Below are 72089 nucleotides of genomic sequence, written 5' to 3' on the forward strand. Positions count from 1 at the left end.
AGGCATGGATGGTGGAAATGTCGAGGAGCTCCTTGGTGGTTCATGGACCCTTGTGTCCTAGCTTGTGAACCAGGGACTCGCAGGTGGTCCCAGACAGGAAAGCTCCTATAACATTGGTGTCGACAACGTTAGGCAGCTCGTTGCACTGTCGGGAGAAGCGCTGTATGTACCCACGGAGGGTTTCTCTGGCCTTCTATTAGTAGTTTTTGAGATCCTAGGGGTTCCTAGGACGCTTGTACGTGCCCTGAAAGTTCCTCATGAAGATCTCTTTCAGGTCCGTCCAACTTTGGATTCTGTTGGGCGAAAGGTGTTCCAACCATGTTCGCGCCAAATCGGCCAGGAACAATGGAAGGTTGCAGATAATGAAATCGTCATTATCTGCTCCACCGGCTTGGAAGACATTTCGATAATCCTCGAGCCACAGTCCGATGTTTATTTCCCTAGAGTATTTCGGGATGTTGGTTGGTGGTCGGTACCTTGGTGGAAAGGCGGCATTGAGGATGTGTCGGTTGAAGGCCTGAGGTCCCAGGGCTCGGGCTTTGGTCCTCGCCGCTATCATAGCGGCCGACACATTGAGGGTGGTAGCCATGGCTGGCCTCCTCCCCCGCATCACTGCGAGCATCGAGCATGTCACGATTGCAGCCAAGGCGCTCGTACATTAGAACCGTGATACATGGCCTGCCGCCTTACGGTGCCTGGTGGACTGATGCATCCTTGTTAGGTCGCTCTGAGGGCGTGCGTTGGCTGGCGTCAAGCTTGCATCACCGAGACAGCGATCTCTCAGCCTACTGCGTCGCTGCGCGCTTGAGCATTGTGCGAATCTCATGATGGGCCGACGCTCATCGAGCGTCGTGGCCCTCAGAAGCCCACGGAGCAAGGCTACCACAGTAGTGATGTTCTGGCTCGCTCGGGTAAAATGTGGGAGGGCTTTATCATCCTCGATGATCCTCTGGTTCATGTCGTGAGCCATGGTTTGTGCGCGCCCACTGTCTCCGTGGCGCTCGATCTCACGATCGAGCTCCGCGCATTCCTGCTTGAGCTGGAGTCGCGCTTCCTCGAGCTCTCGGTGCCAAGCCTTCAGCTGCTCCACCCATAGGCAGGGTGGGGCCCTTGCATCATCCTTGACCTCATCGTCGAGGTCGTTTGTTGAGGTAGCCTCCTTCTCATGGACGCTTTTGACGTGTCCTTCGGAGGTACCTACCATGAAGCATTCACGAGAGGGGTGATCGCTTCCCCTACTAGAGTTAGAGCCAGAGGGTGACTCCGTTTCTCCCGCGAGGAGGTCATGGAAATATTCTGTGATGTATTTGGTCACCCCCATGAACTCGTCGTTCGTGGGGGATGGAGGCATGCGTGGCACCACAAGGTGGCCAATGGTCTCTACGACATTGCGGAGACCGAACGAGAGCATTGTCGGGGCACTCTAGATGAGGTATTCTAGGGAGAGGGGCTCTCCCCTAGTGATCTGTGCCATGACGTTGGCGAACGAGAATGTGAGGTGGCGCAGGTCCTCCTGAGACGGTCGGAGTCCTAAGAAGGCGCCGAGCTGGCGCTCTAGCTTTCTGTAGTCAAAGCCAAGGAGCTGGCTGCTTCCGGGGGCGTGGGCCTTCGATGCGTGTAGCCGCAGCTCCTCAAGCGTCTCGGCGATCGAGTCAAGGCCGGTGGAGTGAAGAGGCTGAATGACAACGGGTGCCCGTGCCAGCTCTCCCTCCATCATGATGATGAAGTCTAGATCCCCGAAACGCACGTGCGCTCTTGGGACCTAGGTGATGTCGTGACTAGCCATCCAAGGCCTGGTGTTGATGTCGAGACGCGTAAAAGGCCCCTACCTGGCGCACTAACTGTCGGTGTTTTGAGTAAACACCAATGAGTAAATTTCTAATATTGCGCGTCTGGCTCGGATGGTATGCTAAAAGGGCACGAAGTTTATACTGGTTCAGGCAGAATGTCCCTATGTCTAGTTCGTTGCTGCTGCTCATGTTACTAGCACTGAAAAGTTCATAGTAGGGGTTACAAACGGGCGAGAGAGAGACAGGTCCCAAGTCTCTGGTGGAAAAGAATGAAGGAGTACCGAGAGCTCAGTAGCTGCTCGGCTATCTGTTCGAGGCTCGATGCTAGTGATTTTGATCTGATGCGATGCGATGCCGTGTGATCTTGTCTGATGCCCCTTAATGGGACGCTCTGCTTCCCCTTTTATAGGCTAAGGGAAAGCACGGGTTACAACGAGAGAAAAGAGGAGAGCGAGAGGGAGAGGAAGTCCTTCAGGGTCGCCGAACCTTTCCTTTCCTTTGTGCGGGCCCTACTGACACAGCAGGTGGTGACAGGGACAGCTCTACGTCGGGCGCCTGTCCGCCGATGACGCTATGCCCTGGCGTTGTCAACTAGTCATAACGTCCCACTCCACCTTAGCGGGCAACGTGACGAACCAGCATGCCGACCAGCGGCCGTACAGGGAGTAGGCAGCATAGTGACCGCGCGTCCGTCACTGTGGGCGATGTGAGTTCCCTGGAATGACAAGTTGTGGGGACGGATCGTGTTGGGACGTGACCGCTCCCTGCACAATGCCAGAAGTTTGACATTGAGTTGTACTTTCTGGTCCGTAGTGGTTGGCAGCGGCGTGAGCTTCCGTTAGGAGCCGTGCCCGAGGGATCGGGCGAGGCGGAGCCCGCACTCAGATGTCGGGCGAGGCGGAACCCGCCCTCAGATGTCGGGCGAGGCGGAGCCCGTCCCCAGAGGTCGGGCGAGGCGGAGCCCGCGGCCTCGGTGTCAGTTGGAGCTGTAGTCGCACCTTTGACTGTCTGGATGGATTAACGTATAACGACCATTAGCCCCTCCTCTTCGGGTACCCTAGTATTGGTCCCCGACAGGCGCAGGCACGGCTGCCGGGGAGAAGGTCGCCAGAGAGAAAGAGGGGGGGGGGGGGGGGGGGAGAGAGGGCGAGGAGAGAGGGCGCGTGAGGGAGAGGATCTGGGCGTGCGGGGCGTTAAATGCCTGCACGCTCGTAACAAAGACAATGCCTAATTTAATGTGTGGAATTTCTTTCAAAAATTAATATGTGGGATTTGCATTTTTTGTGTTTGCAAACAAAAATCTTTCCTACCATTGAGAATTATAATTTTGGTTAATTCCTTAATTGTTTTTTTAAGGTTCAACGGGGAAAATCCCCACCTGATTTTATTTGCATTTCAATAATTCCTTATCTGTCATTGTCAGCGATACATGTGTAGACCCGACGTCTCATGCATCGAGAAAGCTGTAATGGCAAATACGGAATTGACTAATAATATCCCTTTGCAGAACAACTGTTCTCTCTCTAGCTAGCTAGTGCACCCTCATATACACCTTGATTAATCACCACTTGTTAGAGAATTGTGAATGGCAAGGGAAAGCACCCGTCATGATGCGTCGTGGCGTGTAATCCATGCATATATACGCATGCCGTTTTCATTTAAAGCTAACTAACAGCAGCTTTCCAGCACTTCATCTATCATGACGGGGAACAAAGTCGAACAAGTTGCGCAATTTTGGCATGTACTCCAGTATAGTATAGATGCAATTGTAATGGCAACAAGTCCAATCACTATATATGATTAATTATTTTGGTTTGGATTTTGATCGGATCAAGAAGAATATATTTTTATATATTAATAATTATATTATGCTACTAGTAACAGTACAAATAAAGGAAAATGCTCGGAACAGTTTGTATTGTTCCTCCCTTTCTTTAGCCAATCTGCGCGGCCAGCCACATGCAAGTGGACTACTTGCGTTGCATTGTGCTTGTGCTTTCCTCCTCGTGCTGCTGGTGCTGGTGGGGCGCTGACTTTTGCTTTGCGCTTTGAATATTGAGGCGGCTTGCTTTCTCCAAATGCAAGCAAAGCATCTGCTACTGCTACTAGTAGTTGACTAGTAGCGTTGGACTTTTGGGTAGGTCGTCCGAACCATCCTTCCTTCCTCCCGAAGCCGAAGCCGAAGCAGCTCTACTACTGGTACTGAAACGCTCTTGTCCAATCCAACCCACTTTGACTTTTGGAACGAAACAAACACTTGGTGGGTGCATGCATTCACACGTACTCGCACATACGCACACGTACCCCCGATGGTGAAATGGTAATGGATTATTCATTGTTGCTATTTCGACGTCATTGGTGGGTGCATGCATGCATGTCGCCACACGTGTGCGACCGAAAGCAAGTCAAAGTACGGCCCGGGGTCAGCGGTTTCAGTTCATTACGTGTAGCCATCGACAGCAGTTGCAACGATCGAGCTAGGATGGAGTAGATACGTACAAGGCTTTACCTCCATTCATTCATATCTGAACGTCAACCTCCACTAATCCACTACCATGGTTTGGCGTGCCAAACTCAAGCTACCACGTCTGCTACTACGTACTCCTACATACTGTACCACCCAAGTCCCCAACCGGCCAGTCTCACGGGACGACCACCAGTTTCCATGTTCCTTGAAATTAAAAAAAAAATCTCAAATCGTGGCCAGGCATGCATGCGACCTCCTAACTTGAGATCTCTTGGCGAGCTAACTTACGAGATCGCACGCACGTACATACCATGTGGGCGAGTATGTACATCCATTTAGAGTAAGCACAATAATTTGCTTAAAGCCAAGCAAATGCTGATACGAAGGAAAAAAAAGAGACGAGAGAGCCTGGCTCTCGGAGCAAGTTTTAAAAGCTTGGGACCTGTTCGCTTCAGAGACAAGCGTTATAAACAAATGATACAGCTTGTGTCTTTTTACAATTAAAATATTCCTTCTTTTATTAAATGTGCCCTACACATCACTATTTTTTATTTACATGTTGCACCCGGTTTTTCTTCTTCTCTCTCATGTTTGCACATCCATTCAAGCTGCCCTTAATACCTAGCTATATATCTCAAAGACAAACTTTGCACATGTAATTATATTTTTTAGAGGTAGATGACGTAGAGAACCATTTTCAACGGTGGCGATCCATTAACTCATTCGCCTGTGTGAATATGTCCAAGGCCCCATATTAGTGCTACAGTTGGCCATTTGGCCCTGGCACAACGGGCCGGCCCAAGCACGGCACTAATTAGCATTGCCCAGGAACGGCCCCGCCCGACAGCCTTCGTGCCAGTGCTTGGCATGGCCCGGGCACGACACGCTATATGGGCCGGCCCGGCAGCGGCACGGCTCGCTCGCAGGTGGCCGTTGGATCCTCGGCCTCGCTCCCATCGGACCGTTGGATCCAGCCGTTGGAATCGGGGGTATAAAACCGCCCGGCCGCGTCTCCCTCCGTTGCCCTAATTTATTTGCTCTCACTCTCTGTCTTTCTCGCCTCGCTCTCGGCTCTCCCCCGCAGCGCCGTCTCGCCTCGCTCTCCTCTCTCGGCGAGTCGGCGTTGCCACGTCGGCGACTCGCTCTCCTCTCTCGCCTCCGACTTCCTCTCTTCTTCTTGCTCTCTGGTGGCCTTTGGAGCCACCGCTAGTCGGCACTGGCACAATCCCTAACCCTAACCCTTGCTCAATCCCTATCCCTAACCCTAACCCTTGATCTCGCTTCGTCCTTGCCGGATCCGTCGTCGGCCTCACCGGATCCATCGGTTTCCTCGCCGGATCCGTCGGATCTCCAGCCTCGCTCCCATCGGACCGTTGGATCTGGCCGTTGGAATACAGGGTATAAAAACCGTCCCAACGGGCCGGTTGCATCTCGCTCCGTCACAGCGTCGCCCTAATTCATTTGCTCTCCTCTCTCGGCAAGTCGGTATCGCCGCGTCGGCGACTTGCTCTCCTCTCTCACCTCCAACTTCCTCTCTTCTTCTCGCTCTCCGGTGGCCTCTGGAGCCACCGCTGGCTGGCACTGGCACAATCCCTAACCCTAACCCTTGATCTCGCTTCGTCCTCGCTGGATCCGTCGTTGACCTCGCCGGATCCGTCCCTCGTCATCTATGCTCGCCGGATCTGTGCCTCGTCGACCTCACCGGCGACTCCGGTGCTCCAGCTTTGAAGGTAAGTCACCATCGACCTAACCCTTGCTCAATCCCTAACCCTAACCCTCAATCTCTACTAACCCTTGCTCTGTTTTGTCTGAAGCTGTTGAGGGACCGAGGTGCCGACGAGTGGCGATGGCTGGATCCGACGACGAGACGCTTGAGGTCGGTTCCAACCAAGAGAGGCGGTTGTGCGGGTTGGCCAGAGATGATGACGAGGACGACCTGTGCGAGGACATCGCGGAGCTGTTCGGCCGTAACGTTCAAGCTCCCATCGTCCTCGAGCCCTGCGATGATCAAGCAGTGGATGGGGAAGAGAATAACGACAAGCGATCACGTCCCTCTACCTCGGCAGTGTGGCTTGATTTCAAGAAACTCTTCAAAACAGTGAATGGTAAGAAGGTCAGGTATGGAGCTAAGTGCATCCATTGCTCTAAGGAATACTCTGGGCTCTCTAGTGGTGGCACTGGTCACCTCACCCCGGCATAGGGATAAATGCCCTAGGAGGCATGAAAAAACTTGCATGTCTCAGTCACATATCTCTTTTAATCCTGATGGCAGTATGCGCAATTGGGAGTATTGTCCTATTGTTGCTCGTACTCAACTGGTTTGATTGCTTGCTAGGCTTGATGTTCCTATCTCTTTAGGAGAATCATATGCATTTGAAGAATACATTAGAACTACTCATAATCCTAAATTTGTTTCAGTCTCTAGGCAAACCACCACTAGAGACATGCTTAAATACTTCTCTGATTGGAAGGCTAAGCTTGTTGAGACTATTAGTTCTGCTAGTGTTAATTGTGTGTGTCTAACCTCTGATATTTGGTCTAGTAATGCCAAAGAGGGCTACCTTAGTGTTGTTGCTTACTACATAAACTCTGATTGGCAATAGAGAAGAGAATGCTTGGTCTTAGGCTTATTGATTGTTCCCACAATGGATAAAAACATTGCTGATCTTGTTGCATCTGTGCTTGCTAATTATGGTTTGACTAGAAAAGTATTTGCTGTTACTTTGGACAATGCATCATCTAATGTATCAACCATGCAAAAACTTAGACCTGTTCTTTCTAAATATCTTGGTATTGAAGTTGTGGTCAATGCATCATCTAATGATAGTGATGATTTAGACAATGCCGTTAATTGTATGTTCTTGCAACAACGTTGTGCATGTCACATTATCAATCTGATTGTTAAGGAGGCCCTAACTGCTCTTAATCCTTTGATTGAAAAATTTAGAATTGCAATATCTTTCTTAAACTCATCTAACTAGAGAATTGCTGCATATAAAAGTTACTGCATTGCCACTGGTGTTAAGCCTAGAAAGTTTCAACTGGACATGGAAGTTAGGTGGAATTCTACATACCTAATGCTTAAGCATTTGTTTTCACATAAGGTCTCATTCACTACTTTCATCCATGCTCAATATCCTAGGGCTGAAGGTGGCCAGTTGCTTTTAACTGATGACCATTGGGCTATGGCAGAAAAAGTGCTTAAATTTCTTGAACTATTTTGTGATGCTATAGTTACATTGTCTGGTGTGTACTATCCTACTATCTCCACTCATGATTCATTATCTTGTTAAGATTGCTATGCACCTAAAGAATTATGCTAATGATAATCACATCAGACCTGTGGTTCAACCTATGATAGACAAATATAATAAATACTGGAGGGACATACCTTTGCTTTATTCTTTTGCATTCATCCTAGACCCTAGAGCTAAAATGAAAGGTTTCATTAGAGTGTTTAGGAGGTTGGGTACCCTTACTAGTACAGATTATACTGCTTACCAGGTTGGCACTAGAGCTCGAACTTACTGATGTCTACAATAAGTATGAGAAGAAATCTGGAGGTGTTAGGTTAAGGAGGACTGCCCCTCCTAACCTATCTGGTAAAAAAAGGTCTGCTTGGGACGAAATTTATGATGATGATGGTGATGTTGGTGGTTGTGGTGGTATGCATACTACAGCTGCAACTCTAATCATGGCTAGAGATACATCTACAACTGCCCTGCTGTAGGCTGTAAGTTCTTCAGGTTCTAATATTTCTGAACTTATTTCTTACTTGGACTATGACACTGTGAACCATTTAGATGATAATTTTAACATCTTGGACTAGTGGCATCAGCACAAACTCATATATCCAGTGTTGTCAATCATGGCTAAAGATATTTTAACTGTTCCTGTTTCAACCATATCTTCAGAATCCACTTTTAGTATGATTGGTAGGATCATCGAGGAGCAGCGGAGGAAGCTAAAGCCTGAAATGGTGGAGATGCTTACTTGCATCAAAGATTGAGAGGCTGCTAAAGCTCGGCTGCAACACATGGTGGAGGACAAGGAGCTTGAAGAAGCATTTGAAGAACTTTATCTTGATTAGTTATCATTTATGTAATAGGACTGTAATATTATGGACTATGGACTAGACTTTGATGAACTTTATAATTAGAGCTGGGTTGTTGAAGGGTCGAGATGGCGACTAGAGGGGGGGGGGGTGAATAGTCTTTTCTAAAACTTAATCGCGTCGGCTAACCGATACAAATGCGGAATTAAAACTATCGGTCTAGCCAAGACTATACCCCACTATATATGTTCACTAGCACCTTGCAAAGATAACAATTATGCAACAAAGGTGCCGGGCTAGATAGAGCTCTCCTAACCAATTCTAGAAGCAAGGTCACACAAACATATGCCGCTAGTACTTTAAGCAACAAGGGAGCTCCTACACATGCTAGTAAGCAAAAGCACAAAGCTAACTAAGCTCACTAGCAATGCTCAATAACAAGACGACCAATGCCAAATTAGAGAGCGCAATTACTTAGCTACACAAACTAAGTAATGTGACTAACAAGGTTACACAAACCAAATTAGCCACGCAAGGGAGCTACTTCTATGCTACACAAGCAAGAAGGTAATTAGCAAGCTACACAAGCTATCTAATTACAAGAGCAACTACACAAGCTTAATATGTATAAAAGTAATTGCAAGCTTGTGTAACGGGGATGCAAACCAACGGGAAGAATAAGGTTGACACGATGATTTTTCTCCCGAGGTTCACGTGTTTGCCAACATGCTAGTCCCCGTTGTGTCGACCGCTCACTTGGTGGTTCGGCGGCTAATTAGCATCACCCGCTAAGCCCACACGTCGGGCGCTGCAAGAACCTACCCCTTGAGTGAGGGTAGCTCAATGACACGCTTTACTAGAGTTGCTCTTCGCGGCTCCCGCGGGGCGAGCATAATGCCCCTCACAAGCACTTCTCCGGAGCGCCGCACAAGCTTCTTGCGCGCTTCGACGGAGACCACCACCAAGCCGTCTAGGAGGTGGCAACCTCCAAGAGTAACAAGCACCACCGGCTTGCAACTCGATCACCTAGTGCCACTCGATGCAACCTCACGATGCAATCGCACTAGAATCGCTCACTCACACAATCAAATGATCACTATCAAGTATATGTGTGATGGAGGGCTCCCAAGCACTCACAAGCATGGACACTATGTCCCTTGAGGTGCTCCACACCAGCCATGGCCGAAGGCCACTTCTATTTATAGCCCCAGGGGCTAAACTAGCCGTTATCCCTTCACTGGGCAACGGTCGGGCCGACCGGACGCTCCGGTCGTGTTGACCGGACGCTGGACCTCAGCGTCCGGTCGTCCATAGACGACCACGTGTCCCGGTTCCAACGGTCACTTGACCTGACCGGACGCTCCAGCTTCAACTGACCGGACGCTGGACCCTTAGCGTCCGGTCGTTTCCAGTAAGCTCCCGAGCATGACCGGACGCGTCCGGTCGAACGCGATCGGACGCAGCCAGCATCCGGTCACTCTCCAGCTACTGCTACACTCCACATCAGCGCGACCGGACGCAGCCTGCCAGTGTCCGGTGCATTCAGATCCAGCGTCCGGTTAGTTGACCGACGCCAGCATCTTCTCCGTTCTCTTCACCCTTGCTCTAGTGTGCTAACCACAAGAATTTGCATCCGGCGCAATAGAAAATAGGCATTCCATTTTCCATAAGAGAGGGACCCAAGCCCATCTCAACCCTGCAAACACCACCGCCTTTGTAAATGTGCCAACACCACCAAGTGTACACCACCATGTGTATGTGTGTTAGCATTTTCATAATCATTTCTCAAAGGATGTTAGCCACTCAACTTGCCACGCCACTCGATCCTAGCGTCAATGCAAAGTTAGATCACTCGAGTGGCACTAGATGACCGATATGCAAACAAGTTTGCCCCTCTTGATAGTATGGCCATCTATCCTAAACCCGGTCATAAACTTCTCTACACACCTATGACCGGTGAAATGAAATGCCCTAGGTTATACCTTTGCCTTGCGCATTCCATTCCATCTCCTCCAATGTTGATGCAACACATGCACCAACATGATCAACAATGATATGATCCACTTCATATCATCATGTGATCATATTGGTTCATCGATCTTGACTCTACTTGCTCTTCACCGTTGCCATCGTCCATCGGCGCCAAGTCTTGCTCAAGCTTCACCGCCACGCGGTCCATCACTCCAAAGCCTTCGACTTGCCCTTCACGCTTGCAACCGGTCCATCAAGCCAATTCTTGTCTTGATCTTCTTCACCTTGATCACATGACTCAATGTCATGTCTCATGTGCATTTAAGCTCCTTCATCATCACATGTGTGAGCTTTGCAACATCTCCAAGCCATTTTCACCTTCATGGCATATGTTGCTCACACACATGTACTTGTGGACTAATCATCTGTGTATCTCACATAAACACAATTAGTCCACCTAAGTTGTCACTCAATTACCAAAACCAAACAAGGACCTTTCAGTTGTACTCTTTTTTCTAGTCTAAGGTTTCTCACAAGAGTGAGTTTTACTTAGACATGTTTTTAATGAGGCAGCCATTGCACTAAAGCTCCTAATAAAATGTTATTTTGTTCTCTGCCTGTGCTTGTGTGATTATGTGACTTTGAGTCTTTGATAAGTTCTCTGAACATATAACTTTGAGTCTTTGATAAGTTCTCTGAACTTGTAACTTAAGATTGAGATGATGAAGTTATTGTCCCTGATATTCTGATCAGTTTGAGGTGTTGGGCACTTATTGTGCCAGTGCCGGCACGAGCACTGCTGGGCCGCCATGCCCAGTGACACGGCACGGCTAAGACCTGTTAGTGCCGTGTCTGGGCCGGCACCTCGACACGGCGGTACTAACTGGCATGGCACGGCTAGTCTACCATGCTGCGTAGTGCCGTGCCTAGCCGAGGCGTGCCTGGCCGTGCCTGTGCTAGTGCCATGTCGGGCGGCCCGTTTGGCCAACTATAATTAGTGCATCTCATTCTCATAATATATGTTGACCCAAACCAGCCTAAAGCCCTCTCCTTCCCTCCACACGGTCGTCCCTGAGGGGGTGCGGTGGGTGCAACCGAGGGCCCAGCACAAAGGAGGGGCCTAGACCTAGACATGTAGACCCCTATAAACCCTAGTCTATCTATCAACAACAAGAGTCTTGGAAGGTAAATTGACGTCGGTTGAGTTTCCAAAATAAACGAGTCCGGTCTCTAGCTCGAGAGGATCTCAAATTAAAGAAGGCCTGCCGCCTCAAGGCACGGTCACATATTTTATTCAAAGAAGAAACAATTGGTCGTCCTGTGAGACTGATCGGTTGGGGTGGTGTGTAGGAGAAGTAGTTGCGGTTTTCCGTAATGATATGGACCGGGCGTCTAGGCGGCCGGACGCCCAGTCCATATCCCGCTCCCCCGCACTCGCTCTTCCCTCGCTCCGCCCGCACTCGCTTCCCCCCCGCTCCGCTCACCCGCTCTTCGGGCCATCCTCGGGACAGGGACGTCTCGCCCGCGCTCAAGCTCGCTACGCGCCTCGCCCACCCGTGCTCCCTCCCTCCATCCCTCGCCCCTCCGCGATCTCCATGCAACCCCGCGCTCACCAGCGTTCCAGCTCCCGTTCCCCCAATCGGAGACGAGGACGACAGTGGCGGCTCCGACAAGGTAGGTCGGTCCTTCTCTAGATCTAAGCCCTCCTCCTCCTCCTCTAGATTTGAGGGGACACGGCGGTGGCTAGGGTTCCGGCGAGCACTGGGATTCTATTCCCTCCTCCCTCCGGTGAGCTCGAGGTAACAGGCCATGGGCTGTTTTGTACGCTTTTTTTTTTGTTGTTTCTCCCGTGTTGCAATGTTTTTTTTGGATGTTGCAACAGATAATTTCCTAATGTTGCAAAGGGATTTTTAGGTCGTTGCAACAGATATTTTTGCGATGTTGCAGTACATATTTTTTTATGTCGTAGCACATCATTTTCAATATTGTAGTATATTTTTTTTGATGTTGCAGTACATGTTTTTCGATGTTGCAGTGCATATTATTTTGATGTTGCAGTACATATTTTTTCGATGTTGCAGTACATAATTTTCGTTGTTGCAGTACATATTTTTCGTTGTTGCAGTACATGTTTTTCAATGTTGCACTACCTATTTTTTGATGTTGTGGTATTTATGTACCGATGTTGCACTACATAATTTCTCCATATGTTTGCAATGTTGCACTTGAAGTATTTCGTGCTCTTTTTTGGGATAGGGGTGTAGTGGGAGAACGGGGGACAGGGGCGCAGTTGGGAGCTGAGGACAAGGGCGGGTTCTGTTCTATACTTAGGGGGTGGGGCAGGTTCCGTTCTATTTCTGCAGCGGGAGGCGGGCAAGTTTGGGAAGGGGCCGACGTCCGGACGTACTCGCGCACCGGATGTCTCGGCGCTAGAATCACAAGAAGAAACTGTTGTCGTCCTGTGAGACTGATTTGTTGGGTGATACTTTGAGACTGACCGGTTTGGGGTGGTACGTAGGAGAAGTAGTTTCGGTTTTAGGCTTTTAGCACGTGTACATAAATATTATGTACTCGTCCATTCAGTACGATGTGAACGAGTACATAAATACTCCGCCGGAGCGAGGACTTGGAATTGAATGAGTAGTAGGACGACCACAGGACTGAGCAGCAGGTCAGTAATGGTGGAAGGCCAGCCGATCTTTGCAGCTCCTCCTACCCGGCAGTAATGGCGGCGGACTGACCACCAGAGACTACGTGAATGTGATGCAGGGAGCCAGGGAGAGGGAGGCAGTTGGGCGTTGAAGACGACGCTGTGCACGCCGTGGGTACCTTGTTCATTCATTAAGACCAGAGAAAAATGGCGGCAACAGAAAAAAAAAAAAAACTAAACGGAGAAAAAACAGGTGACGGGCGCTCGTACTCGATCAGACACATGCACCTTGCTCGTCACTGCCCGGGCGTTTGATGTTTTCATGTTGAGTGTGAGGAAAAAAAAACACCCAAAGGTCGCTTGGTTGCCGGCCACTACCAGCCCCACGCAGCTGTGACGCTGAAAATGGCCGCCACAGTCTATGACAAGATTCTCGCGTCTTTTAAACTATGGGTTCGTGTGACTGCCTACGTTTAAGTTACCTATCAAACAGCCGCTTCAATATCTGTGGCGAACCGCCACTGTGCCGTGGCTGACTGTGCCGCCGGTGAACCAAACATCCCCAGTCATTTCAAAAGAGAGAAGCAGCTAAGCTAGCTTTTCCTGCTTTGGTTTGTCCCCTGTCACTGATGCTTGCACGGACACTGTAGTACGTATAAATCAAGGTGCTTAATTTTGAACGAATACTAATGTGGCTGGTTGGCTGCCCTACCGCTGCGGGATATATCGTCGATCGCACTGTTTACCAAATCTCTGGTTGCAATTGCAAAGCACGCCGACGGCAGCCGGCAGCGTGGTGGACGATCGAGTCCGGTCGTCCAGCCGCCAAAGTATAATACTTCATCAGGCAACAAAAATATTACACTGACGATGAACAACGCAAAATTATCTTCAGAGAGGCTTTTCCAGCATGCTGGACTGGGGGAGCTGTGGGCACCCACAATTTCGCCATGCAAAAGTAACACAGGTACTTGAGTTGTCCTAAGTCATTTTTTTTTGTTTAACCGATTTTAATTATAGAAAAAGCACGTACATTTATGACACTAAATAAGCGCACTACAAAAATATATTTTATAGTGTACCTAGTGAAACCGGTTTACTATTATAAATATTTACGCTCTTTCTATAGATCTTTTAGTTAAAGTAAAAAAATTGATTCAAGATAACTATAGGAATTAATTTATTTAGTATTAGACAAGCGAAAACAAAAAAGTATGGATGAGCCGGGTCCAAAATCAAAACTATGGATCTGTTTGGTACAGCTCAGCTTCACCAATAAAATAATTTTTTAGTTCCACAAAACAGCTTTACCAGTAAAGGTAAAGTTGTTCAAAAAACATTTGGCAAAACTTCTTAGAGAAGATGGTAGAGAGAAAGCTAGGAAAAGCTACTATTTTCAGCTTCATCTAAGAATCTGTCCATGCAGAGAGGAGCTGAAAAACGGTTTCTAGGAAGATGTTGATTTATGAGGACTTATTTGGTAGGAGAAGCTAAAAAAACAACTTTGTAAAGCCGGTGCAAAAGCTATATCAAACCCACCTTAAGAAGACACCGAATATACGAGGCAGAGGGGACATTAAGAAAAAACCACGGCAACCATATAACACAACTTATACAAGGATGACCATAACGTGTGACCCGTCGGCGTTTGGGAAACACGTGATCCCGCCGCTGCCACCGCCATGGCCATGGTCCCCTGCCCTAACCCTGTCCGGCCACCTCCTCCTCTGCCTCGCTGTCGTCTCTCCCAACTCCACCGCTAGCTTGCCTACCTCCCCCAAACCCCTTTCTAAGCCCGCTAGAGATGGAGAAGAAGAGAGAGACCGGTCACGAAGGGGCGTCGCGTGCTGACGACATCACGTAATAGAGTTTGCGCTTATATAGCCCCATAAGAACTAGAAAAAACGACTAGAAAGCTCAGAAGGAACTGAGCTAGGTCACGTGGCAATATGGAACTGCTGCATGCCATCTTTGCAAAGCAGTGTGACTTACTTTGGTTTCACATTTTTCTGTTAAAAGCTTCTTTTGTTTGGCTATTTCCAAATATTTCATCATAAATAAATCAAAACACCGTCAAAAGTCCTCTGATTTCTATCGATCTTGGCCTAACATTTGCGCCAATACACGTAGAGTGAACCCAGGCTAGTCAACTAAGCCAGGGCAACACAAGCCTGCCTCTACCAATGTAAGGGGCCGTTGTTTGGTTCACTTGTCTTAGCTAAGCCGAGTTTACTCAGATCATATTTGGTTTCCTGGTTAGCTCCAATACAATTAAGGATGAAAATGGAACGAAAATATCCCGAACCGAACCGCATCGTTTTTTATATTTAATCCGATCGAATTCGTATTTTCTTGTCCGACTTTACCGTTTTCGCTTTCGCATTTCAGATGTTTCGTATTTCAAATGTAAAAGTAGAAAACGGTTTAGACATTTTTCGACCGTTTTCTACTTTTCTACTTTTAATTTGAAATATTCCGAATTGAAAATTCGGTTTAAACCGAATTTGGCCAACTGCACAGGTCATACAACCCAATTATAGGTTGTTCACCACGCAGCTGCGTTCTTTCTACTGGTGGTCAGCTGTCCTCTCTTATAGACGACGCCCAGCCTCATCTCTCTTCACCTCACGAGATGGTGCTAAATGTCAGGAAACCAGCAGCATCTACACGAAAGCCCACCTGGACCATAGCCCATCAAGCTCATCGGTTTAACCCCCACCTGCAAAGTCAATCATTTGATAGTTTTTGCATCAGCCGAATAAATCTTTGTTACTCAAAAGAAAAATCTGAATAAATCTTTAAAATAAAATACTACATCTATTCTAAAAAGATTAATAAAATTATTCTGACTCAATTCGAGTTCATGTTTCTATAATATGCACTTGTTAATTATTATATGTACTTGAACTAGATCATGTATGCACTTAGTCATACACTTGGTATACGGGTCGGTATTCCGTATTGAGTTTTCGTTCGACATAAATCCGCTCGAATTGGTTTGTTTTCGAAATTCTTGATAATTCGTAAGTTCGCGTTCGTTTTCGTGTCCGGTTTTACCGTTTTTGCTTTCGTTTTCGTATTTCAAATGTAAAAGTAGAAAACAATTTAGGAGTTTTTCGACCGTTTCCGAACGTTTTCATCCTTAAATATAGGGATGAAAACGGTACGGATATTTTCTGACTGTATTCGAAACCGAATCCGTTTAGAGGGGTTGAGATCTGTGCGTATTCGAGTCCGGATATCCAACATCCGATACCGTATCTGTATCTGAATACTCAAATCGCATATTTATGATGTCGACATCCAATCGTATTCTATCCGACATAGTTGACACTATCTGTATTCGAATCCGAATCCGGACAGAAATATGAAAACAAATGTAATATCGGTGATATCCGTCCGTATCCGATCCATTTTTATCCCTACTTAAATACAATCCCCTCGTTCTCATTCATGTAAGGCTACCTCATTGAGCATTCAGCCTGTTCGCTTGTTGATTTTAGCCAGCCCAAACCAGCGAGTCAACAGCGAAGATACTCTGCTCATCGTGGGCCTCACCTTCGGCTGGAACTGCACGCACCACTGCGCACTTCTCTGATGCCAGGGGAGCTCGCGGGCGCCGCCACCGGAGGACACGCAGGAGCCGGCAGGGGAGCGCGTGGGCGCCGCCACCGAAGGCCGCGCAAGAGCCGGCAGGGGAGCGCGCGGGCGCCGCCACCGGAGCCCACGCAGGAGTCGCCAGGGCGCCACAGGAGCCCGCGCAGAAAGTCGCCAGAGCTGCAAGGAGGTGAGGAGCTCGCCTGGGTGGGAAGTGAGGAGCTCGCCGGGGTGGGATCCAGCTCGTCGGGGTTGGTGGTGTGGACATCGGAGAGGTGAGGACGGATCCAGCTCGCCGAGGTTGGAGGTGAGGACATCGGAGAGGTGAGGACGGATCCAGCTCGCCGGGGTTAGAGGTGAGGAGCTCGCCGGGGTGGGAAGTGAGGAGCTCGACGGGGCGGGAGGTGAGACGGCGCCGGGGTGGGAGGGTGTGGAGCTCGCCGGGGTTGGAGGTGAGGAGCTCGCCGGGGCGGGTGATGAGGTGGCGCCGGGGCAAGAGGTGACGAGTTCTGGTGCTCGGCGCGGGAGGTGAGACGAGCCAGACGAGCGCCAAGCCAAGCCAAGCCTGGCTCCACGGGAACGACCCCTCCCCTCGTTTCCAGTAAGCCAGGCTAGAAGGCCTTTACAGGCAACCAAACAGGAGCCTGACCATGAGGTAAAGTAGGAAACCAAACAGCCCATATAGTAATGTTGCCATCTAGATCTGCTATGTGTAACACATCCACAATGCATCCAGATCATGTATTTTCTGCTAGATTGGCATGTATTAGGTGCATCCCTAGGAATTGCCGGGGTTAATTGACTTAAACTGAGCCGGGTGAGAGAATGATACTAGATTTTGGTGGATTAACCTATTATAGGTGGGTCCTTACCGTTTGTTAGAGAAACCTTGAAACACTAGTGATACACTGATACGGCCAGCCAGTGCCTTCTTGAGATAAGCAGTGGCTCTAGCAGAGATGAGATTGCATGGCCACAGAATTGTAGAGAAAAAAAAAGAGAACAAAACAAGGAGACAATAATAGCTTCAAGGCAAGAAATTGGTCCGAGTTTGCGCGTGCATGGAGAAAAATTACAGTAAACAGTAAACAAAATAATTTAGAAAAGAAAAGAAAAGAAAAACCATAAATGTTACAATGAAAACAAGCTGCCTACCCGTGCTATTAGCACGGACCACCCTTCAGAATTCAGAATGCTCCCTCCTTGCCAATGACAGGCGCACCACTGTGATAATGATCCAATCCCATTATTTGAAGGCTTCAACTGGGACCACTTGCAACAGATACATCATTCCCCGTGTCAGTTCACCACTTCGATATCACCATCAGGATGAAAATCCCAGAGTTCCTTTAGGTTCTTTTTGCCAAATAATCTAAATTTACATGATCTGATGACTATCTCTTCAATCCAGGGTGCTGTTTTCTCCTCAAATTTCACCACCTGCAAGTTGGGTAATCCTACAAGGTCCAGCCGTTTGAGCCCTACAAAGCCTCCTGCATAAAAGACCATCTTCTCACAAGCATAAGAACCATCCAGAAGAGCAAGATTTTTCAAGCTGTGCATTCGCTCCATGAGTTTAATATCATTTTGCTTCAGATTAGTCCTGAACAGTTTTACCACGGAAACTGTGATTGAACGAAAAATCCACTCTGGCACTGTTCCAATACGACCATCCAGTTTTATGGTGCGCAGGCATGGGAACTCTAGGGATGCCTTCTCCGTGGGCAGATAGCAGAGTGTCCCATTGTTTTGACATGCTCCAAGATACAAGTATTTCAAGGAAGGGGCAAGCTTTTTCAGGGTAATGGAAACTTTGGCACTATTCTTCTTTGTAAGACCTGTCAATCCCAGGGACTTCAACCAAGTAAGCTTCCCCAAAGCTTTCATTGCCATGTAAGAGCTGCCTTCAACATCCACTACTTCCAACCCTTCTATGGCCTCCAGGTTATCGATACCTTTAGGTACTGTTACACCCTCTGATGTATATGAGCATTGTTGGTTTCTGTGATGACATGAGTCTTGTTTTTTCCTACTAGCATGAAGGATCCGCAGCCTCTTGAGTTGGGTGATCTCACTAGGAAGGCTTGTGATCTGTGTCTTTCTCACATTTAGCACTTGAAGGAATGGTAGCATACCAATTGAGGAAGGAAGCTCACCAATACTTGATTTGCAAAGATTTAGGTACCTCAAGTGGCACAGATCTCCAATGTGCCTGATGTCTTGCTGAGTAATTAGAAAGCTGGAACTTGAGAAATCTAGAACACGTAGCGTCTTCATTTGGGAGGAGCAAATTAGTGAAGTATCTGATTCTGAGGGTCTGTTTAACACTGTGAGTGATCTGATGCCTGAAAGATCCACAAATGTATCTAACTTTCTGTCACTCTGACCATCCAAACTTAGGTGGCGAAATCTCTTTGCTTGGACAATGGAGCCATTATTTTTATCAACTTTAATTGAGAATTTCTCCTCTTGTGCAATCATGATCAGGATATCTCGCATAATTGGATGAATCCGACAGGTCTTAATAAATGACCTGCGTCTTGACAATTGGGACACCATGATCATGTTTCGATCATAGAGCTCCAGCAAATACCGTCTTGCAACCTGTTGAGCACTCAGCCCAGTCATCTCCCTCACAAGGCCTTCGGCCACCCATCTGTCCACAACAGTTCCTACCTTGATGTCACAATCCTCTGGGAAAATACTGAGGTATAGCAAGCATGGCTTAAGATAAGGTCGTAGACATTTATAGCTCCGAGTCACCACTCTCTTTATTTCCTCAAGACCTGGGCTATTGTATAGCATTGAAGGAAAAGATTGACATAGCCTTTCACACTGCTCAACCCATCGATGTGGCTTCTTTGAGGCAAGTAATTTTGCTACAGTTTTAATTGCTAGTTTCATACCCCTGCATTTCCTCAGTATTTTTGTAATTGTGTTGAATGGTGGTTCTTCTTGATCCTTGAGGCTGTATAGGTCCAGCTCTTGGAAGTCTTGTCTGTCTTCAGGGCTCATTTTTCCATTCTCTGATTTAAGAATTTCATCTTTTAGAAACTCAAATGGTTTCCGTCCCCTTAATAGTGGGAGGTTGAGAATATCATCAGGGCCCTCTGTGCAGCCCTTTGCAACCTCATGGATCTCTGTCGTCACAATGACCAAACTCCCACCTAAGCTTAGATCTGGCAGTGCCATCTTGATGCGAAACCATTCATGCAATTTCCATAAACCAACAAACACAATCAAGAACCGTGTCTCTTTTAGGTTCTCTCGAATATGATGTGCTACACACTCTTCTTCTCCACTTGAAGGAACAAGCGAGAGTTGCTTAATCATATCCCTAAAGACCTTTGTGACATTCACATCCTGATGCAATTGAATACATGCATGATAATTATAATGTTGCTTTTTGTCATCATATATGTCACGAGCCCAATCACTCTTGCCTGATCCACACATGCCAGTTATCACAACCACCTTGGGAGCTCCTTTCTTGTCTTCTTCGAGTGATGCAGATGCTTTGGAAGCTTTGATCCGTGAATCCACCAGTGTCTTCATATCATTGGAGTTAGTATCATTTTGATTACTTTCTTTAAATTGAGACCGCTGCCAGTGGTCCAAAAACACTTCAATATTCACATAACTTGAAATGGAATAAGTAGAGACAATATCATCATAGCGCTTATTTCTCTCGCTCACAGTAACAATCCTGGATCTCATAACACATAGCTTTTCAGCAAAGTGACGCAGAGCTTTGTGATTATTGAGTATCTTCTGCGACCAACCTGAATTACGGATACGGATAATCGTATGTTCCTCAAGGCAGTCCTCTATGTCATAAACCAAATCTTTCACTTGATCTGCCCAGGGTTTCACCATTCGATATTTCGGATGACTCTCTGGCATCTCTTCAGCGACACCAAGGAACGCGCCAATTGTTTCCAGCTCATCCTTAACACACCTGCCAAAAGATATTGGAAAAAAATATTTTTTTTGTAAGGTTTACCACAGGAAAATTAAATGTTAGGCTGAAGCGAAAGGGTAAAATATATTATTAAGTACTACAAGACTCCTAATATATGACACCCTCCATCCCAAAATACTTTATGTTTTAGGATTTTTCAGATAGATTAGTGTATAGGTGAACTATCAACACCTGCAATTACAGTGCATTACATGCAGCCATGCAGATTTGTTGCAGTATGGTACGGGGATGTTAATATGGGCCCAACCTAGTGTTCAAGACCTAAAGTTTTATGAGACAATTTTTTAATCTTAAAGTATCAAGTTTTCTGGGATGGAGATAGTACTACCTTTATCATGAAATATAATAGATTTTGAGTTGTTCTAAGTCAAACTCAAACGAGTGTTAAAATTTACTATTTACGACGTTAAAAGGGCCAATTTTAATAATGTATTCAACAATTTATCTAACAGTGCTCGTAATATCATAAATATTATTGTTCTTTTCTATAAACTTGATCATTCTTAGGTATATTTTGCATCAAACGAAACATGGTACTAAACATGAACTAACACAAATTTGTACGGTAACATTAATATCCCTATCACATAGGGCCACTATATCTAGAATTCCACTTAAATTGAAGCCAAATATAGTGGTATTTAATTGAGATGGCACCAGTATCACGACTACTTTCCTTTTTCTTTTTCAGTTCACAAGCATTTCAATGTAATCCCTGTTATCCAATAGGGCTGGGTGCTTTCAGACTGATCTAGGTATGACACTTGGAACGAAATATTACTATTGCTAATTACAAACTCCGTTGGGAGCCTTATGTTATCCTCACAAGATAGACTAGAAGAAAGTATAAATCCTAGAAATTCTCACAAAAATAAACATCTAGCGATCTATTCATTAGAATTTAATCATCATTGACAATAGTAACCATAGGATCTGTTATCCTTTCTATTATTCTACATACCTATAAAAATATTCTAAATTAATCCTCTAAATCTATATCTATATTACCTATGTTTCCCATGAAAAGTAACATAAAGTAACCCTGAATCTTCATCTAAATTAACTACATCTACAATTAAGAAAAGTAATACGGAGTAACCACTCAAATTTGCATCTAAGTGCCATTTTGAAAAAGAATATGACGTGACCCTATACATTTTCAACTAAATTATCCCTCTACTATTATTTAAATAAACAGGGCTTTTGTGTTCATGCCACCTATTTTGTAGATCAATGGTGATTTTGCCCTCATTTTTTCAACTTTGTATTTTTGCCCCTGTTATTTGAAATCAAAGGCAGACTTTACCCCTATTTTGCTGTCATTCTAACGGTGTTAATTCACAGATGAAATGACTACTTTGCACATGTCGATTTGCCCTTACTTTTGTTGGTTCATTTTGATTTTACCTGTAACACCCCAGGTGTTAGTCATAAGTTAAGCAGCGAGTTTGGACTCAAGTAAGTTATGCCAAGTGATGATTGAGAGCTCTAGTCTAAAATTTTTGAAGTGGTGATGGAAGTGCTGAGGTCAAATCTATGAAATTGAGTCCCTAACTTGAACTTGGACAATACACCTTGCTTACATGTTGACCCTTTTCAAATGTAAGCTTGAGTAATGTGGAAGGTGCCCCTTTTCATGTGCCTCACATATATTTCCATCTACATTGACTATTGGAAAAGTTTCATGAAGTTGGGAGCCAAGAAGTCACTTGAAATGATAAGTTATAATCTTTCTTGAATTGCTTCATCCGGTGAATGGGAACATGGGATGTCGACCAAACCTTGCTACCTTGTCCAAATGACTCTAATTGAACTCTACAATAAAAGTCATGAAGGGTTTGTATTGAGCAATTGTCAAGAAAATGCCTTAATTGGTCGAAAACCCTAATTCCAGGGTTTAACGAGGTGCTGCTTTGACCAAGATGAAACTATGATTTGGGGACCAGATATGAAGTTTGACCTTTAATAAAAGTTGAAGTTTGAGTGGAGTACAACAAACTTTATTTTTGGACCAAGCCCTGATTCAACTCCTAAGTGGCTCAAACAGTGGCCTCAGGTTTAAATGTAGTGCTCTTTTGGGCTCTCAGAAATCTTTCTTAGTCCCTGATCGGCAACAGCGAGTTGACATGTTGTGACATTTTTATCTTCCAAATTCATATGGTAACTCAACTGGATTACTTAATATGAGTTGGAGTACATTGTGTGGAGGAAACAACTAAATAAGTCTCATCACTTTTGGAGCTCGTTTGGATATTCACATTGAATTTCAAAAATAGAACCTCGCACTGTTTGGTCCCTGTTTGGAATGAATGTCTGAACCCTGAATTTCAGTTTCGGGTACTACACTTTGGAGCCTTGTATCTATCCAACCAATCCAAATTCAGTCCATGATCCTTTAAGCAAAGTTGTAGAGCAAGATGTGTACAACAAACTTTGTTCAAATACCCAATCCTAAATCACCCTTTAAGTTTGTCAAACAGAGGCTCGAAGATTGAATCTGTGGCTGTTTTTAGACTTAGAAATATTCTAAGTAAGGGATTAGTAACCACTTAATTGACATGCCGCGTTCTCATGTTTTTGTTAAGCAACTCAAGTTGAGCCAAAAATGAAAGTTGGCATATATGTTTTGGAGAAGAGCATATAAAAAGTTGGACTAAGTTTGACTCCATTTTGGTCGTCAATCTTGGGTTTATTTAACCACTATCAACACATTGACACAACCACTTTGGAGCTTAATTACCCGTTAATCCATTTCTCTAATGACTCGGTGCCCTTAATGAAATTTGTAGAGCAGTTCGTGGGCTTCAACTTTGCTTCAAGGTCCATGTCTGAATTTGGACCAGAAGCGGCCTAGAATCGGCACCCACCTTACCAACTTTGGCGCCCGCCACCTGCTTGATGTTATGGATGTGTGGTCACCATGCACGAGCTGAGCGCCCCACCTCCATTGCCATGCGCCCTACCCTCTCCTTGCCTCAATATGGAGCACCAGAGCGCCCTCATTCACTCTCTGCTCCCTCTCGCGCTCGCCCATGCTCTCCGAGCGCTCGTCCTCGCTCCGCTCAACGCTGGAGCTCGCGTCTGCCATGGTCACCGTCAGCTCGAGCTCCATGGCCACCGCTGTTCCTTCTCTACCTAGCGCCTGCCAGCCCTGCACCACTGCAGGCACCTTTCTACCTCGTGCTGTCTCTCCTGCTGTCTGCAGCCGGCCACCGCCGAAGCTGCTCCATGGCCACCACACACGCTCGCTGTCGAGCCGCGGCCTCACGAGGCTAAGCCACCTTGGGCCACTCTGCGCTGCGCCAAGGGCGCCAGTGGGTGCGCACTGGCACTAGGCCGCTATGTCGCCCCTGCCTCCTCCACCACCGCCAGCTACCCACCGACCGAGATCAGTCGGCCCCCAACGTCCTCTGCTCCGGCTACATGAAGAAGAAGAAGGGTGAAAAAGAAAATAGAAACTCTTTGCAAGGTTCCTGATGCAAAACACCTAGAGAGAAAGGATTTACATTTGTAGGCTTAGTTGATGTGTGAAAAGTCCTAGGAGTTATAGATTTTACAAGTTTGCTGTCAAGTTTTGCATGTCCTCTGAACAGATCTGAATGATTGTATTGTTTGGCTTACTTAAACATGGAATCATGTATTGTTGATAATAGAATAGTTGTAGTGATTTTGTTAAGCTTTCGAAAATGTCCGAGAACACCCTTTTTGGTGGCCTAGAACTCCGGTTATAGCTGTTCAAAGTGGAATGATAGGTTCTGTCCAAATCTGAATAGAGATGCATTCTTGATATTGTTTAACCTTGTTAGCTGTAAAATCATCTTAAGATGGTAATAAGAAAGTTATAGATAACTTAATAAGATTTCCATAAAGTTAAGAATCATGTTTGTTGGATGATTAAAACTCCAATTATGCATTTCTGAAGTTCATGTCAGTTTTCTGTCCTAGTTTGTGCAGATCTGCTTGTTTGTTTTTTTTCCAACCTTGTTAACCTTTGAATCAGTTCTAGGTGTAAATAACAAAGTTGTAGACAATTTCCTAAGCTTTGTAGAAAGTCTACGACCACTTTTGTTGGATAATTATATCTCTAGTTATGGTTAAAACAAGTTGCTATTGTGCTGCTGCCCAGAATCTGATCATGTACCTAAAGTTGTTTGCTTCACTTGGCATTGCTTTGTATACTTGTTAGTGTTATCTCATGACCCTACTAGAGTTAAATTAATCTACCTGAGGTATCTTATAAATGTGTTATATAATGATTGGTCAAGCCACGTAACTATTAAATGGTCATGTATGCATGTTGCCACAAAATGATCTTGATGCATGTTTTGCTAGAGCTTTAATTATGTTGGTGTCGTTCACCGCTGCCCTAGTTCTTATGTGATGCTAGGCTTAATTAGTTCTTGATTGTTAAATGCTTGTGATAGTTTGACTTGAGTTAACTGGTGTGCCATGCTTGTTATGCTTGCTATTCCTGTGCTAGACTTGAGTGACAGTTAGTTAAATGACTGCTCTCTAAGTGCATATGTCTTGAGGTGTAACCTTATACTTGTCTTGAATGCTTTTATATGATGCATCTCATGTTACCATTCTTCGCATTCATGCACTTGCATTGTTGCATCTCATCTAGGTACGCTAGATGCACAACGCGTGGATGTGAAGCACGTGATGATGGAGTCAAAACAGAAGACGGTGTTGGTGGACCTATCTCAAAGATGGAGGGACCCTTAGAGTGCATGCCTAGAGTGGAATATGTTTCCCAAGATGGTGCAAGCTAACTGAACTGACTTTGTATTGGATCCCAGGCAAGCCTCGGAGCATTCTAAGCCTCCTATGTTTTATAAAATATCACTTGAGTCCTTTATGTTTGATGCATTAGGTTATAAGAGTTGATTTGGAAACACTTGATGCATAGAACTACCTTATCCAGATATATACTTTAAACCCTGTGTTGGTCCAAGATCGAATATATGCTTAGCCATGCTTAGACCTGGTAGAAGTCACATGATTTCCTGTCACCTACGAGATATAGGTGGATACCAGAGCACTGTTGGCTATATTTACTATCGTGGAAAACAACCATGGGATAATGTAACTGGAGACCGGGCAGAGTCTATGTGTAGATTGACTCATGTGATTCCGTCGGTGCCGATTAAGGACCGCATCGTTGGAGGCCCTCTTGTCATTTTGAACGCATGCCTCTCACTTAGCTGGCCGGATAACTCATTCCGACCGCGAAGCCGTGTAGCTCAACTCAGGTCAGGGCCCGTTAAGTGAAAGTGCGCACTCTGGAGGTAGTAAGGATATGCGGGGAGCCAACGTGAGTCCAATGGTGGTTAAAGTCCTGATCGACCTGACATCCAGTAGTGTCCCTGAGGGTGTGGCGCTGATCGGACCCACGAAATGTGTACCTGAGTTGTACGAAAGGTGATCTAAGGCTACCTTGGCACAGGTATATCTGGGTTTGTGTTAGAAATAATTGTCCAGCTGGTTGCAATTGATTCGAATCGCCGTCTCTCCCGGATAGTGAGAAACTTGACGGAGCTTCTTCATCGTAGTAATTGAACTATGGAATTTGATGGTTATGATGAACATGGGAATGTTACACCGGCTATGGTTATTATTGTTATGCTACTTAATTATACATCACATGTTTGACACAGGTTAAATGCTAATCTAGAGATGAATAGCTACAATTAACTTAGAATCGAATTATAAAATGTATAGCTCAACTAATAGCTTTTTATGCAAAATGTTGTTAAGCTAGCTCCACCTATAAAGCCTTGCATGATCCTTGGTGTCACTTTATTTTGGTTTATGACAGGTAAGTCTAGCTGAGTACATTCGAGTACTCAGGGTTTATCCCACCATGTTGCAGGTGAAGTTCTCGGCCTGCTAAAGATGGTGGCTAACCGCCGGTGGGCTCGACGACTCTATATAGTGTTATTATCTATATGCTTTTATCAGAGGATGTCACGTATGCTAGCAATGTATTTGCAACTTATATTATTGTATCATTTAAAAGCTATGCTGTTTTCACTAATCGGGTTTAAAACCCAAACTTGTATTATTATTTGTGAACTCATTGTAAATATTATTTCCGCTGCAACTCCGTGTATATGATGTGTATTTGCTTAATCATGCGATCTTGGTTATGATGTTGGTTTACCGAGGTCCTTCGTGACACTCGGCGGACTACCGAGTTTATATAAGTGAAAGTATGTGTGAGTCAACATGTTAAACGGGGACGGTCCGTACTTGAGCTTGTATGAATGGGGCGGTTCGGTCACATTACCCCTGATTTGGCATCAAAGCTTTAGACATTATTTTCACATAACACAATTTTAATACATTTTAAATCTGAGCAAATTTTGGCAAAAATTGGACAACGCTAGTACCGCCTGATGCCAAAGCTATGTGATGTGTAAGAATACACATGAACAGTAACCTCGTAAATTACCAGCACTATGATTACATCCAAAAAGCTATAATAAAACAGAGATCGACTATCCATAATAAACAGTCAACATGATCAAAACAATAATATTTATCTGCCTGATGATAGTATGTTTGAATGCTATCCAAAATCCAGTTCACCATGATTCAGGCCAAAGCAATTCCTCACCTTCCATCCAGCATCGGCAAGCCTCTTAAACCTGGTCGAACACAGCCTGCACGGCATGGATGCTGTGCTCAACCGCGCAAAGCTCCCTCACCGCAAGGGTCTGACCTAAGGCCGCCGCAGCGACGAGCGCGGACAAGTCCTTGACACCTCCAAATTGACTGGTCCGGCCGGCAGCAGTGGCCCTCCCTCGCACCCGGCCGGGCCCTGCCCGAGCGAACCGCCGCACGCCTTCCTTGCACCTGACCGCCCCTACCCGAGCGAGCTGCCGCGTGAGCAGCTCCGCCTCTGCTCGCCCCCGCCCAGAGCAAGGCGCCTGAAGTGCGGCCGCCGCGAAAGCTGCCGCCGCCGCCGCCCCCATCCCCGTACGAGGTACCCGAGCGACCGCTGTGCAAGCCACCGCCACCGCCCTCGCAGAGCCCAACTGCGGGTCCTTGCCTCAAGGAACCGCCGTCCCCGATCGAGAAAGGGTGAGAGTGTATGAAAGCGTGGAGGGTGAACGATAAGGAAACGGGGTATTCTTGTACTTTCCAGTTATTTCGATGTCTTTTTTATATTGTTGTTTTATATACTCTTTTGTTCTAAATTACTATTTAAAAAAAAATCAAAATGTCTTCTAATTTAGAAGGGAGGAGAGTATATTCATTTAATCAGGCAGCATTCAATGTCCATCAAACAAGAATGAAATTAACATTGAACTTTGCAGGAAGAACAGAAATACCAAATTTTCTATTTAAAATAACCTGAAGTAACTAATAAATTTGCATCTAAATAATCTACCACCATCATTATAAAAGTATCCCAAATTGCTGTTGTGTTCTAAATTATCCACTTTTATCAACATTTATGTTAATAACTAAGAGAAAATTCCTTGTATGACCCTAAAACTTCACATTTGCCTTTTCAGTTTGACACTGTGTTCACGGTTTATATCTTCTCTAGACCTACACATTATCTCTACTCGTGACTTATGTAGTTATGTTAGGTTTATTTCTTATGGTGTACGGATAGTCATCGAATCGAACCTGCACTATTATTCTCATCATTAGAGCCACCTCCACTAACTTAAACCCTACAGCGTTAGCTAACAACTAGACCTAGGCGAATTGGACGATCAATAGATGAATTCGGTCTAGGCTTATGTTTGTTATAGTTTTTAAATAAAACTAAATTTATAACTTTGTTATACATAATCCAATGAGTATGAAATTTTTGTTGGACTCTACATAGTGAACATATGATATGGTATGTTTTAGTGCAATTTTTTTAGCTTTAGATCTATGCTTTTCTGTAATTAATTCATAGGTGCAGTTTTCGCGGTTCAATTATGGTGAAATTTTTATGGTTGGCTAATCATTGCATGATTCAGGTGTACCAAAAATTTCATGCTTATTAGGATCATGTATTACTGGGTTCTAGTTCTATCTAGATAAACATAGATAAATCTATAACTCAGTCATATATGATCCAATGAGCATGAAATGTTTACCACAGTGAAAGCATCTAGGTCCCTAGTTGTGTTTCGGTGATTAATGACGACACGAGATTACTGTGACTAACATGTGTTTTGTAGAGGCAACTTGAGTTAGGTCATGGTAATGATGATTGTTTGGGCAATTATGGTTTTCATGCCCCTATTGATGGAAATCGTTTCAGTTTTCAAAGGATGGATGACAAGGTTAAGGACGGACTAGTTCTAAATGTCGTTTGGCGTTGGAGAGACACTTAGAGTAGTTTATGACTTTATTTTTCATTTGGCCATACTATTAAGGGAGGTATGAACTAGTAGCTTGACCTAGGTGAGTCTAATGGGTGAGGTATGGTGCACACTTATCAAACTTAGCACTAGGTAGCTCAGGAATAGCCCAAAGATCAATTGGAGTCAACCTCATTCACAAATGATTTTGAATTGGAAGTGAATGGAGAGTCAAATATTGACTGGAGGTTGTTTTAGTGATGACCGGACTCACAGGTGCCGCGTCCGGTCAGTGATCAGCGCGCACAGCAGAAGCCAAGGAGCGACCGAATGCTGCATAGTGATTGGAACCGGACGCGCCTCTAGTCGTATCTAAAGCAGTAGGGCCTCGCTGTCAAGGAGGACCGGACGCTGAACAATAAATGATCGGACGCTGAGTTTGCAGCGTTAGGTCAACATCAGAGAGGGTCCAGAGATCAAAATTCCTAACTGGACACTGGCCAGCGTTAGGTGACTCCAACAGCCTTCCCTGACAGGCTGACTCCACGTAGCCATTGGCTACTGACCGGACGCGTTCGGTCACCCAGAAAACTACTGAGTTGGATAATAACGGTTATGTTTTAAAGTGGGGAGTATATATACTTCTTCTACTCGTGCAACTTAGCTCTCCTGCCCATTTGTTCAGCTAAAAAACACCTTTGGAGTGCAAAGGAGAGCAAGAGCCTAGTTGGATGATTGAGATTTAATAATCTAAGATTAAGGACCTCATTAGTGCATAGGGAGTAGCAAGTGTGCATCCACCTTTCTCATTAGGCTTGTCCTGGTCAAGTGAGAGTTTATGCTTGTTACTCTTGGTGATCGCCATCACTTAGACTGACTCGGTGGTGATTGGAAACTTGGTGATCATCTGGCGGAGCTTGTGCATGACCCAAGTCATGGTGTGAGCGGTTGTGGGCGATTCACTACAACAGGAGTGTCAAAGAATCAACCCATAGAGAGCACTTGATCCTTGCACGGATTAAGGGAGAGCTACACCCTTGTGCAGGTGCTCCAACGAGGACTAGTGGGAAGTGGTGACTCTCCGATACCTCAGAAAAACATCGCCGTGTTCCTCTCCTTCTCTTTACTTTGAGCATTTACATTTAAGCAATACAATTCATGTCTTTACATTCTTAGAATTGCCATGCTAGAGTAGGATTGGAACCTAGGGTGCAAAACTTTTGTGCGGTAGAACAATAGAAACACTTCTAGGCACAAGGGGTGAAATGGGCTAAGTGTAGGGCTTAATTATTGAAAGAAATTTAGAATTAGCCCAATTCACCCCCCTCTTGGGTATCTTGATCCTTTCAATTGGTATCGGAGCCACGTGCTCCTTAAATTAGGCTTAACCGTCTAGAGCAAGATGTTCCACGGGGATGGACCCCCTCCTGTCTTTGAGGAAGATGATTTTCCTTATTGAAAAATTCACATGAAGGCGTACCTAGAGGCTTTAGATGTTGGAGTGCTTAGAGTCACCTCACAAGGCTTCCCAAAACCTAAGGATCTCACCAACCTTCAAGGTGATGAGGTTCACTATGAGAAGTGGAATGCAAGGGCTAGAAACAGTCTTTTTAGTGGCCTTTACAAGAATGTCTTTAACCGTGTGAGGAACCACAAAGACGCCCATTCACTATGGTCTGACATTTGTGCGCTCCATGAGGGAACCAAGAGTGAACATGAGGAACGCTATCACCTTGTGATGAAGAAGCTTAATTCATTTGAAATGCTTCCTAGTGAAAGTGCTAATGAAATATATTCACACTTGAATATTCTTGTAGAGGAGGTCAATGGGCTTAGACTCACTCAATGCAACCATCCAATGTTGTGAGAAAGATCTTGAGTGTCCTCCCCATTGACAAGTATGGGTATATTGTGACAGTGCTTTCATCAAGGTGATCTTTCCACCGCTATGCCAACTCAAATATTGGGGAAGATCAATGCACATGAGATGTACATGCACATCACTCCACAAGATAGATCTTCTTCCACCAAGAAGAAAGATTTGGCATTCAAGGCTAGCTAAGAGAAGAGGGGCAAAGCAAAAGTTGATCATGATAGCTCAAGTGATGATGAGATTGATGATGCAAGCCTTGCTCTCATGGTGAGAAGAACCACCAAGATGCTCAAGAAGCTAAACAAGAATGGTGTCAAGTTTGATGGAAAGAAGAAGAATTTTTTCACTAGTAGTAGAAGGAAGCCCATCTTCGAAAGGGATTGCTACAATTGTGGAGATCTTGGTCATCTAGCTCATCAATGCCCCAAACCCAAGAAACACAAGTACACGAAGAAGTACAAGGGCAAGAAAGATGACTCAAGTGATGATAATGATGAGAAGAAGAAGAACAAGCATACAAAAAGAAGGATGATGATAGTAGTGGTGATTGCAATGCTAGTGATGATGAGAATGGTAGTGATAGTGATAGTGATGAAGAATTTGAGTTATCTTCTTATGATGATCTTGTCAAATTGCTAAACCAATACACTAAAATCATTAGAAAGACAAGAGCAAAAAATGAGAAGCTAGAACTTGAGAATGACTCACTCTTAGCAAAGTATGACATAGCCGAAAAAACTAGTGATGAGCTTAGAAAACAAAATAAAATTGTGTCATGCAAACTCAAGGAGATCAAAACCTCTAAAAGGGAGCTTAGAGAAAAACATGATAAACTTGAGGAGATACACAATGAGCTCACCACTAGTTACAACTTGCTAAAAGAAGAGTACACCAATCTCAAGATTAACCATGACAATCTTGTTCTTTCTCATGAGTTATTGTCAAATGAGCCGCATGATGCTACTAACAATGTTGTTAAGATTGATATAGCTACATCATGTGATGACTTGATTGTTGAGAGCATTGAGCAAGGTTCTAGTAGCAAAGACAAGAATATGGTTGAGTCCGACAACTATGATGATTATGTCAAGCTCAAGAATGAAAATGAAAAGCTCAAGAAGAATCTTGAAAAACTATTGACCACAAACACAATTGTGATAGGGAATCTAGAAAATGATCATGATATGGCTCTTAAGAATGAGATGCTTAGAGAAGAGAACAAGAGACTCAAGTTGGAGAAAGAACATCTCAAGACCGGTTTGAATAAGTTCACAAAAGGCCAATATCTCCAAAGTGAGCTACTTATGAACACCATGATGAATATGGATATAAGTGGTATTGGGTTCTTGGCAAATCAAGAGAAGAAAGCTCAAGCTCAACATCAACAACAATAAAAGTCAAAGCCTAAGCCAAAGAGATGCTTTGAGTGTGGACAATATAACACCCTAAAATTTACATAATTTTAAAATAGGAGAAAATGATTTAATTATGCATTTTGTGAGCATTTAAATTTAGAAAAATAATAACTTTGTTAAAGTTAAAATTAAAAATGAGGTCTACATACATGTTTGTGTATTCATGCTGATGCATATTTATTTTGTGATGCTTGGGTTTGATTAGAATTTGCAAAAGAATTTGAGTTTAATTTGAATTTGGGTTTGTAAATGAAATTTGAAAAAAAGAATTTCTCCCTCTTCCCTCTCTGTTCTCCCGCGCGGCCCAACTCTCCCGCCGCGGCCCAACTCTCTCTCTCTCTCGGCCTTTTCCTCTGTGTGGCCTAGTCACCCACAGCAGCCTTCACCGCGTGGCCTACTTCCGTGCTTCAGCCTAGCATCGCCCGTGCCGCCTTGTTTCACTGACTGGTGGGGTCCACATGTTAGTTGTCGTCTTTCTCGCGTATGACCACCCTGGACTCCGTCGCGCCGCCTCTGACTCCGCCGCTGCCATGCCTCATCCTTGGCGTGCGTCCCACATGTAGCTAGGGCCATAAATAGCAGCCGCCCACACCGCGCCTCTCCCCATCCTGTTCTAAGCTGCAGCCGCCTCGCTGAGTCGACGCAGCGCCGCCAAACCCTAGCCGCCTACCTCGCCAAGCACAGCGCCGCCTCTGTCTACTCCACATCTTGGTAAGATGCTTGGTTGGAGTCGCCATTTCCTTCTCTATCTTTCGGTGCCTTTCCCATGCCATACCGTAGCCCATAGGCCATGATCCATGTGCGTGCTCACCGTCGGCAATGGCGCCACCGTCGGAACTCACCGCCGACACGCCAGCATCTCTTTCCCCGCTCCCATCTAATCAGAATCGTCAATCTTAAATCCAATGGCCGATATCACGTGATACTGTTTTGGTCAGCCACTTTGCAAAAGAGCCCCCGCAAGTTTCTATGTTCTAATCCGCGGTCCATGACGTATTTCCCAGAATATGTTTTCTATTTTTTTAAAAACATATTTTCCTTTGGATTAGTTACATAATACGTTTTCTCTTTCTAGAAAGCGTAAATTTCCTCTGTTAGATTCAAAATACGCTTTCTTCTTATGAAAACGTAGTTTCTTCGGTTAGATCCAAAATACGCTTTTATCTATTTACAGTTTTGCCACTATTTTATTTAGGCCATAACTTCTCCGTTTTAACTCCGATTTGATCCGTTCAAGTTGCGTTAGATTCATAATTGATTAATCTACATGTTCAAGCTACTGTTAAATATATTTTCAACTTTTGAAATTCGAGGTTAGATTTAATCTATTATTTTATTAAAAGAAATCTTGTTTAATTCATAACTTCTTCATTATAGCTCCGATTAGAGTGCTTTTCGTGTCTGTGTGTTCGTAGCAATACGTAGAACATCTTTAAAACCTTTTTACTTACTGTTTATTATGTTTGGTGTACTGTTCTAATTTAATTCTATTATTTGCTTCATGTATGATTGCATGGATGCTTGTGTGGTGTTCTATGATCATGTCCAGTCGGTGGGCTATACATGGTGAATCCATAAGCAATTCATTATGGGTTTGGACTAGAAGAAGCATCTAAGTTTAAAACAATTATAGCATAGGACCTTCCTTGTTGTCCTATTCACCTTAATATCATTTTAATCATATGCATGTGTCTACCTTGGTAATTGTAGTAATTTTCCTAGCTATTTGATATCTTGGATTCCTTGATTCCTATGGGTTTATGCATTGGGTAGTATGATGCTAGTGCTCAACTGAAACTATGATCTTGTAACTTGACTAATGATATATGTAATAAACACTAAAAGATGCTTTTTAGCAACATGGAATTAGGGGGCTAGAGCATTGGGCTATTTTTATGGTGCTATAGATTTCTCTCCCTAAGGACTTATCTGTAAGTGATCATCCGGGACTTACTGTAGAACTGTGAGGGCTACATGGCTCTGGCTTTAGCTCAGTATGAGGACCTTTTCTAGCTTGTTAGTGGTTACCTTTATGGCACAATAGGGGCTCGGACAGGTATGACCTTTGCCTGACAGGTTGAGTGCATTTTGGTTTCTTGGTCTTTTGTCAGTCACTCCTTGGAGGGGAGTTCATGCTTATTGATGGGGAAACCTAGCGGCCCTAACTTATTAGACAAACCTTTGAAAGGCTTCATAGTGAACCCTGCCGACCTTCCTTGATAGTGGGTCAAGAGGTTGGTCACCTCGGGCGAAAGGGTAAATCATGACTCACAATGAAAGTGTACAACCTCACAGAGTGTAAAACTGGTATATCAGCCGTGTTTATGGTCACGAGTGGCCTTGGACCCTTATGGAATAGATGATGAACACTAATGATACTGATGATAAAAATGCTCATTAATGGTTAATTGTCTATGCTATTCATTATTCACGTTTACCTGATCATGTGTTTATATGGGCTTATGAGTAAACTTGTTGCCACCAAATGCTAAAAGATGACTCATTAAAAGCTAATCACAGTTAAACCAGTGTCAGCCTTTTGAGCCTCATGAACCCCATATTATATTTGTTGAGTACGACATATACTTACGCTTGCTTTATTTTTCAATTATTTGGAAAAAAATTCTGAATGGGTATTAGATTGCTAGAGATTGGAAGAATTAGGCTTGTGATCAACTAGTCAGTTGTCCCTATGGAATTGGAGTCTTCACCCAAAGATCGGAGTTGTCTTTTCATTGTTTACTATCTAAGGTTATATTCTTTATACTAAGTGCGTTGTATATTGAGTATTGTCTATTGATATTACCCTTGTTTGTAGCTATATGTGAGATTTGACTTTCTAGGCTCACATATGGTGTGTATCTAGTTTTGTTTTTAAAACCAGGTGCTACAGACGAGAAGATCACTTTGCTCATGAGTGTGAAACTCCACCACCACAACCTTGCCCAAGCATGCTAGACCCTTTGCCTTCAATGCTCACTACATGCTTAGAAAAGATTCTAGTGGAAAGATGAAAGTCATGTTCTTAGGTTCACCCAACAAGAATAGGCCTAAGCAAATTTGGGTTGCTAAGTCACTAGTTGAGAAAGTCAAGGGCCCTCATCAAGTTTGGGTCCCTAAACAACAAGCTTGACCTCTTGTGTGTGTTGGTGAACTACAAGACCGGTGCAAGTCATTGGGTTATTGATAGTGGTTGTACTCAACATATGACCGGTGATCCTCGTATGTTCACCACACTAGATGAAGAACTAGATGGTCAAGAATGGATTATATTTGGTGACAATTCAAAGGGCAAAGTATAAGGGTTGGACAAAGTTACAATATCAAATGATCACTCAATATCAAATGTGCTATATGTTGCTTCATTGGGCTTCAACTTGCTATCCATTGGTCAATTGTGTGATCTTGGCTTTCAATATTTGTTCACTGAGAAGGAAGTGGTTGTGTCAAAGAAAGATGATGATCAAGTTATATTCAAGGGTTTAGATACAAAAACCTATATCTAGTGGACTTCACCTTTGAAGATGCAAACTTGAAGACATGCTTATTCACCAAAACATCACTTGGGTGGCTTTGGCATAGAAGACTTGCACATGTTGGGATGAGTTCACTCAAGAAGTTAATGAAAAATGAATTGGTGAGAGGTTTGATGGATGTGAAATTTGAGAAGGACAAGCTTTGTAGTGCATGTCAAACCAGCAAGCAAGTTGCAAACACTCATCCAACCAAAGCTTACATGTCAACAGCAAGAGTGCTAGAGCTTCTCCACATGGATCTATTTGGACCAACATTTACAAGAGTTTGGGAGGCAACCTCTATTGTCTTGTGATAGTTGATGACTACTCTAGATACACTTGGGTATTCTTCCTTCATGACAAGACTGAAGTGGCTGCATGTTTCAAGAAGTTTGCCAAAAGAGCACAAAATGAATTTGAAGTGAAGCTTAAAAATATAAGAAGTGACAATGGGAAAGAATTCGACAACACAAATATTGAAGCATATTGTGATGAAGTTGGGATCAAGCATGAGGTCTCCGCAACCTACACTCCTCAACAAAATGGAGTAGCAGAGAGAAAGAACCAGACACTAATCACCCTTGCAAGAACAATGCTTGATGAGTACAATACACCTTAAGATCTCTGGGTGGAAGCCATCAACACCGCATGCTATGCATCCAAAAGTTTATTGGCAAGACCCCTTATGAGTTGCCCAATGGAAAGAAGCCAGACATCTCATTCTTTTAGGTGTTTGGTTGCAAATGCTACATCTACAAGAAGCGGCAACACCTAGGGAAGTTCCAAAGATGTTGTGATATTGCTTTTTCTTGTTGGATACTTATCAAAGTCCAAAGCATATCAAGTATTTAATCATGCCACCAGCTTGGTTGAAGAAACATATGATGTGGAATTTGATGAATCTAATGGCTCCCAAGGAGCACATGAGAATCTTGATGATGTAGGTGATGAACCATTGAGGGAGGCCATGAAAAACATTCTGGTTGGAGACATCAGGCCCAAAGATGATGAAGATGATGTTCAAGTGTTTGATCCACCCTCTTCATCAAATGTGCCATAAGATGATGATAAAGATGGGAGAGTAGAAAATGAAGATACTCATGTCTTTCATGATTAAATGGTGGCACAAGCTCAAGATGTTGATGCTCCACAACCTCCGCCTCAAGTGGTTGATAGAAGAAACTCTCCTATACTTCAAGCACATCCACAAGACCTCATCATAGGGAGTCCTTCAAAGGGTGTAATGACTTATTCTCAAAAACTTGCTTCATTTATTTAACATCACTCGTTTGTTTCTTGCGTTGAGCCTAAGAATGTAGAAGAAGCTCTTCAAGTGCCGGATTGGATAAATGCCATGCATGAAGAATTGAACAACTTTATCCGTAATGAAGTTTGGACACTTGAATAGCGATCACAAGATGTAAGAGTCATTGGAACAAAGTGGGTGTTCCACAATAAGCAAGATGATCAAGGCATCGTTGTGAGGTATAAGGCAAGGCTAGTTTCAAAGGGGTTCTCTCAAGTTGAAGGGTTAGATTTTGGAGAGACCTTTGCACTGGTTGCAAGACTTGAAGCCATTCATATCCTTTTTGCCTATGCATCTCATCATGAAATGAAATTATATCAAATGGATGTTAAAAGTATATTTTTAAATGGCTTCATAAATGAACTAGTCTATGTTGATCAACCTCCCGGGTTCGAAGACCCTAGATATCCTAATCATGTTTATAGGTTGTCCAAGGAGCTATATGGGCTAAAGCAAGCCCCAAGAGCTTGGTATGAGCGCCTTTAAGGCTTCCTCATTAAGAAGGGTTTCATCATTGGGAAGGTCGACACCACACTATTCACCAAGAAGCTTGATGGAGAGATCTTCATTTGTCAAGTATATATTGACGATATCATATTTGGCTCATCAAATAAAGACTATTGTAAAGAGTTTGGTGAATTGATGTCGAAGGAGTTTGAGATGTCTATGATTAGAGAGCTTACATTCTTTCTTGGTTTTCAAGTCAAGCAAATGAGAGAAGGGATTTTTATCTCTCAAGAAAAATATACCAAGGATCTTCTCAAGAGGTTTAAAATGGATGAATGTAAGACAATCAAGACACCAATGCCATCTAATGGACATCTCGACCTAGATGAGGGAGGTAAATTGGTTGATCAAACTCTCTACCATTCTATGATTCGTAGCTTGTTATACTTGACCACATCTAGGTCTGACATCATGTTTAGTGTGTGTATGTGTGCTCGATTTCAAGCTAATCCTAAGGAGGCTCACATGGTTGCCGTTAAAAGATTCCTTAGGTACCTTAAGCACACACCAAGCATTGGTCTTTGGTATCCCAAAGGAGCTGGATTCCAACTAGTTGGCTATTCCGATTCAAATTATGCCAGTTGCAAAATTGATAGAAAAAGCACATCCGGAGGGTGCCATTCGCTTGGTAGTTCACTAGTGTCTTGGACCTCTAAGAAGCAAAATAGTGTGGCTTTGTCCACCACCGAGGCACAATACATTGCAGCGGGTGCTTGTTGTGCATAAATCCTTTACATGAAGCAAACTCTTCTAGATTATGGTGTAGTTCTAGAAAAGGTACCTCTTTTATGTGACAATGAGAGCTCGGTAAAACTTGCTAATAACCCAGTTTAACACTCTCGCTCCAAGCACATAGATATTCGTCGTCACTTTCTTAGAGATCATGTTGCTAAAAATGATATATCACTAGAAGGTGTAAGGACCGAGGATCAATTGGCAGATATCTTCACCAAATAGATAGATGAGGCTACTTTTTGTTGGTTGAGGAATGAGTTCAATGTGCTTGACCTAAGTAACTTCACTAAAAAAAGAGCTTGTGTTGTCCCTTGCATTGCATTGTAATATAAAACATGTTTAATTTTTAGTAATGCACTTAGGGCTTGTCTAACATGGTTAAGATAACCGCCGAAAAGCATGTGAAAAACTTAACCTTGGATCAAACTTGACAAGCAACTAGATTTTCTTTCAAGTATTGCATTACATATGCATGTGTGTTGCTTTGTTGTTTCTTTTCGGTTATCTTTTGAGCATCCGCTATGTTCGTCAACAAATAGGGAGAGCATTTGAAGCTCCTATTGGTTATAAACCCTATTGAGTTGCCACATGTTGCTCCTTGACTCTCTTGTTGCCTTTTTCTAGAAAGAACTATAGCCGAAAGCAAATTATTTAAATTTTTTTTGAGGGTTTGAGAGAGGTCTCTCATATCTATCCCAATTGGTTTTTATTTTGGTCTTATCAAAGTTGGGACTTGATTGGGAGAAAGCGTCGCAGAGAAAGGAGGAGAAACTGCAGCTGAAGAGGGACCGGACGTAGGGAACATACTCACCCTTTGCAACGTCTGGTCAGTACATCAGGAGGATTTGCAGTTGCTGAAGAAAGATCGGACGATGAACAGTGCTCCACACACGTCTGGTGACAACTTGAATCCAAGTCCGGCTAGTGCGAGTTGGATCACAGGATTGACCGGACTTGGCTCTACGTTCGGTCATGAGAAATTGGGCACATCTGATCATAGTTTAAGACTTTCTGGACCTTTTTGGACCTTTCTATACTCGGTCGGACTCTAGGGCTACAGCGTTAGGTCATTTTCATCTATGCGTTCGATCACGACAGTGCTCGCACGATCTATTTCAAAACTCTAACTATCACATGGGGCCCGCACCACCTCTTCTCCATTCGGCAACTACCTAAGCCTGATTTCTCGCACATCCGTATGCCGTGCCGCCCTTGAAACTCTACGCCATGCCACCATCAGCCACCACCTTGTCACCGGCTTAGGCCACCTCTTGCTCGCACCACCATGACCACCTACGCCCGTGCGCGCACGCTCGCATTGCCGCGCCTTGCGGTGAAAAAGATACAACTATTGATATATTTATTTTAAAAAGAAACTATATGCTTCATTTATTTTAGCTATATAAAACATGTATAAGATACTTCAGAGAAATAGCTTAATTGAGTTAAGTCAAATTATACTTGATTTAGAAAAACAAGGTAAACTAATCATATAATTGACCAAGGTAAAAGCCTAAGTTACTTTTATTTAGAAAAATCCAATTGCATAATCATTATTCAAGTTAGGCGTTAAACCATAAAATTTCAGAGCTCTTGACATGAAAAACATTGATACTAATGCGTAGATTATGTCGTTATGAATCTAACGCAACTTAACGGGTCAAATCGGAGTTAAAACGGAGAAGATATGGCCTAATGAAGATAGTGGCAATTTTGTAAATAGATGGAACTTGATTTTTGAATTTTAAAAATAAATAAAATCTTATTTTAAACCTGCCTAAGGACTGTGGATACTATTTAAAGAAAAGGCAGGGGCTCTTTAGAAAAACTGCAGGGACAGCGGGTTCTGAACTAGAAAAGGGCAGGGGCTCTTTTGAAATTCTACCGTCGGAAGAGGTACGGGTTAATCTCAACCGTTGGATCGAGATTAGAAGGGAGAAGGAAGACAGAAAACGGACCGTGGGTTGACTTGGTAAAAGTCAGGGGTCACTTTAGCAAAAAGGCGACAAAAGGGTATCTTCTATTCTTGGCCCTTGATCAAAGATCGGACGGTTGGAAATAAATCAGAGAGAGAGAGAGGGTGGCGTGGCCGGCGGCGGCTCCGACGGCGGCAGCGCCATGGCTGAGGGACGGGAAAGCTTCCCGGAGCAGTTGGATCTAGGCCTATGGGTCACAGATAGGTGAACCGAAGGCACCGGAAGATAGAGGGGAGCAAGGCGAACTCGGCTAGTTAACCTACCGTGGTGCGGAGCGAAAGGAGATGGCGCGGTGCATGGCGAAGTGGATGGTGATGGCGGCGGCGCTAGTGTGGCGTGGCGCGGCGTCTCGGTGAGGCATTGCTGCTTTGAGGCTTGGGATTGGAGGCGGCTTGGTCGGCGGCTGCTATTTATGGCCAGGAAGCAACGTGGGGCGCAAGGCAAAGAAGGAGGCGTGGGCGGCGTGGAGTCGGCAGCAGCGGTCATGTCCGATGCGGTCATGAGAGGAAGAAGACGGTGCTGACCAGTGGGGTTCGCCGGTCAGCAACACACGCGGGAAGAGAAGAACGGCGCGGACACGCTGCTCGGTTGGGCCGGCTAGGTGGGCCACAGCAGGGAGAGAGCTGAGGCGCGGCGGGAAAGAAGGCCGAGCGGGAGAGCTGGGTTGCTCGGGCCAAAAAGAAGGAGAGGAAGCAATTCCTTTTTTTCAATTTCATTTTCAAATCCAAATTAAAACCAAATTTAAATTCTTTTGTAAATTTTTATCAAACCCAAGCATCACAAAATAGGTATGCATCAGCATATATGCACAAACAAGTTGCTAAACCTTAAATTTGATTTTAATTTTAACAAAGTTTTCATTTTTCTAAATTTGCAGGCTCACAAAAATGTGTAATTAAATCATTTTAGTCTATTTTAAAAACATGCAAATTTTAGGGTGTTACATGTATGCTTAACTTACTATATATGGTTATTCCCAATCATAGTTATTTGAACTAAAGTGTGTGTACCATGGCATTGAGGTGTTCATTCTATTTCTAAAGGAGTTATTTTGTTCCGTTAAGACTTAAGAAGCATTACACAAACTCTCTCTATGATAGGTCTATGATGGTAATCCAACATGGGAGACTTCTTTCATTGTCCAAGCCTATTGCTCCACGGGTCTTATTAATGAGATCGACTCAACACTCCGTAAAGCACATGAATTTATTAAAAGTTCACAGGTTCAAGTTCCCCACCATTTTTTCATATTATTGTAAAATATTGTTTTATGCAAAATTTTCATTTCCGTTTTTATATGTAGATTCGTGAAAACCATCCTGACTACAAAACTTATTACCGTCATAAATCAAAAGGTTCATGGACACTTTCAACAGCAGATAATGGGTGGTCAGTATCTGACTGTACTGCTGAAGCATTGAAGGTCAGGAAAAATATTTTTATGTTTCTCATTCACTTAAAAACTAGATTATGTTCTTCCCTAATAAAATTATAAGTGATGTGCTATGATATAATGGCATATATTACTATTTCGACAGTAGACCATCAAAAAAATAGTTATGTTACAATTTGCATAGTGTTGTGTTGTAGACTTGTATAGTAAATGACAGAGGGATAAATAAAACATGTGCAGTACATAAGTACTTACTTGAATAACAAACAATATTGCTCTTGATTTATCTTCTCTATATAATGCATATACTATATTATTTTTCCAAACAAATTAACCAGTGCAGGCAAATATGCAATTATATCATAAATCATGATTAAATGGAACCCTTCTGAGTGCCCATATGTGGAAATATTTATGATACCTAATTTTTCAGAAATTCTCATTGAAACTTTCTTCCATTAACACTCAACTCTATTTCTTTAGGCATTGCTGTTGTTATCAAATATCTCTCCAGATCTTGTGGGGGAACCCATAGAAGGACAAAGTTTGTATGATGCAGTGGATTGCTTACTTTCTTATGTGGTATGACCGTCATTACATCGTTTTTCATGTTCTTATAGTTTTATGAGCTATTAATCTTCTACAAGATGACATAATCTATCTCAATACTAGCTCCCATGTTTGCAACCACCGTTCACATCATGCACATATTCATATGGTTTTAACCAATTCATTCACTATTCTCCCATTTTTAAATTGTGGTGATTCGAATCACAAATGCTACCTCATTTTTCCATCTTTGTCGACCTGCATGTGTAGAGGTCTAGGCTACCCTTTGGCCTAAATTCGAGTTAGCAGTTATATTTGTCACAGGATTTGTATGAGTTTCAACTACTAACGATGGAAGTCCTGCCCGCCCTGTAAATGTGAAGGGCCATGACTTAATTTTTTAACAATTTTATAGCAGTTTTTTTGCACTTATTTTTATCTAAGGTTATTGATCTTATTCCTATTGTTGAAGAACAATGATGGCACCTTCTCAACATACGAGTGTAAGAGAACCACACCTTTATTGGAGGTGAGAAGTTAAGCTGTAATATGTTTTTGTTAACTATAGTAACTTCCATGATAAATGGATTCCAATGAGGAGAGAAATTTAGCAAGATTTTTTTTTTCCGTAGTCACTAATCTTATTTTGTTGGCAATAGGTTCTCAACCCTTCGGAGAGCTTTAAAAATATTGTTGTTGATTATCCGTAAGAACTAAAATATTTTTCTTAACCGCGTAAACACAATTGTTTCATGTTTTTCATATAAATAGGAGCTGATTTGATGTCTTGAACCAACTGACAGGTCTGTTGAATGCACATCATCAGTGCTACAAGCTCTGATTATGTTCAGAGACCTGGATCATGGGTACCGCAAAGAAGAGATAAGAAATTGCATTGAAAGCGCATCCAAGTTTATTGAGAAAGAACAACGAGAAGATGGCTCCTGGTCTCTGCAATTTTACTGCTTGTTGTATACAAATAATTGTCATTTTTATATGGCATCAATAACTAGATTACTTATGATATAATAGGTTTGGCAGTTGGGGTATATGTTTCACATATGGGACATTCTTTGCGATAAAAGGGTTAGCTGTTTCTGGAAGAACTTACGAAAATAGTGATACCATCAGGAAAGCATGTAGCTTTTTGTTGTCAAAGCAACTACATACAGGTGGATGGGGAGAAACTTATCTTTCTAGTGAAACTGAGGTAAGTGTTATTTCTCATTATATGACTTATAGCATGTTTGCTCAGTTCATGTTATATTTCTATATTTGGTAACTTAATATACTGGTACACCTGATATTAATTAACTTATGGCAATGCTTAAATCTGGTTTTTATTAGATTCAGTTGTATATTTTCCATGAATCCTTGTTTACAACAACTTGTATCCTGTTTAGTACATCTAGGAAGACATAAATTTCACTAATGGGTGACAATTTAATTTAGCAGTAGTAGCCTCTCATTACATGATAGTACCAAGTTATTCTAAATAACAATTAGTTGCTTATGGTCGTGTTTGTGTTAAATTTTTGTTTGATGAGCCACTCTTTAAAAAACTTAATGACTTCTATCAAATACATGTGACGCCATGCAACTGACAAAAAGTATACATTTATTCTTTTATCTCCTATGCTTTGTAAAAGATGTTTATAGTCACAAAGTTTATATATGTGATGCGAGCCTGCATATGCGTAGTTCCTATTCTTGTACTTTTATCCTTTCTTTGTGTAAAAGAGTTAACATAAAGGTGCTAGGATGAGATTACAAAAGACTTTTAAGTTGGTACAACCTATCTATATAACATGAGACTAAACCTAGTACCAGAACACTTGGGACAAACTACAGTGGGGGTTTCCCCTGTTGTATTCTCGCTCAAAATAAAAACACTTGGGAAAAACAAGCCAAAGCCAAAATAGTAACGGGTTTGGGTTTTACAAGGTTATTGGTTTTCTTGATGGTAAAACAATCAATGTTCAGTTCATTCTTTACTTATTTTTGTTGAGTTTTTCTAAAAATCCTATATTCAATTTTGTATAACATATAATTGTGTTAAAGACACATCATGACCATAGTTGGGATAAATTAGGGGGACACATACCGTCCATCCAATCTTTTTTTATATATAAATAAACTCAGATGTTTCATCAAAATTGAGGTAATTGCATGATTTATGCTGATTTTTTTGAACCACGTTTAGTTGTCACACCACATGGCTTAGTGACAGTATTTCCTATAGACAAGCAGTTATGTACTCAAGTACCTGTGGTTAGTATATATGCTACAATTGCAAACAGTGTACTCTTACTTCTTCATGTACAATCTAATGTTAATCTATTTTTTGGTACTTAAAATCTAGGAATTAAATAATCTGTTCTCCTCTTGTCTTCGGTTTCCATGTAAAATGTTCAGTTATATAAAGTTGTACAACATTCCAACTTTAGAATTAATATAAATTAGATGTTAAGCATAATTCAATGTTATGGGATGCATCATTTCTCGAATATTCTTCTCTTTTCTACTGAACATAGTGATACTCTAAGTATCAATGAATTTTATCATGATTTAGACTTAAATATTTTGCAGGAATATGTGGATGCTAGTAGACCTCATGCAGTGAACACTGCTTGGGCAATGTTAACCTTAGTTTATGGTGGGCAGGTATATATTTTGAAAATTGATTAGAATTGTCACAGTTACATTATTTAGGAAATTATTATGGTGTATATGCTAATTGTATCATATTATGGCCTTGGTATGTAGGTGGAACGTGATCCAGCACCATTATATAAAGCTGCAAAAGTGTTGATCAATATGCAACTAGAATCTGGTGACTTTCCCCAACAAGTAAGTTATTATTTTTGCTCTTATATAAGAGTTATAACAAATTTTGATTGACGATTATTAGGTTCCTTTTTCTTTCAGGAAAAAAAATATTTATCAATATTGTTTTTTCAAGGTCTCCAAGGGATCGGAACTAGATTATTACCTTTCATGACAAATCTGATATAGCCCCCTGCACCCACAAACATAATGATTACTGTGACTTTAGGATAGTTTAAACCGGATAGGAAAAGACATATATACACCTGCCTATGAGGAACGTAAATCACAGTGATGCAACAAAGTTCTACCGTTTCCAACTAATGGATGTCGTAAATCACTAACAACAATCATTTATGGATGAATTTTGAATCACAAAAAGTCTTTGCCTTGTTGCTACAGAGAGAGTATACAACATTTCCATATACAGCCTTGTAGATAGTTCGACTTCACTACAAGAGTTTAAATGCTTCCTAATCTCTTTTCCTACAAGTGGGCTCAACAAGAAAATTAGTTGAAGCTTATTACATGATATCACAGGGGCACAGTTAAGTTGTGCCCTTGACCATGTGCCTTCAGAGGTTTAGCTGGCCAATTTCTTCATGAAGGCCCAGACACAAGCATAGCAGTTATTTGCTCGCCTAACATAGTGTTATTGATTCACCAAGAGTTTGAGGGGGGGGGGGGGGGGGGGGGGGGGGGGGGGTGTTAGATGTGTATATTCCTATGTATGACATAGACCATAGGGTATTTTGTGCACTTTTGTACATCTCCATATTTTCCATTTGAGGCATGGCAATAGATCTGGGTTGCATTTCAAAACAACAAAAACTATGGGAAGATTATAAATATGGTCAACCTTATAATTTCACTGATATATTCTATAGCATCAAATTTTAAAAAAAGTACAATAATGCAATAACAATTAAAGTATGTTTAGGATTGTTTGTAGAACAATATATAGCATATGTTGTTTCTATTTTAGGTTATGCCTCGGCTGCACACCATATGCCTTATTGCATTCGGGCTAGATAGTTTTTCCGTCCTGAAATAAATTGAGTCTTGCAGCAGTCTACTTAAATTGAATATGTGGTGCTGGCAAACCTCAACAGCGCAATATACATTAGTTAAACTGATAGTTCGATCCCACTTAAGGTCATGTTTCACTTATTAGCTCCAACTCCAAGACATCTTAGATCTAGAGGTAGAGATAACTTGATAATGTTTAGAAAAAAAAAATTCTGTTTATCATGTAAACTAAATATAAATATTTAAGCCACATTAAATTTAGTATGCAGACTATAGATAAACATGGACCTAGCGCTATGCTAAATTTGTCCTTAGTTACTAATGCATGACCGACTTTTGATTGCAGGAACATATTGGGTGCTTCAATAGTTCCTTATACTTCAATTACGGGAACCACCGCAACTTGTACCCTATATGGGCTCTTGGGGAATTTCGTCAACGGCTCCTTGCAAGAAAGAAGTGAAACCAAAATGCATGAAATCTAGACAATTTTACTTTATTATAAAGAATAAACAATAATCAGAATTACTGTTATATGTTAATAATTGTGCTCTATATGGTCCTGTTATGATAGTGGAAAACTGATGGCCGTCCTACATGATATATTGATGTGACCTTCCATATCTAAGGATAGAGCTATCGTGCTTTCTCGTTATTATGATTTTTTATCTATGTTTACCAGAACTGAGAAGTTTATGAAAAAGAATGTAACTAGTTGAACTAACAATTAATTTCATGATGACAATAAATCATGTATGTAACTTGTTACTTTAGATCAATTTATAAATTTTGACTAAAGCATTATAGCATATCTGCATCTGCATTTATAGTATAATTGTAAACACTCTAAGTTTATAAAAAATAATGATGCACCCATAATTCTTTGATAGAAGAATTCAACATCTAGAGAGCCCAAAGTCTGTGCCTCTGTAGTAATAATTAAGAGAGCAAGGCATAAAATCCAATTTTAAATTAATTACAAAAGAATAGTGTTGAATAAAATCTACAATAAGCATTGGAGCTTCAACATAAAAGATGGCAATACTGTAGAAACATCATCACCACTGAGTGGGAACCCCCCATTACCGCCAGATGGGGTAAAAAATGCAGCAATTAATAAGCTGAGGATTTGAAAGCAAGAATTCAGACTAATAATGTCACTACATATGGATTATACGATTGATAGAACTTAAGAAGCTTGAATTGTACACATATTGACGTCACGTAACAGTGCAATGCAAAAGAAAAAACTGCCACGGTGTTTGAAAACAACAGTCATTAGTAAATCGATCATAACCGGATATAGATCATCATGGACTAGCAATATGGGTACCCACTTCTATCACAAATAATGGATAAAGAACTTACTTAAAGTAAAGCATGGATGCCTTGCCATCACGCAAATCAAATTTACGTGAATGCGTGAACCATAAATATATATTTCTATGTTTCATGTCTCGGCAACCATGTAAAATGTTCCTGTAACACCGGGAAATGCAGGCTTAGAGGTTGAAACTTTTTAATAAAAATTAAGTAATTTATTTAGCGAAGGCTTAGAGGTTGAAATGTTTTTTAAACCATTGCTCGGTTGGACAAACAGAGACCAGCAATGCTTAGAGCTCGCCGAATACTTTCGGTTTGGCTAAGCATATGCGACGTTTGAACATATAGATGACAGAGTTGCTTAAGTCGCAAAATCTGAAAAACAAAAGGTACAGTAATTCGGCTACAGCAATTTAGCTACAGTACTCCGACTCCTATTCCTTGTGGTGACCAGAGTCCTGGCCTGTTTATTTTCCTTCTCTCTTTTATAGAGGGTGGCCCTTTCCGAAGTCCAGGCTTTCGAAGAGGAAGGCCTGGAATGGCTCGAAGACGGGAGGAACCCACACCCCAACAGGCGGGAGCGTGGGAAACTCCAGCGAGCCGAAACGAATCATATCGTTTGAGCTCGCCATGCCGAAGATGGTGGAAAGGTGGGCTATCTGATGACCAAAAAACATGAGCGCACAGCATTCTCCCCACGGACGACGCCAACTGTCGGTGCGAAAAGTGACCAACAAGTAAATATTTGTAGTTTTACCGTGTGTTGTGATCGGATGTGGCCTAGCACCCAATGACACAGGGTTTATACTGGTTCAGACAACGTGCCCTACGTCCAGTTTGAGTTGGTCGGTGACTTTATTTCTGAGCCCATGTACTCGAAGTTTGCTGTGGGGCTACAAACGAGTGGGAGTAAGATGGGGGGTGTAAGAGGTCCGGTCATACTCTGGACTGAAGGGCCGAGAGTGACGGGAGCTCCTACGTGTGCTAAGTGTTCGAACGTATGCTATGTGTAACTTTAGAGTGTCCAAAGCAAGCAGAGAGTGAATCAGAATGATCCGTCTGTTGTTGCTGTTCGAATCGATCCTCTCGTTGGGAGAGAGCGCATCCCCTTTTATAGGTTTAAGGGGATGGCCTTACAAGTGAGAGTGAGTGAGAGAAAGAGAGTGTGTGCGCTACCTTGTCTTGTTGCCCACGCCATCGGGTACAAGATGGTTTGTCGGCGCTCACAACACAGTTGGTGCCCAGATGCATGTGGTAGGTTCCATCATGTTCTTCTGGTATGGCAGACGTCGATGCCTACCATACTGTAGGACAAATATCAGCGCCCATAACACTGTTCGTGTTCTGACATGTTTGGAAGGTTATAAAGTGCCCTTCTGACATGACCTAACAGTACTGTCCTGTAGGTGTGCAGGGTACGGTCCTCGGTATTGCGGTTGACTTGAGCGCCCTACTTTACTTGCTCCGCCCATTTCTTGGGTCCTCACCAAGCGGGCGTCCCCGGTCGGTCGTTCCTGGTCGGCTCCAACTGCACTGGTCGGAGAAGAGCTGCAAGCAGAGGTTCGATATATTCCTGGTCGAAGACACAGGTCAGAGTCGGAAGCGAGGGTCGCCCCCTCCTTGGCCATGCCTTCTAGTAGGAGGGGCGGGTCGGAGTCGGAAGCAAGGCCTTCCGGTCGAAGACGTGGGTCGAAGTCGGAAGCGAGGGTCGCCCCCCTTGGCCAGGCCTTTTGGTTGGAGACGCGGGTCAGAGTCGGAAGTGAGTGTTGTCCCCTCCTCGTCCAGGCCTTCCGGTCGGAGACCGGATCACTCTTTTGGCCCATCGTTTAGGTATCTAGGCCGGCCCAAGAGTTGTGCATCATTAGCAATGTCGTCTGCTGGGCCGAGCTTTTGCTGGGGAGCAGGCCCATTAGGGACCCCAGGTTTATGAACCCAATAGGAGCCCCCGAGCCCCCGGGTGATTTGGGTAGAATTGTCTGGGGGCTTTTTCGTTTTGCTTTCGAGTTGTCAGCGGGTGCGTGCGATCAAACCCGGTGGGTGTAGCCCCCGAGCCCCCGGGCGATTCAGGTAGAATCGCCTAGGGAGGTTTTGAGTTGTCAACGGGTGCGTGCGAGCGCACCCGATGGGTGTAGCCCTCGAGCCCTCGGGCGATTCGGGTAGAATCACCTGGGGGGTTTTGACTTGTCAGCGGGTGCAGGCGAGTGCACCAAAGGTGCCTGAGGGATTGGGCAAGATGGAGTCACGGACCCTAGGCATTGGGCGTAGCCGAGGGAGCGGACAAGATGGACTCATGGACCTAGGCATCAGATGCAGCCGAGGGATTGGGCGTGATGGACTCGCGGACCCTGGCATTGGGCATAGCCGAGGGAGCGGACGAGACGGACTCACGGACACAGGTGTCGGGCACAGTCGAGGGACCGGACAAGATGGACTCATGGACCCAAGCGTTGGGCGTAGCTGAGGGATCAGGCGAGATAAACTCGTGGACCCATGCGTCAGGCGCGGCCATCGAGCGCTACTGGGGGGTTGGGTGTCCTGAGCCCTGTTGGGCTCGGTAGGGGTCGGTTGAGTTTCGTGCATTACCCCATCTATGGTTTCCACAACCGGAGGGGTTGAGCTAACATCGCTTGCCTTGATGGCTCGAGTGATGCGCTGAAAGGTCCTAATGGCTAGAGGGGGGCGAATAGCCTAATAAAAATTTCTACAACAGCACTTAACAAAATGGTTAGGCAATTATGAGGCAAAGCAAGTATTGCGCTAGCCTACTCAAAAAGCAAGCCACCTACCAAAATTCTAGTTTAGATAGTATCTATTCACACAATAGCTATGACACTACCCTATGTTAGTGTGCTCTCAAAGGCTAACTAAAGAGCCACACCAAGCAAGCAAGCAAGCTCTCACAAATAGCTACACTAAAGAGCTTGACAACTAGTTTGCGGTAATGTAAAGAGAGTGATCAAGAAGGTTATACCGCCATGTAGATGAAGGAACCAATCAATCACAAGGATGAATAACAATGAAGACCAATCACCCTGGAATCAATGATGAACATAATGATTTTTATCAAGGTTCACTTGCTTGCTGGCAAGCTAGTCCTCATTGTGGTGATTCACTCACTTGGAGGTTCATGCGCTAATTGGCTTCACACGCCAAACCCTCAATAGGGTGCCACACAACCAACACAAGATGAGGATCACATAAGCCATGAGCAATCCACTAGAGTACCTTTTGGCTCTCCGCCGGGGAAAGGTCAAGAACCCCTTAGAATCACCACGATCAGAGTCGGAGACAATCACCACCCTCCACTCAACGATCCTCGCTGCTCCAAGCCATCTAGGTGGCGGCAACCACCAAGAGTAACAAGCGAATCCCATAGCAAAACACGAACACCAAGTGCCTCTAGATGCAAGCACTCAAGCAATGCACTTGGATTCTCTCCCAATCTCACAAAGATGATGAATCAATGATGGAGATGAGTGGGAGGGCTTTGGCTAAGCTCACAAGGTTGCTATGTCAATGCAAATGGCCAAAGGTGTGAGCTTCAACTGGACATGGGGCTTAAATAGAAGCCCCCACAAAATAGAGCCGTTGTACCCCTCCACTGGGCACAACGCGGGCTGACCGGATGCTCCAGTCATGTTGACCGGACGCTGGACCTTAGCGTCCAATCGCCCGACGATAGCCACATGTCTCGATCTCAATGGTCACTTGAGTTGACTAGATGCTACGCTATAACTGACCAGACGCTGAGCCACTAGCGTCCAGTTGTTTCCAGTAAGGTTCCAGAAATGCATTTTGCCCACCGGACGCGTCCGATCATGCTTGATCGGACCCTAACAGCATCCGGTCACACAGTGACTTTCATCAGCGTTGTTCGACAATAGGACCGGACCCTGAACCTCAGTGTTCGGTCAGTCCAAGACCTAGCATTCAGTTGTTTGACCGACGCCAGCGTCTTTGCTATCACACTTGACCGGACGTGCCGGTTCCTTAGAGACCAGCGTCCGGTCACTCAGTGACCAGCAAGACTAACTCCTTTTCACCTCTAACTTCTTCACCCTTGCTCAAATGTACCAACCACCAAGTGTATCACCTTGTGCACATGTGTTAGCATATTTTCACAAGCATTTTCAAGGGTGTTAGCATTCCACTAGATCCTAAATGCATGTGCAATGAGTTAGAGCATCTAGTGGCACTTTGATAACCGCATTTTGATACGAGTTTCACCCCTCTTAATAGTACAGCTATCAAACCTAAATGTGATCACACTCTCTAAGTGTCTTGATCACCAAAATAAAATAGCTCCTATGGTTTATACCTTTACTTTGAGCTTTTTGTTTTTCTCTTTCTTCTTTCCAAGTCCAAGCACTTGATCATCATCATGGCATCATCATCATCATGCTATGATCTTCTTTTGCTTCACACTTGGAATGTGCTACCTATCTCATGATTACTTGATAAACTAGGTTAGCACTTAGGGTTTCATCAATTTACCAAAACCAAACTAGAGCTTTCAATCTCCCCCTTTTTGGTAATTGATGACAACCCTTTCACAAAGATATGAAATGAAATTGAATTGAATCCATGTTTCTTGTCCAAGCATATTTACCATGTGTAAAAGAATATGGACAAGTTTCATGAACCCCAAATAGTAGCAATTGCTCCCCCTACATATTTGCTAAGAGTTTGGATTGTAGCTTGCACATATGCTTAGATAGAAAATATAGGAGACAATGTCTACCAAATGATGCTAAGGTGTAAAAGATGGACCTTTGAAGCGTGATACCAATCGGAGTGCACCATTATACCATCCTTAGCACCATGGTTAGCTTTATACCACTTGGAAACATACTTGAAAAGATACCACTTGTAAAAGCTTACTCGGAATGAAAGTTATCTAGTGATTTAAAAGCTTACATGGAATGAAAGTTATCTAGTGATTTCAATTCATCATTCAATCTTACAACTAGCATTCATCACACAAGCATGGATATTTTAAAATTTAGAACTTGTGCCATGTAAGCAAACATATGAAATGCACCATACAAGTTCATGAGCTTGCTCCCCCTATAATTGAACCCTTTCCTTTGTCATATTTCTCCCCTTATGTCAAATTCTCCTCCTATCACTTATATCTTTGTTTCTCTCCTCTTTCACTATCTTTGTGCACTATTTCTCCCCCTTTGTCATCAATGACCACAAAGGTTTAGAGTATACATAGGTAGAGATTATCAATGTCAATCAATGGGGTGAGGATCATTTTCCCAAATTTGGTCTAATCTAGATCATTTGCCAAAGATATTTAACTCGGTTTGATCCAAAGACAAGCTTCTTCACACCTCCAAATAAGGGTTATCTTATACCATGTTGAGTTAAACACTTAGAGCTCATTTTCTAGATCAAACACTAGGTTTACAAGCCCATAAACATGTCATATGCTATCACTAGATCAAGTCAAGCATAGAGGCAATATTGATACCATATAAACATCAAATTCATTTGATTTTCATGAATGAGCCTAATAAAATTGAACCACTTGAAAGGTCCTAATAAAATTGAAGATGTGACTAGATGCACTAAACATGTCCTTACCAAGGATGTATGTCATGCCAATCACCTTTTACCTTGGATTGCTCGAAGGAGAGGCATGTCATATAAGTGAGGGGTGCATCAACACATATTTGAGAAAATCCAATATGTTCAACTCATTCCTTAGCTTGCAAAACCTTTTCTCATCCAATGGCTTGGTGAATATATCGGCAGGTTGATCTTCGGTGCTAACACTCTCAATGCAAATGTCCCCTTTTTATTGGTGATCTATTATGAAATGGTGGCGGACATCAATGTGCTTTGTTCTTGCATGTTGGACCGGATTGTTTGTCAACTTGATTGCACTCTCATTGTCACATAGCAATGGCACTTTCTTGAACTTGATTCTAAAGTCACTCAAAGTGGCCTTCATCCAAAGTACTTGTGCACAACAACTACCAGCGGATATATATTCAGCTTTAGTAGTTGATAATGCAACACTATTTTGCTTCTTTGATGACCATGAAACAAGTGATCTTCCTAACAATTGACATGTGTCCGAGGTGCTCTTCCTTTCAACCTTGCATCCTGCATAATCCGAGTCGGAGTAACCAACTAGCTCAAACTTTGCTCCTTTGGGATACCACAAACCAACATTTGGTGTATGCTTCAAGTACCTCAATATTATCTTTGTAGCCTTCAAATGACTTTCTCTAGGTGAGGCTTGAAATCTTGCACACATACATACACTAAACATGACATCTAGCCTTGATGCGGTCACATAGAGTAGGCTTCCAATCATAAACTAGGTTAGCACTTAGGGTTTCATCAATTTACCAAAACCAAACTAGAGCTTTCACGCGCTCGGTGAGCTCGCTAACGGGTATGTCCAAGCGAAATCTAGATCCGTTGTTCGTAACGGGGTCGGCATAGCCCTCATGTGGCATCCAACTACTCCTTAACCCACCTCTCGATAGATGCCTAGGTCATTCCAGAGACCGACTTAGGTGGCTCACTAGCCTCCCCTCGATGGAGATTCTGTGGGTATGGCTCGAGGTCAGGATCGAATGAGAAGGTCGAGATGACCCTATATACTTCTGAGTAGATCGGGTGAGGGCCACTGGGGCTCATCTATGCTGTTCTCCCCTAGCTATGTTTGATGCGAGGTGGCCTCGAGCCCTTTGCGGGCTAGCCTTCAAACCCTGATCGGTCATTGCTCATGTTGAATGAGGCAACTACTGCTTCGTGATGCAACATGGAGCATTGTGATGCATTAACTGCATAGGCGATGCTTTGGATGTATGGGATGAATGAATGACTATATGAATGAATGTGTGAATGCATGTATGAGAATGTATGGATGAATGATCATGCATCAGAGAAATAAAATAAAATAAGAAGGTTTGGTAAAGTGACCTTGATGACTCGAGTGACGGGTTCGAGGAGCTCCTATCGGATATGTTCGATCGGGACCCATGTCCATCATTCATGACGGAGAGGGCATAGCCTACATGGGGCATCCCTCTGCTCCTTATCTGTCTCAACATTTGCCTAAGCCGTCCAATCGACTCAAGAAGCCCGTTGGTCTCTCCTTGGCGGAGATCCCATCGTTGGGCCCTTCCAAGTCTTGCCTAGGAAGGCGGAGGGCCGCCTGCGTGCAGTTGCGCCTTGTTTCCTACGCCTAGCATGCAGTAGTGGTGGGCCATGGCCAGGCCATGTCCCATCTAACCAGGCATTGTTTCGTCAGGCAGGGTGCATCCCATCAGTCAGGATGCGTCCCGTCGCATGCCTATCCACATTGAATAGGGAAAGGGAGAGGGTTTTTTGCCCCAATCCTTCGCCTTTCTCCAACTACTGCCTCTCCTCTTTAAATAGGGGAAGAGAGAGTTTTTGTCCCCTTCCCTTGCCTTTTTCCATCTACTGCCTCTCCTCCTTCTTTCTTCTTGCCAAGTGCGTTCGTGTGCCATGGCGGTTCCTAGGAGAGAGAGGGTAAAGCGAGGGAGAGGAGAACTCACAGATCCATTCATGAATCTAGACCGTGATGTCGAGCTGGAGGCCATCTAGTGTAGATGAGGTGGTGCTGGTCACCTTTGCTGAGAAGGGGCTTCTTGTGCCGAAGGAGGTGGCACACTGGAGGGCTCCTACAGGGGAGGCTGTTCCATGACCCTAGGCCAGTGAGGTTGTCTCCTTCCTCGCCTTCCATGAGCATGGGCTAGGATATCCCATGCACTGGTTCTTGCGTGGGCTCCTCAATGAGTGGGGCCTAGAGCTACAACACCTCAATCCAACTGGGGTGCTGCACGTTGTCGGCTTTGTGACCGTCTGCGAGGCCTTTCTCAAGATGGAGCCACACGTGGACTTCTTCCGGTGGATCTTCATTGGGTGAGCCTTGTAGGAGGGGAAGCCGCCTAGGACCGCACCGGTTGTGGGCTTCACGCTGTAGAAGAAGCCAAGGCCATCGGGCTCCTACCCTGTGTACACCCCCTACAACTCCATTCGAGGGTGGCATGGGGAGTGGTTCTACATTAGGAACCCAGCAGAGGCGCCATTCTTGTTGTTCATTGGAAGGAGGCAAGAGAGGCAGGAGAGCTAGATGTGGGGGCCCTCTAGTCGGCAGAACAAGCTGGAGGTCATCGAGGTAGAGCTCTAGAAGCTGGTGCAGCACGGCCTCAATGGGGTGCGGGTGTTCCACACCTTCTTCCACCATCGAGTCACCTCGCTAGTGGAGAGGAGGCGGCCAATGTGGATGTACCTCGACCCAATGGACCCCGACCGCGCGTCATCAGAGGAGTTGGCAAAGGATGAAGTCTAGAGCCAGCTCGACCGGGTGCTACAACTGAGGGCCTAAGAGACCCTTGAAGGAAAGCCCGGACCTCTCCACGCCAGGAAGCTGTTCAATCTGGTATGCTCTGCTCTTGTTATTTTATGTCCTTTTCCCCTTTTGCCCTCCTTTGTTCTAAGTTTGAGTTGTCTATTTCATAAGGACTTGCTGGTTACAAATCTTGGCCGCATCTTCTGAGGGGGCCAGAGGGCGTGGCTCGGCAAGCTGCCTAGAAGGAGGCAGTGGATGCCAAGAAGAAGAAGAGAGCTGAGAAGGCTCAAAGGAGGTACGAGAAGGAGATCGCCTGGTGGGTGCAAGCTGGGGAAAATAGGAGCGACGTAGAGGCGAAGCTTGAGTTAGAGGAGCCCACGGAGTTGGGTGGTGACATGAGCTCCTCTGAGGATGGAGACTAGGATGTTGTTGTGACCTCGGTGGAGCATCATGAGCCTGTGGCTGTGTCTGCTAGCGACGGGCGGGGCGTGGAGAGGCATGGCAACACTCCCGCATTAAGGAAGCACGCCGTGAGCTCGGATACCACCATCAAGCGAGAGGCAAAGCGGCTACGGTCGCCGCACCCTTCAGAGGAGGCACTGGCCTCACCCGCCCCCCCCCCTTGCCCGAGCATGGTGGGGCATGCTAGCCGGTCAGAGGAGCATGCCCATACCCTTACATCTTTAGGGTCGGTGCATGCGTGCGAGCCACAACGAGGAGATGCCATGTCAGCTGCCTCGGTGGGTGCGTCACGATGACTCGCGGGCCAATCAGGAACCGATCGAGTCGGCTCCTCCCTCGGTTGATGTGAGGGGGCACGAGCCATGACCCATGAGTGGTCCTTGTCTAGCGGGCTCGTTGCCCGTGGGTTAGGGCTTTAGGGCCCTGCCCCTTTCGACTAGGTATGTATCCATGTTTTTTTATCTCATAGTTGAGTTCTTTGAGTGCAACTGACCTATACCTTTTTGACAGCGACCAGGTAGTGGCAGGATTGAGCATCGCCCCACCTCCCGTGCAAGAGGAGTGGAGGCCCAGCCTGCATCGAGCCACAATGAGCGGCGAGGGAAGCAGACTAGTGGCAACGCGACCTTCCATTTTGAGGGTCGAGCTCTCCCGGCTAGTCGCGAGTATGGCGACAGTGGTGGTGGCGGTGATTGCGGTGATCCTAGTGGTGACAGCGGGAGTTGGGTCGGAGGTGACCCTCATGGTCCCTCCCCCAACCATGACGGTGGAAGAGAGGAGGGAGACTGGGCTCCCTGCCTCACCCGATGGAGGGACGCATGGCTTGCCATCCAGGCCGGAGCTAGAGGTGACAGGGGGAGATGCAGCCAGGCTAGAGGCAAAATGTGCGTCCCTCCGTTGGGCGAGGCAGGTGCCAAGGTGGAGCCACCGGCCATCCCACCATTGTAGGAGTTGGCGATGGTCCGGTCATCGGCTGGGCCCTCCAGCGGGTTCGGGGTGACCCACAATCTGGTGTGGCCCTGCCTTGGCGACCCGAGGAGGGATTAGTTCATTCTTTGCGATGACGAGGAGGTGGCACTCTGGCACTTCCTAGAGGAGAGAGGACTGTCGATGGAGTCTAACCTCGCCCAAACCAAGGCAAAGCTCAAGGAGGCCTTGGAGCGGGTTGAGCTCACCCATCAGGCGATCTCAGTCGACCTACCATGTGTCGCCGAGGTAAGTCTTCTATGTTTAGTGTTCGTCCTCAACTCTTTGGTCTTCCGCTAGTTGTGTCAGCGTGGTTGCTTCTCACTTTATAGGAGTTAGAGGCGAAGTCGCCCCACAAGTCCCGTTTCCTCTAGGAGGAGCATGTTCAGATGGAGCGAGAGGCTACGATGTCACAGCGGGTCGTCGAGCTTGAGCACCAGCTAGATTCCACCCACCACAAGTCCTAAGACTGGGTGGCCGAGGCGATGGGGGTGCGGATGGCGGAACAGCTAACGGCAGAATAGGCGATGCTCGTGGTGGAGCGGGCAACTACTGCCGAGCGAGGACTCAACATAGCCAAGGTCCACCTGGTGGAGACTGAGGCGGCACTCTAGATGTCCTTGGATGCCCTAGAGATGGAGCAGAAGGCTCGGTCGAAGGTCAACCAGGAAGTGCTCTCGCTGTAGGGGTAGGTGTTTGGGACAGAGGAGTCGAACGCCCAGCAGCTCGAGCAGGTGACCTAGCAGGAGGAAGGACTCTTGATCCTCAATAACACCCACCTCGATAAGTACCTATTCTACCTGTGGTTGATGCATTGGTTTCTCCTTTCTTTTGCTTCTCAACTTGTTGTCTTTTTACCAGAACTGGGCGGAAAACTTGGTTCTGGAGACCGCCAAGGCGGCGATCGGTCGGAGTGCGGAGGCACTAGCCAAGTTCCTTGAAGTGCGACATGCTCTCATGGGGTATCTCGACCAGATCCACAACATCACCCAAGTGGTGGTCTTTGACGTGTTCGGGTCAGCGTCGTGCAACAGTACGCCCGCCATCCAGCTGATGGAGGTCCCGAATGAGGTTTAGGCACTTATCTTCAATGGGATGTTCTATAGGACATTGGGGGTGCTGACCTCGGTGGCGACGCACCACCCAAACCTAGACTTTGCTTCCATCTACCGAGGGTACACCGATGGCTAGAGCGCGAACGCCATCCATTCTCTTGGGGAGAGCTTGGTACCATACGCACAGATGGTTGCCGAGCAAGTCTTCGCACAGTGGGTGATGGAGGCTCACCGCCCAAGCATGGCCAAAGGCATGTGTCAAGAAGACATCATCCAGCCTATGGATGGAATGGAGGCCGGGTCGAAGCCAGAAGCGAGGGTAGTCCCGCCTCCGACCGAACCGAATGTTGCCCCATTGGAGAGCGAGCAACCCTTACCCTCGTCAACCGAGCCATCAACCGATGTCGTCGGGCGGCCACAATAGAGTTTATGGTAGAAATAATTAGTAAATGTAAAGGATAAGTTCATGGGGGAGTACCCATGTGAACATTTTTTTATATTCATTTTGTTTTTGTGATGGAATCACTCATAAGGTGAAGCATGTCCCATCCGTTCTTTGTTTTTACCTAGCATAGTTCTGTTTTTATCCTTTCTTTTCTCACCTGCCCGTTCATTCCGTAGGTTGCAACCTTAAGAACTCGGGCGTGGCCCATGAGGCTCAGCTGCTCGTAACCATAGGTCATGGAAGGGTGTGATCGGTCAAGAGTTAAAACACAAGTTACGTAGGGTAATTAAAAGAATGGATTACCTATCGTTCGAGCGATGTCCTTTCGTTTGGGCGAAAAGTATTACCATATGATAGTAAAAAAGAGAGGTGGTATTGCACCCTCGTGGAGCCCCCGAGTGACCCAGGCCAAAAGTGTTTGGACTAGGGTGCCTGTAGGAGCAAACGTTGAATGAAAGAAAGCGGTAAGACCAAATTTTAGGGGAAGAAACAACGTAATTGTTCGATGTTCCAAGTGTTGGTGAGAATGTTGCTGTTGTCGTCCTTCAGTCGGTAGGTGCTCGGTCGGATCACCTCGGCAACCGTATAGGGGCCTTCCCATGGTGGAGAGAGTTTGTGCTTCTCCTTGGTTGATTGGGTTCTTTGGAGCACAAGGTCTCTGACTTCGAGGATCCTCCCTCTGATTTTTCTTTCGTGGTACCTATGAAGAGTTTGCTGGTAGCGAGCGGAGTGGATGACGGTCGTCTCATGAGCCTCCTCAAGCAGGTCAACCGCGTCTTGCTAAGCCTCCATGGCTCGGTCATGGTTGAAGGCCCTTACCTTGGGGCACCGTGGTCGAGGTCTGAGGGCAACACTACTTTAGCTCCACAGGCTAGGAAGAAGGGTGTGAACCCTGTGGATCGGTTCAGGGTCATTCTTAGGCTCTAGAGGATCACTGGGACCTCTGCAACCCATCGCCTGACATACTTATTGAGTCAGTTGAAGATGCGTGGCTTAAGTCCTTGGAGGACCATGCCATTGGCATGTTCGACCTGACTGTTAGTACGTGGATATCTGACCGAGGCCTAGTCGATCCTGATGCCGTATCCATCACAGAAGTCTAGGAACTTCTTCTCGGTGAAGTTAGTTCCATGGTTAGTGATGATACAATTAGGGACACCAAAACGATAGACGATGTCAAGGAAGAACTTGACTACCTCTTCCGAGAGAATGTTGGTGATGGGCTTTGCCTCTATCCACTTGGTGAATTTGTCAACCACTACGAGTAGGTGAGTGAAGCCGCCTAGGCCCTTTTTGAGGGGTCCTACCATGTCGAGGCCCCATACCACGAATGGCTAGGTGATGGGGATGGTATGGAGCTCCTGTGCTCACAAATGAGTTTGCCAAGCGTAGAACTAGCATCCCTCACACCTACGGATGACCTCCTCTACATCTCATAGCACGGTGGGCTAGTAAAAACCTTGGCGAAAGGCTTTTCTGACCAGCGACCTCGGGGCCGTGTGATGTCCGTAGATTCCAGCATGGACCTCGAGGAGGAGTTGTTTCCCTTGGTCAATAGGGATGCACTTCATGAGTATTCCTCATAGACTTCGCTTGTAAAGTTTGTTACCGAATGTGATGAACGTCTTGGCATGTCGAGCGATCTGTTGTGCTTTGATTTTTTTAGGCAGGAGAACCTCCTTGAGGAGGTAGGCGAGTAACGGCACCCACCAATCGGCTTGATCGAGTGCTACTATGGCGACGTTGGAGCCCTCGGGCATCGGGTTGGTGTTAGTGCGTGTCTAGATCAGACCTTCTAGGATGTGGGCAGATGGCTCGTGGAGGTCATTGATGAAGACGCCATCTAGAGACAGAGCCCACCTAGCAACCAATTTTATGATAAAATTAGCGGCATCATTGTCCTTTCATGGGACATGATGTAGTTCGATCCCCTAGAACTTGTCCTCGAGCTTATGCACCTCCTGGCAGTATGCTAAAATGAGGGGGCTTTTGTAAGAGGACTCCTTCATGACTTGGTCGACGACCAACTCCGAGTCGCCATGGACGTACAACCATGTGGCGTCGAGCTTGATGGAGATGAGGAGTCCATTGATGAGGGCCTCATATTCTGCGGTGTTGTTTGAGGCCGAAAAATAGAGGCAGAACACATACTGGAGCCTGTTCCTATCCAGGGAGATCAGAACCACTCTAGCCCCCGAGCTAGGCGCCATTACAGACCCATCGAAGTACATTGTCCAGTACTCATGGGTGACGTCTGGGGTCGGGAGCTGCACCTCCGTCCATTCAGCGATAAAGTCCACGAGAGCCTGAGACTTGATAGCGGTGCGGGGGATATACCTGATGTCGTGGCCCATGAGCTTGAGTGCCCACTTAGAGATTCATCCCGCGGCATCACGGTTGCTGATGATGTCTCCCAGCGGGTATGAAGTGATGACTGAGACTTCGTGGTCGGTGAAGTAGTGCAGGAGCTTCCGGGTCACCATCAGCACAGCGTATAGAAGTTTCTACACCTAGGGGTACCGAACCTTGGCATCGGTGAGTACCTCCCCGATGAACTATATGGGTCATTGGACCTTAAGGTGGTGTCCTGGCTCCTCCCTTTCGATGACTAGGGCGGCGCTCACCACGTGGTTGCTTCCCATGACGTAGAGGAGGAGGGGTTCTCCCCGTTCGGAAGCAACGAGGATTAGAGCCGATGTCAGTGACACTTTGAGGCTTTCCAAAGCCTGTTATGCTTCCCCAGTCTAGATGAACGCGTTTGTCTTCTTGAGAAGCATGTAGAGAGGCATCCCTCACTCGCCTAGCTAGGAGATGAACCGGCCCAGGGCGGCTAAATAGCCAGTGAGCCTTTGCACGCCCTTGATGTTGTGTATAGGGCCCATGTTGGAGATGGCCGTGATTTGTTTGGGGTTGGGCTCGATACCGTGTTCGGACACGATGTATCCAAGTAGCTTCCCCTTTGGAACCCCAAAAACACACTTTTCAAGATTCAATTTGATGTTGAACCTTCGAAGGTTCGCGAACGTTGCGGCCAAGGTCGCGATCAGGTTGCAAGCTTGAGCTATTTTGACCACTATGTCATCAACATAGATGGTGATTATTGGTTTTGGCCACTTGATTTGGTCAGGCTAGTCGAGAGGGTTGATCTGATCGATGAACCATTGCTGCATGCACCATTGATAGGTGGCGCCAGCGTTCTTTAGACCAAAAGGCATGGTTATGTAACAGTACGAACCATATGGGGTGATGAACGAGGTTACGAGCTGGTCGGACTCTTTCATCATGATCTCGTGATAGCCTGAGTAGGCATCCACATAGGAGAGGATTTCGCATCCTGTGGAGTCGGCTATTTGGTCTATGTGTGGCAAAGAAAAATGGTCCTTCAGACATGTCTTGTTGAGGCCAGTGTAGTCAACACACATTCTCCATTTCCCGGTCTTCTTTTTAACAAGAATAGGATTGGCAAGCTAGTCAGATTGGTGTACCTCCTTGATGAATCCAGCTGCAAGGAGTTTGGCAATCTCCTCGCCTATGGCCCTGTGCCTCTCATCGTCAAAGCGACGTAGGCGCTGCTTGGCTGGCTTCAAGTCTGGGATGAGGTGTAGTGCATGCTCGGTGACCTGCCGTGGTATGCTCAGCATGTTAGAAGGTTTTCATGCGAAGACATCATGAATGGCGCATAGGAAATCGGTGAGCTCGCATTCCTATTTAGCCAGGAGCTAGGCCCCGATCCATACCATCTTGGTTGGGTTGATGGGGCCGATCCCCACCGCCTTAGTTTCCTCGATTGGGTGGAAGGTAGTCGAGGAGGTTGGCTTGTTGCAGTCTGGGACTACTGGAGTCGATGATTCTCTGAGCCAAGGGAGCTTGGCTGAGTTGATGACGGCAGTGGAAAGCTTGAAATGCTCGCAGTCGTACGTGAAGGCGTGCGAAAAGGTGCTACCGACAGTGATGACGTCATTTGGTTCTGACATCTTCAACTTGAGGTAGGTATAGTTTGGGATTGCCCTGAACTTGGCGTAGCATGGCCGCCCCAAGATGGCATGGTAGGACCCTAGGAAGTCCACCATCTCGAAGGTGAGGACCTCTGAGCGGAAGTTGGTTCGGTCACCAAATGTGACAGACAGGTCAATCTGCCCGAGCGGGTACGCCTGCATCCCTAGGATCACATCGTGGAAGGCAGAGCTCACCGAACGGAGCTCCGACTAGGGGATGCACATGGCGTCGAGGGTGTCGACGTAGAGAATATTGAGGCCGCTACCTCCATCCATTAGCACCTTGGTGAGGCGCTTCCTATGGACATTAGGGTCAATGATGAGCGAGTAGAGCCCTGGTCTAGCAATGTGGGAAGGATGGTCCCTCTGATTGAAGGTGGTTAGAGATTCTGACTAGCTAAGGAAGGAGGGGATGGCCATTTCGGTGACGCATGCCTCTCTATAGCGCACTTTGTACTAGCACTTGGAGTAGATGGCATCAGATCCCCCAAAGATCATGAGGCAGTCCTAGGGGTTAGGGAAGCCATCATCATCCTTGCCCGTTGTGCCTCCTTTCTTGGCTGCTGCCACCTTGCCCTTTCCTTCTTTGGGCCCATTGGCCTATCATAGAAAACGCTTGAGGAGTTCGCAGTCCTTGCAGAGGTGCTTGATGGAGTAGGCGTGGTTGCTCCATGGGCTCTCCACGAGCTTGTCGAAGTGGTCAGGCTGGCCCTACTAGGGCTGCTTGCCTACATGATTGGCCATGGTGACCAAAGCGGAGTTGGCCGGTCGGTGCCAATCCTTCTTGTTCTTTTTGACCCTCTACATGGAGGGGCCCTCATCCTAGTCCTCATGCTTGGCCTTGCCCTTGTCCCAGCCTTTGCTGAAGATCGCCTCCTCACTAAAGGCATGGTTCATGGCAACATCGAGCAGGTCATAGGTGGTACAGGGCTTCAGACAACCAAGCTTGTGGATCAAGGACTCATAGGTTGTCTCAGAGAGGAACGCGCTGATGATGTCCACATCGATGACATCAGGAAGAGAGTTGCATCATTTGGAGAACCTATGGATGTAATCCCACAGGGACTCATTGGGCACCTGCTGGCAGCTCTTGAGGTCTGAAGAATTCCTAGGGTGGATGTATGTCCCCTGGAAGTTCCCGATAAAGATCCTCTTGAGATCCGCCCAATTGCGGATGCTGTCAAGTGGGAGGAATTCAAGCCACACTCGAACATGCTCCCCTACATAGATGGGGAGGTACTGAATGATGAAGTGGTCATCATCCACTCCTTTAGCACGATAGGCGAGCTAGAAGTCTTCGAGCCATATACCGGGATTTGTTTCCCCGGTATACTTGGCAATGTTGGTGGGTGGCCGAAAGCACTGTGGGAACAATGCTCTCTGGATGTGTCAACCGAAAGCCTATGGTCCTGAGCCTTTTGGGCTGGGACTCCGGTCGTTTGGTCGATGACCATGCCTAGGGGGCATGTCTCCGCTCCCCTCAATGGTCTGGTCGGGGCCCACACCGCCTACTCTCACCGCCCCTTGATGGACATCATCATCATGTCGGGCTTGACGTCGGTTGTTGATGACGCTATGAGCATCTCGATTTGGCCTGAGCTATTCATGCATAGGTGGTCGATGTGGAGCAAGCATCGGGTTAGGTTGTCGTGCTGCTACGGCCTCCTGTACCACGTTCGGTGGCTGTAGCGGTGAGCGGATGGAGCCATTCGACTGGTGTGCCCCCATTCCTCTAGTGGGGAAAGAGGCCACGAGTCAGTGTTGCGACATGGAGCTCTCCGCTTGTTGAACAGTGGTGGCCTCCACCAGCGCTCAAAGGTTTTGGTGGATCGCCTATTCCTGGGGGGTCGATAGGCTCAGGAAGGCCGCACAGAAGCATCGCCGTAGCAGCGATGTTCTGGCCAGCCCGAGCGAACTGCGGGGGATCATTTCCTCCGTCGATGATGTTGCACTGGACCTAGCAAGTGTGACCCCAGGCACCGCTCGCTGGGTTGCACGCGCGTGGCGCAGCATGCTGCGCCGAGCGCACCGGCGCAGGTGGTGGCTAGTTTTGTCGCTTTTGTCGTAACTCTTTGTCATGCTCCTGTGCACACATGATGGCCTCTGCACGAGGGTCCAAAGGGGTGTGGGTATGTAGAGACTCTGCTACCACCGGCGGCTATCCTAGAGTGTCTGCCATAGCGTACTCCTAGGACTGAGGGTGGCTAGGTGTCATGTCATTGATGCTGGAGCCATTAGTCTCAACCTTGTTATCCATGAGGTCATGGAAAGAGGCGGGAGCGTAGCTCGCCATCCCCATGAATTCGGATATGAGAGGGGGTGGCGTCAGCATCTTCTAGAGCCCCCGTGCGTACGCGTACGCAGGGGACGTGAGGCCGTAGGGGAACCAGTCGCATGGCGGTTGTGGTAGGGACAATGGGGTCCCTCCAGAGGATCGGTGGAAGATAGAAAATAGTGAGTAAAGAACAAAGCGTACGTTGCTCATAGTGGGGTTTGAGCCTAGCGCGGGCTCAGAGTGAAGCGTAGGCATCTCATCGTTGAGGTCGTCGGGTGGTCCGGAGCCGATGAGGGTGATCCTCCTCCGACAGGCGCTGGGATAGGTGCCTCCTCATAGAGGTGAAGTACGCCGAGCTAGTCAGCGATGAAGTCCATGCTTCCAAAGAGGAAGGTCTAGAATGGCTCAAAGACGGGAGGAACCCACACCCCAACAGGCAGGAGCGTGGGAAACTCTAGTGAACCAAAACGAATTGTATCATTTGAGCTCGCCATGCTGAGGATGGTGGAAAGGTGGGCCATCTAATGACCAAAAAATGCAAACGCACAGCGTTCTCCCCACGAACGGCGCCAACTGTCGGTGCGAAATGTGAGCAACAAGTAAATATTTGTAGTTTTACCGTGCATTGTGATCAGATGTGCCCTAGCACTCAATGACATAGGGTTTATACTAGTTCAGGCAATGTGCCCTATGTCTAGTTTGAGTGAGTCGGTGACTTTATTCCTGAGCCCAGGTGCTCGAAGTTTGCTGTTGGGTTACAAACGAGTGGGAGTAAGATGCGGGTGTAAGAGGTTTGGTCGGACTCTGGACTAGAGGGCCGAGAGTGACGGGAGCTCCTACATGTTCTAAGTGTTCAAACATGTGCTCTATGTAGCTTTAGAGTGTCCAAAGCTAGTAGAGAGTGAATCAGAATGATCCGTCTGTTGTTGTTTGAATCGATCCTCCTATTGGGAGAGAGCGCATCCCCTTTTATAGGTTTAAGGGGATGGCCTTACAAGTGAGAGAGAGTGAGAGAAAGAGAGTGTGTGTGCTACCTAGTCTTGTTGCCCACGCCATCAGGTACAAGATGGTTTGTCGATGCCCACAACACTGTTGATGCCTAGATGCATGTGGTAGGTTCCATCATGTTCTTTTGGTATGGCAAACGTCAGCGCCTACCTGTTTACACTAAAATTTGAGAGAAGAACACAGGAACTCAAAGGCTTCTAAGATTATGTCGATCAAGGAATTGATTGCATAAGGATCGATATCAGCTGATTCAGATGTGACACTGGAATCAGCTCTCTTTGAATGACGTCAGCAGATAACGATGATGAGCTACAGTTGGTGTTGGGAAACTACACATTGGACTCTACAAAAGGGGAAAGATTAGGGTCGAAGTTATCTTAAGATAGGAATATTTTCTTTCATACCAAAGATGGTGATGAGTCGTACTCAAGTAGGATTAATGTTTAGGCTCCGGGTATAAATATTGGACCCGGCTATTCTAAAAGAACAACAAACAATCAAATACAAGTCATTTAATTTTTTTTGCTTCGGCCACCCCTTAGGAGTACGAGTAGAGTAGATCTCGGTGAGTTCTTTAGCGAGCAGGGCTGCATCGGTACGGACGACCTCCGATTTCTATGTAAGTACCATCATGGCTTATACTTCTGTTCGTATGGCTGCATCGATCCGGTCGACCTCCACTATGACTCTGGTATAAGCTAGTTATCGACTCTTGTCTAGTTCAAGTACGGCTGCATCGATCCAGTCGACCTCCACTGCTTGAACTAGATTAAGGTCAAGTTACCAGCTCTACCTAAGGGTGGCGTTCTTTGGGTAGATTCATTAAGTTACTCATCTTGCTGATGTTTTTATCGTCATTAGTTTGCAGCAACATCAATTCGCCCAGTCAAGATCTATCTAGATTGGCCTCATATTCTTTTTAGTCTGTCGTTCGCCTTACTACAACATGATACTCCTTACTTTGAGTGACGGGTCTTGTTTTATCGGTTGTTTTTACTTTGATCTTGATCGTGCATAGTACGTGGTTAAGGCATGAATAATCTTGAAGAGGTTTGCTAGCTAGTTGAATCTAGTTTATAGTTCACCATTATGGCTATAACGATCCGTTCGATCCCCACTGATGGCACTGCAGATTGGAGGATGCTAGTTAGTAGATTTGTTCTTGGTTAGGCATGACCTTAGTTGTTTGCTATGCCTGCATCGGCTAAAAAGCCGATCACCTGTGCGTTAACGCCTACGGTGTGCGTCCATGATTCTGTTAATTGTGAATAGATCTGTGTACTTTAAGGCTTTGATTTGTTGTCTTTTTCATGGCTGCATCGATCTGATTGAACCTCACTGTTAGAGATAGCAGGTTAAGTCTAAGGAGTCCATAGGCTTGTTCATGCGAAATAGTCGATTGTTCACACGTTGTAGTCCCTTTCACCTAAATCGGCTATTTTAGCCGATTCATCCAAGCCTTCACGTATAGCATGTCTTTTGGAAAGCATGTCAAAGTACGAATGTTTTTTGCGGATTCTTTGGTTTTGGTTTGTTACTATCATCATAGTTGTCATCGATCCGGTCGAACCTCACTGTTGGTAGTAATAGATTAGATTCAGAGCATTTGTAGATCCGTTTGTATTAGATAGTTGATTCGTTCGTGTGCTATATCTTTTTCTGATTAGATTCATCGGCTCAATGTTTTACACTGATAATATCTGCTTAGCCAATGTTCTCATTTACATATATGTGTATTGTACCTATCAACATAAAATCAATCGCTACCTACAAGCTTTACAGTCCGTAACAGCCGATTTCTATGCGGGTCGGCTATTCAGTCGCTTTTCACACCTGGCTGCCCCCGAAGCGGCACACTTTGAACTGTATGGGCACAGACCGACATGTTCCACCTTAAATTACTAATAAACTTTCTCTCCTTGTCAATTGTAGGCTCAAATTGACTGGCACGTCTCAGGAGGAGTACACAGGATTCGATCATCCCTTTTGGCTTGCTTGTGTGCCCGACACGGTATAGGTTTTCGTGCTGACACACATTCTAGCATGCCCAGTGGGACACCACAATCGTCATGGTGGCTTACAATAACAACGACATCCTTATAGTACCTTATAAAGACCTACCTGATGGAGATAAAGATGTCATTAGCAAAGCTATAGAAGAATTTTAGAACAAATATTTGTTGTCCTACACCAAAACACGTGACAATACAAATTTTCAGAAATATCCACTACCAAGAGTTCTATTGCATGGGCAGATAGATGTAGATGAAACTAAAGACAGGTGTTTCTTCACGAAAGCTGTGAACAAATATGTTCGTGATGCCATATCAAGCCATAATAAAGCTTTTTTTGGACACATTCCACAACACCATGAAAGAGGTGTTTCATGGGTTTCCGGTTGATTAGTTGTGCTGGCTTATTACAACATTCCACATCCATCGACTCAAGGGACTAATCAAGATGATACCAGCCATCAAGAAGCAGCACCAGCCGATAATAATGATGTCTAGGTAGTTCAGAGTTCATCTGAACAAGTTCAAGGTGCTACTACGAATCAGATATAGTATAATCCTAGATCATCAGCGTAGCATATGTAGCAGCCGGCAGGGCAAGGTCAAAACTAGATGATTAATTTTGGCACATTAGGCCACATACCATCATTGGCTCAGAAAATAGCACCATCAATTCAAAAGATTCGTAGAGATATAGATCCTAACATCTATAACTAGAGACTTCAAGCAGCAAACTAGCAAAGGACCCAGCAGATAGAGATTCCACAGGGGTATCATTATGGCACAGATTATAACACCCTTCACATGATTCCGAATCCAGGGTATCAAGGCACATGGGATTTCAATCCATAGATGGGTCAGCAGGTGTAGAGAAATCCAAATTCAAATGCTGATGTGTTGTTGCTGAGAGTGACCAAGATGATGAAGAATCAGTTCGGTCTGAAGCCAAAAGGGCAGACCTTCTCGTACAAACACCCATATCCAGAATGGTATGATTTGGTCACTCTTCCTACAAATTACAGGCTCCCAGAGTTTGCTAAATTCACTGGCCAAGACAACACAAGCACAATAGAACATATCAGTCGATATCTTACATAGTAGGGTGAAGCATCCATTGAAGAGGCCCATCGAGTTCATTTCTTCTCCTTGTCCCTGTTAGGGCCAGCCTTCACTTGGTTTTCATCACTGCCAGTTAACTCCATTACCAATTGGGCTGACCTAGAGAAGAAATTTCATACATATTTTTACACTAGGATAGGAGAAAAGAAGATTACCAATTTGACAAATATAAGACAGAAAACTAATGAATTGAGCACCGAGTTTCTTCAGAGGTTCCAAGAGACTAGAAATTTGTGCTTCTCATTAAACTTGGCCGATGATCAGCTAACTGCTTTGGCTGTTCAAGGAATGCTGCCAACATGGAGAGAAAAGCTACGGGGACAAGAGTTTGACAACTTGGGTCAACGAGTGGCAGCACTCAATAGCCAATTCCAGAACATGCATAGGATACCCAATTCTAGAAGAGTACCACAATGGCTGAAGCCTATAATCCATATTCAGTCGATGATGGCTATGAAGACGATGAAGAAGAAGAGGTTGCCGTAGCTAAATGGAATTGGGGTAAAAAGATAGTAATGGTGCCAAATCCTTGGGGAAGAGGAGTCAAAGAGAGCTATGACTTTGACGTCATGAAATCGTACAAGCTCTTCGATTTCTTGCTTGAGAAGGGGCAGATCAAGCTGCCCGATAATCATGTTATGTTGCCTCCTGATCAGTTGAAGAATAAGAAGTTCTGCAAGTTTCGTAACGCTACATCTCATTCTACTAATGAATGCAGAGTTTTTCGGCAACATATATAGAGGGCTATTCAGCAAGGAAGGCTCAAATTCGATATGCCTCGAAAAATGAAAATTGATGATAATCCTTTCCCGGGAGATCAAAACATGGTCAATACTAGGCTGCTCAAAGGAAAGACTAAGATCCTAACATCAATCAGGTCAAGAGAAACTGGAACAGTCGATCCCGATATGCAAATATCGGCTGATGAATACAGAGAAATAAAAAGACATCGCTATAAGCAAAAGAGCCGATATGAGCAGGGGGAGACATCAAAAGATGGGGCGATAAAGCCGCGTGTTACATCTCAAATTTTATTGAATAAATGGCAGCGACAGAAGGAAAAGGATTATTAGTGTTGGTTAAAGGAGCAAGAATACCAGTGTCAACAGGAAAGAGAAAGATATGAAAGGAAGCAGGCTAAATCACATTGGAATTGTCCTTTCTTCAGACATTGCTGGAACAAAGGTTTGAAATTGCCTACCAGGAATAACTGTCCAGAATGCAGTGAACAATAATGGGAATTTTGGCAATCTCAAGCCAACCGCCGGTCTGTCCATGCTCAAGACGAGTATCATCATGATAACATGGATCGGCGCTTGAAAAATAGAAGTGTTCATGATCAACTAGGAAAGTGAGTTATCGATCAAAACTGGGTTGATTATGAAGAAGAGAGTAATGAAGAGGGATATGTTTGGCAGGAAGGCCAATGGTGGCCAGGAGGTTTGACAAGAAGCCAGAAAAGAAGGGTACAACGCCTAAGGAACAGAGAGTTGGAATAGACTCAAGCATCCGGGAAACCTCAAGTATGGCGGGCTAAGCAAACAACCGATAAAAGGCAACCATCGGCTAATATTCAAATGACTTTTCTATTGCCATCAGAGTTCAGAGCTCTAGCAGATCAAGAAGTTTATTTAGATTTTGATGAATTGGAGTATGAAGAAATAGTTGCCAAGTTGACAGTTATACAACAGGCTATATTCGATAAACCAGTCAAGCATTAGCACTTAAAGGCTTTATATATAAAAGGTTTTGTTGATGGGAAGCCGATTAACAAGATGTTGGTGGATGGAGGTGCTTCTGTCAATCTTATGCCTTACACCACTTTTCACAAACTTGGCAAGGGCCCAGGAGACATGATTGAGAATGACATGATGCTTAAGGACTTTGGGGGAAATACGTCTAAGATCCAGGGGGCAATGAACGTCGAACTGACAATCAGGAGTAAAACTCTGCTCACCACATTCTTTGTCATTGATGGAAAAGGTTCCTATAGTCTACTCCTCAGTCGTGACTGGATTCATGAAAACTATTGCGTGCCATTGACCATGCATCAGTGTTTGATTCAATGGCATGGAGATGATGTCGAGCTGGTTCGCGCTGATAAGTCCGTGAGTATCGCAACAGCCGATCCAGTGTATTGGGAGCTAGAAGATTTTGAGTGTTTTTCTGGCAAGCTATGGGAAGGAGGCTTCATTAAGATTAGTAATGAAGGGCAATAGCCAATCCAACCAATCGGCTCTGAGAGTTTGTTCTAATGAATAGTCATGACTTCGCGTCGGCCATTGGATTAAGGGAAATAAGCATTGGTCCTAGAGATAGGTTTAGGCCGATGTATGTGAGCGCTAAGTCAAATTCTAAGTTCAAATCAGAGTTGATAGATCTATTAAAGGAAGTTTTGTTTTGCTTGATGAGATGTTTGGCCTGGATCGATCGATCGTTTAACCTTTGGTCTGAAAAGTTCTGGTGCAACCTATTAATAGCAATCGATGATAATATTTGAAGGGATATTATCCTAGCATTTGATCAACACCTGACAGCCGATTTGTTCAGTCATTGACTCTAATAGCCGATACCAGAAGGGTATCGCCTCTAGTTCAAAATAAACCTGAAGATGTAAAAGCCAATACGATATGTATCGCCTATAGAGCAAAGGTAAAAACAAAGATAATCATGACATGTACGAAGGCATTGCACTGAGATACAATAATGAAAGAGCAAAAGTCTTCGTTCATTGGCTTATCCTAAGTACAAACTAATCGAAGACCTTGTTCACTACATCCTGAGCAGATGTGATGTCCACAATGGCCTCCACTGCAACAACAAATTATTCGATTAGGTCCTCATGCTCCTCAAGGCCATCGCCCATCAGGAAGCCGGTCTCCATGCTATGGAGCTCATACCTGGTTTGGACTTACACTACGGTTAGCGCCACCAACACGCCATGACGGATGCCATGAAGGGCAATCTCCTAGACATGGGCTAGGATGTTGTGGAGGCGGGCATTGATGAGAGAGCCCCGTGCATTGACGGCATCTGCGGCCGTATTCGCTGCCAGTTGGAGAGACTCCAACTACACTGTCAGGGCTAGCAATCATAGAAATAGAAGAAGTATCAAGATAAAGACAGTGGAAATTAGAA

At 45.0% G+C, this 72089-nt stretch overlaps 2 protein-coding genes across 2 annotated transcripts; one reads left to right on the top strand and one right to left on the bottom strand.

Annotated features, from left to right (window-relative positions):
- Positions 1 to 17828: 17828 nt before the first annotated feature.
- Positions 17829 to 23623, bottom strand: LOC136532234 (probable disease resistance protein At1g58390). The gene is made up of 2 exons (XM_066524837.1): positions 23475 to 23623; positions 17829 to 20487 (listed from the first exon to the last, which is right to left on the bottom strand). The coding sequence occupies exons 1-2, from the start codon at positions 23621 to 23623 to the stop codon at positions 17829 to 17831; spliced, it is 2808 nt and encodes a 935-aa protein (XP_066380934.1).
- Positions 23624 to 31754: 8131 nt separating this feature from the next.
- LOC136532235 (achilleol B synthase-like) lies at positions 31755 to 46605 on the top strand. Its single transcript, XM_066524838.1, has 11 exons — positions 31755 to 32048; positions 41254 to 41376; positions 41457 to 41576; positions 42030 to 42128; positions 42568 to 42624; positions 42755 to 42801; positions 42899 to 43042; positions 43128 to 43305; positions 44685 to 44759; positions 44862 to 44945; positions 46297 to 46605. Exons 1-11 carry the CDS (start codon positions 31755 to 31757, stop codon positions 46411 to 46413), a joined length of 1338 nt encoding a protein of 445 aa, XP_066380935.1. The 3' UTR covers positions 46414 to 46605.
- The last annotated feature ends 25484 nt before the right edge of the window (positions 46606 to 72089 follow it).

Source organism: Miscanthus floridulus, unplaced genomic scaffold (genome assembly GCF_019320115.1).
Source record: "Miscanthus floridulus cultivar M001 unplaced genomic scaffold, ASM1932011v1 fs_551_1_2, whole genome shotgun sequence".
In the NCBI taxonomy this organism is placed as follows: Eukaryota; Viridiplantae; Streptophyta; class Magnoliopsida; order Poales; family Poaceae; genus Miscanthus; species Miscanthus floridulus.

What these genes read in the sequence shown, in the direction of transcription:
- LOC136532234 (XM_066524837.1), bottom strand. Translation starts at nt 23,623, where the DNA reads ATGGAGCTCGAGCTGACGGTGACCATGGCAGACGCGAGCTCCAGCGTT. An exon ending in CATATTGAGGCAAGGAGAGG is followed by an intron (nt 20,488 to 23,474) that starts GTAGGGCGCATG and finishes ATCTTTTGGCAG; the next exon opens with GTGTGTTAAGGATGAGCTGG.
- LOC136532235 (XM_066524838.1), top strand. Translation starts at nt 31,755, where the DNA reads ATGGTTGAGTCCGACAACTATGATGATTATGTCAAGCTCAAGAATGAA. An exon ending in CAACGAGAAGATGGCTCCTG is followed by an intron (nt 43,043 to 43,127) that starts GTCTCTGCAATT and finishes ATGATATAATAG; the next exon opens with GTTTGGCAGTTGGGGTATAT. An exon ending in CCTTAGTTTATGGTGGGCAG is followed by an intron (nt 44,760 to 44,861) that starts GTATATATTTTG and finishes CTTGGTATGTAG; the next exon opens with GTGGAACGTGATCCAGCACC.